The sequence below is a fragment of the Medicago truncatula genome, chromosome 8 (assembly GCF_003473485.1).
Source record: "Medicago truncatula cultivar Jemalong A17 chromosome 8, MtrunA17r5.0-ANR, whole genome shotgun sequence".
NCBI classification, from domain to species: domain Eukaryota; kingdom Viridiplantae; phylum Streptophyta; class Magnoliopsida; order Fabales; family Fabaceae; genus Medicago; species Medicago truncatula.
This window is the reverse complement of record NC_053049.1, coordinates 49,644,281-49,712,291: the sequence shown is the minus strand read 5'-3', so window position 1 is coordinate 49,712,291 and position 68,011 is coordinate 49,644,281. Positions and strand designations below refer to the sequence as shown.

Here is a 68,011-nt window from a genome sequence, read left to right as displayed (position 1 = left end):
ATATCAAACTTAAATTACTAAAAGGTATCATACAACACATTCTCATAACAACAAATATATCATATGTGAGATGCGCTGCAGCTGCAACCCAACCTCAAATATCATAACCACCAGAGTATTCAGGACACTATCACAATTCTAACAAAAATAAAAAATTAAAATTATTTTCCCTCTCAATCCATTAACCAAACCACAAAGATTACCATTCATCACAGAGATAAAATTATCATTCTAACGAAAATCAAATTACCTATAACAATTAAAATTACCATTCAACACAAAGTTGATAATTACAATTAAAATTTACCTACAACAATTCAAAATCAAAAACGAAAATAAAAAACAATTAAACAATTGAAAAACACAGAGATTAGAAGATTTACCTAGAAATTACGATTTCGCAGCGACGAAGAGGAACATGGTTTCACGGCGACTCGGCGATTGTGCGATAGCTTCAGAGAAATAATTTCAAAATGAAAATCGAAACAAAAATACATAGATTGAAGTTAGTTGAAGAAAGGATTTGAGTTATGTTACCTTTTTGAGCTGGAATTTGAGACCGACGTTGAAGATGTAGCGAAACAGCGATGGAGAGAGACAACGATGGTGCAGAGATGGTGTTTCACGGTGGTTTGGGGTCTGACTTTGGGTTTCACGGTGGTGGTTTAGGATTGGGTTACGATTGAAAATGGAGGAAAAGGGAGAACGGTGGTGGTTTGGGTTCTGAGTTCGATTGGGTTTTCACGGTGGTGGATTGAGTTCGATTGGTGGTTTGGTGGATTGGTTTGGTGAAATGGTGGAGTGGGTTTCACGATGGTGTTGGAGTGAAGGGGAAAAGTGAAAGTGAAAAGGGATAATGAAATTTTTTTAGGAGTTAAAAACTTTCCCTACACCCAGCATTTTAAGTCAGGTGGATAGCAACCCATTTAAAATCCTAGATGTAATAAGTGTTTTTTGTACTAGTGAATTCAACAGTTTCTTCCCTTCAGATCCTTGCTGTGAGGATTGAATTTCTCAATGATGCTTATAGATTGAAGAGTTTTGCCATTGATGATTTTGCCAATAACAGTTCCAAGCTCAGCATCTGAAGAAACTCCACAGTTCTTTAGGTGTTCCAGCAGCCTTCCTTGAACAAAGATTTCAGAAAGGACTCTTCCATAGGGAATCTGCCTTCTCTCACTCTTCTGGCTTTCCCTTATAGCCCAGCACATATGATGCAATATGTACTTGGGTAGGTTGATCTTCTCAAAGGAAGCAAGGCAGTACAGAACCACCTTATGGTCCAAAGAGAGTTGATCAGAACCTCCACATTTTTGTAACATGCTTTCTGATAAAATCTTCAGAAGCATCCTATGGACAGAAGACATTTCTGATGACTTTGTTTTTGCTTTTCCATTTAACAAGACTCCAATTATCTTGTCCTCCCACTGGCTTTTAACAGCATCCACCTGAAACAAGCCAGAATTTGAGCATCTGCATGCTTTAGCAATTGTTTCTACAGTGATGGTAACTTCCATACCCATCACAGCAGACCTTAACTCAGTACCTTTGAATGGTTTGAGACCCATTTCAGTCCTCGATTTCCCTTTGAATCTTGGATTTTCCTTTACCAGCTTAGCTTCTTCCTCGTCAACATCTTTTCTGTGGAACACTTCTGCCCTAGCCCATAAGTCCTTTACCAGATTCATGTAAGACGGTCTGTTCAACATCTTAAAGTAGTCGATCATTTGTTGAGCAGCAAAGTAACCCTTGATATCAATTCCATTCCTTTCCAAGGAATCAAAGTCTACTGGAGACTCAATTTGAACATCCAGTCTGTTCATTGGAACGAACACAGTTCTTTCTTTAAGAACGTATGATTTGTTGGTGTTGATCTTTATGGTTGGAATCGCACTTGAAGATGCCATGATTTGATGGAAGTTTGGGATTCTAGGTTTTGAATAAAGTCTAATTTTTCAGAGTAAGGGTCTTAAAAACTTGAAGATGCCGTGAGTTGTGTGTGTTTGATATTTATAGTGTTTTTGACAAAACGTTTGCAATTCAAAAGGGACAAACAAACACAGCATTAATGACAATTGGGGGAGCGTGAAAGTACGTTTTAAGTTATACACCAATACAAACAGACCACGTCAGAGGCTTTTCAGACATAACTGCTTAGTTAGTGGGACAGGTGTTACTAAAAAGTAACTGCCAACGTTTCCACTAACACTGCTGTTCAAAAGCAAAGAATACAACTTCTGAAGTTTTAGTGCTGATGTCATCTTCAGAAGCATATTTTCCTCAGAATCTCAGTTAAGAACTTTTGATGGACCATACCTTCTGAACAGACTTCAGAACCAAACTTCTTATTTAGAGTCAAACACATTTTAATCAGACACAAAGTGCATGTTCAAATTTTTCTTAATAAAATCAAATCTTTCAACAGTTAAAGGTTTTGTAAATATATCAGCCCATTGATGCTCTATATCAATAAACTGTATATCTAAAACTCCTTTTTGAACATAATCTCTGATAAAATGGTGTTTGATTTCAATATGCTTGGCTCTTGAATGTAAAATTGGATTCTTTGATAAACAAATAGCAGCAGTATTATCACAATAAATGGGAATACTTTTACCATTTATCTGATAGTCTTCCAACTGATGTTTCATCCAAAGTAGTTGTGTACAACAACTTGCAGCTGAAATATATTCTGCTTCTGCTGTAGACTGATGAGTCAACTATTATCTATTTTTATATGTTATTTAGTTTCGTTTTATTTAGATTTAAGTTTATTTTATTTTAATATTATTTCCTTTTTGAACTATTTTACTACAATTGCATATTGTTATATTTCAGGAACGAATATTTGATGAATTGAGTCTTGGAGCAAAAGAAAGGGGTTTTGGAGCTGATTCAGTCCGAAAATACGAAGATTCGGAGACAAAAATATATCTCCCTCAAGTCAGAAACTTGGCACGGCCCGTGCTAGGCTTGGCACGGCCGTGCCACCCTCCAGAACTACTTTTGCTGCTTTTGCTTAGATTTTAAGCTACTCTGTTTTAGTTTACATGCGGAACATTCTAGTGATTGCTTAGATTTTAAGTCGAATGTAAACTATAAATAGAGTAGCTAGCCATCACAAATATTCATCTTTTGTTCTCTGAAATAATAAGTGACAATTGTTTCTTTGAATAAAAGTTCACCTTTATTTTATGTTCTTCTTCTTCTTCTTCTTCTTCTTCTTCTTCTTCTTCTTCTTCTCTTCTATGTCTACAATGAACGTTAGTGACTAGACTTCTCTTGTCTTGGGATTGTTGGATAATCCTAATCAAACCAAGCTTTAAACCTTAATCTTATCTAACCCTAATCTCTAATCTAAATTCACCGCTTTAACATGGACTAACCATTATCAAACTGTGGAAACGAAATTGGAGGGTTTGATAATCGTTAATCCATCATCTCAAATATCAATTCATAAAACGAAAGTGAAGCTTTGATATTCGAACAAGTGAATTTAGACAAGGATTGCAAAGGCAGCGAAATAGTCTTTGCAATCCTTGAGACATATAGTTTCGATCTTCAAGGGAACTAATAGTAATCAAGTCAGCGAAATAGGCTTGGTTATTAGAGGAACCAAAATCTAATAGTCATCAAGTCAGCGAAATAGGCTTGGTGGCTAGAGCAACAAAAGAGAAACTGTCTTTAGAAGTTAGGTCTAACATAAGGTTATAAGTTTAATAGTTTGGTTTGTGAAGGACTAGTCACTGCAGTACTTTCATCTTGCTCTAGAGTTTTACTTCCAGGCTCCATATCATCAAATTTTACGTGCATTGATTCTTCAACACAATGTGTATCTGAATTATACACTTTGTATGCCTTTGACCTTTCAGAGTAACCTAAAAAGATTCCTCTTTGAGCCTTGACATTAAATTTCTTCAGATAGTCTTTGGTATTTAGAATGTAACATATACATCCAAATTGATGAAAGTAAGAGATATTGGGTCTTCTTCCTTTGAAGAGTTCATATGCAGTTTTCTCCAAGATAGGTCTGATATAGATCTTATTTTGGACATAACATGAAGTATTAACTGCTTCTGCCCAAAAATGTTTAGCTAAATTGTTTTCATGGATCATGGTTCTGGCCATTTCTTGTAAAGTTCTGTTCTTTCTCTCTACAACCCCATTTTGCTGTGGAGTTCTAGGAGAAGAGAATTCATGGACAATTCCATGTTTTTCACAAAAAGATTCAAATGGCTCGTTTTCAAATTCTCCCACATGATCACTTCTGACTTTCAAAATTTTCAGTTCTTTTTCAGACTGTATTTGAGTGCAGAAGCTGCTAAACACTTCATATGCATAGTCTTTACTTCTTAGGAATTTTACCCAAGTCCATCTGTTGTAATCATCAACAATGACTAATTCATATTTACTCCCATATAAGGATGCAGTGTTAACTGGTCCAAACAAATCAATGTGAAATAACTCTTAGGGTCTGGAGGTTGATACAATGTGTTTGGATTTGAAAGAAGTTTTAACAATTTTCCCTCTCTGGCATGCACCACAAAGTGCATCTGAATGATAATCAATGTTAGGCAGGCCTTTGACAAGTTGTAAATTGCTAAGCTTAGAGATTAATCTCCAGTTAGCATGTCCCAGCCTTATGTGCCATACCCATTTTTTATCTTTCATTAACAGAAGGCAAACTACCTTCTGATCAGCCAGATCAGAGAAATTTATCTTATAGACATTCTCAACTCTCTTTCTCTTAAAGATAATGGATTTGTCATCCTTGTTGACTATGGTGCAGTTGGTCTTACTAAACATTACATCATACCCATTGTCACAAAATTGACTGATGCTCAATAGGTTATGCTTCAGACCATCTACAATTCAAACATTATTTATTGAAATGGAGGAATTACCAATAGTACCCGTACCAATGATCTTTCCAGTTTGGTTGCCACCAAACTTCACTTCTCCTCCTTCTTTCATGGTGATGGTAAGGAACAAAGCTTTCTCTCCTGTCATGTGCCTTGAACATCCGCTGTCCAGATACCAGGACCTTTGTTTCTCTTTTGCTCTTAGCCACACCTGCAGTATTGATTGATTCAGACTTAGGTACCCATATCTTCATGGGTCCTTTGGGTGTGATGTATAGAATCACTTGTGTGGTCAGCAAAACAACACTTAAATACACCGTACCTTACAGCGGACCACGTTTCTCTATTTTTCGTAAATTAAATAATAAAATCATATTTAATTATTTAATTAATAATAAGTCTCACTTATTATTTTATAAATAAGTATCACTTATTATTTTATAAATAAGTCTCACTTATTATTTTATAAGATGTAGGAGAAGGTGTGACAGCATTAACATTAAGTTTTTCAAATTTTTGAGTTAAGGCATCAACCTTAGCAACGAGGTGATCATAATTGGAGACCTCGTACATACTTGCCTCCTTTTTGGAGGGAGTAGAGGCAGTAATGGCTATTTCGTTGGTCCATTGGTAGTGATTATGAGCCATATCTTCAATCAATGCGTAAGCCTCCGTATAATTCTTGTTCATTAGTGCTCCACCTGCAGCTGCATCAACTGACATCTTAGTGGTATAAGTTAGGCCATTATAAAAAGTGTGGACTATGAGCCACTTTTCCAAACCATGGTGGGGACAAAGTCTAAGCATTTCCTTGAAACGCTCCCACGCATCATAGAGAGACTCCCCATCTTTTTGGTTGAACCGCGTGATTTGGTCTCTTAGTTTGGCGGTTTTAGAAGGGGGAAAGAATCAGGCAAGGAATGCTCGCCTCATTTGATCCCATGAAGTGATGGAACCGACTTCTAGGGAATGGAACCAAGCGCTAGCTCTATCCCTTAAGGAAAAGGGAAAGAGATGAAGTCTTACGGCTTCTTGGTTCTCTTTTATAGTGCCACTGAGTCTAAGGAAGGAAGAAATATGGAGGTTTGGATCCTCAGTGGGTGATCCAGAAAATTGATTTTGCTGCACCAAATTGAGTAGTGCATACTTGATCTCGAAGTTGTTACCCTCAACCGTTGGGTACACGATAATAGCTTGTGGCTCTTCCGTTGAAGGAGTAGCATACTCTTTGAGAGTGCGTTCAGTCATAGCAGTATTATTTTGTGCCTCTCTCTTTTTCTTATGCAAATATCTTTCGATCTCAGAAATAAATTCTCCGAGACTTTTACTTCCTCGCATAAGAAATCGAGAACCCAAGAAGTTAATTGGTAATAAAAAGAAGGAAGTAGAAGAAAAGTGGAAGGAGAAGGAGTTCTAATCACAAAGAAAGAGTTAATTAAATTAGTTTACTCCCCGGCAGCGGCGCCAAAAACTTGATGAGTTAAAACCGCAAGTGCACAGTCTTACCGAAGTAGTATGAAAAGAGTATCGTTCCGACAAGGAGTAGTTTAATTCAATTAACCTTTGGTAATGATTAGAGGAGAAAAGAATTGCAAGTTGGGGTTTTCAAGCGTTTGAAAGATAATAATAATAAAAGGAGCCTTGGGATCGTTGGTTTCATCTAAATAACAAGTCCTTCACAAACCAAACTAAAAGCTTATAATGTTATGTTAGACCTAATTTCTCAAGACAGTTTCTCTTATGTTCCTCTAGCAACCAAGCCTATTTCGCTGACTTGATTACTATTAGATTCTGTTTCCTCTAACAACCAAGCTTATTTCGCTGACTTGATTATTATTAGTTCCCTTGAAGATCGAAACTATATGTCTCAAAGATTGCAAAGACTATTTCGTTGCCTTTGCAATCCTTGTCTAAATTCACTTGTTCGAATATCAAAGCTCCACTTTCGTTTTATGAATTGATATTTGGAATAATGGATAAACAATTATCAAACCCTCCACTTTCGTTTCCACAGTTTGATAATGGTTGATCCATGTTAAAGCGGTGAATTTAGATAAGAAATTAGGGTTACATAAGATTAAGGCTAAGAGCTTGGCTTGATTAGGATTATGTCATTTAGACTTATCCAACAATCCCAATACAAGGAGAAGTCTACTCACTCATGTTCATCGTAGACATGGGGGAGAAGAGAGAAAGCATAAAGGTAAATGACAAGAAAATAAAGGAAAAGAAAAGAACTTTAATTAGAAAAGCAATTGTCACTTATTGAATTCCAAGTAAAGATGAATATATATGATGGATGGCTACTCTATTTATAGCATACATTCGACTTAAAATCTAAGCAATTACATTCGGGCTAAAAATAGAGTAGCTTAAAATCTAAGCAAAAGCAGCAAAAGTAACTCTGGAGGGTGGCACAGCCGTGCCAATGCTAGCACGGGCCGTGCCAAGCTTTTGACTTTGGGGAGACATATTTTTGTCTCTCAATCTTCGTATTTTCGCATTCAATCAGCTCCAAGTCCCTTTCTTTTGCTCCAAGACTCAATCCATCTAATTTTCATTCCTGAAATAAAATAAAATGCAATTTGTAGTAAACTATTGTAAAAAGGAAATAATACTAATATAAAATAAAATAAAATCTAATTAAAACTAAACTAAAAAGCATATAAAAATAAGCAATAAATGACTCATCAATTCACTAGCCTTGTATGCTTTAGATGGCTTTCCTTTAGATGGTAGAGCAATAGATTTATTCTTCTTTGAGGACTCATGCTCATTCAGGCTCATTTCATGAACCTTGAGGGAACTGACAAAATCTTCAACACTCAATGTGTTTAGATCCTTAGCTTCTTCAATGGCAGTAACCTTAGGTCTCCATCTAGAAGGCAAGCTTCTCAATATCTTGCTCGCATGATCAGAAGCAACATAACTCTTCTTCAGTATTTGCAGTCCAGATACTAAAGTTTGAAATCTTGAGTACATTTCTTCTATACTCTCATCATCCTTCATCTTGAACAGCTCATACTGATGAACTAGCATAAGTGTCTTTGCTTCTTTAATCTTCTTGCTACCTTCGTAGTTTGCACAGAGTGAAGCAAACATTGCCTTAGCAGTGGATTTTTTCACTCATTTTCATATATTCAGTGCGAGGTATAGAAGCAACAATGATCCCTCTGATCTTGTGATGCTTTTTGTATAACTTCTTTTGAGCAGGAGTGTGTATCTTTCTGTCAATAGCAGCTCCTTCCTCATCCAGGTCCAGATCATCAACTCCATCTTCAAGAATATCCCACAGCTCATCATTTAATCCCATGATGTAGTTGTACATGTTGGTTTTCCACCAAGAAAACTCTTCAGGATCTCCATTGAACTTTGGAGCTTTTCCAGAATCTGATTTCTTATTAGTTGTGCCATAATCATATGAAATAGTCTTGTTTCCTGAAGGAGAGGTTTCGGTCATGTTTTTCTCAGATCTTGAACTGTTACACGGTTAAGTGTTTTTACAACAGACCAAGGCTCTAGATACCAATTGAAGGTGAGAAAAATGCAAGAAGGGGTGTTTTCTTTTTCCCAAGATAAAATCTTCTTCTGAGGTCACTTCAAAAGCTGTTGAAAAATGCTTCTGATATGATGACACTTCTGAGGCAGTTGACTTGCTTCTGATGTGCAGTTCAGAATTGGATGCACAGCGGAGTAAAACAGAGTAAGAGAGAAGAAAGAAAGACACAGGTAATTATACAGGTTCCTTCCACAAACCGGAAGTCAGTCCTGTCCCCCTTACACTTCCAAGGAGAGTTTCACTAAGTTTAATCACAACTGATTACAACTGCTCAATACTACACCTAGTATGAGACTTCAAATTGCTCAAGCACACAGGCAAAAGACTTCCTTTGCTCAAGCACACAAGCAAGAGACTTCCTATGCTCAAGCACTAAAGCAAGAGACTTCTATTCAAACAAAATTACACAGAAAATTGTTTGAGTTTGAACACTTGATATACAATCAGTGGTGTTCACAATACAATGCAATTGAAAGACTCTCTAGACTTAAGAATTTCTAAGATATATCAAATGAACACAGAAATTCTAAGTGCTTTTATGTGAAACAAATTTAGCAGAGTTTGGGCGCTTTAAATTGTTGTGAGTTGCTCTCTTGTTTGTTCTCTACTTTATCTTTAAGTCTTCACTCCTTTATATAGAGGTGTGAAAGAGTCGTTGAGATCTTTAAGCACGTCAATAGAGTCGTTCTGAAAACTTGATCAATCACCAATGATCTTTTGCCTGATTTGGTTGTTGTCCTATGAAGGATCACATTCAAATCCATTCCTATTCTGAGGGAACATTTCTGCAGGCAGAGCTGTTTTTCTTGTCTTATAGCGTAGACATAAACAGAGTAGTGAAGGTAGTGGTCGTACACTTCGTACAGAAGTACTTTGTCAACGCTCTTTGAAGGATAATCATCCAATGCCTTCAAATCCTTTCAAATTAGCCGTTGCTATTATACTTCAGTCTTTCGCTTTCTTTAGACGAGTTTGAATCCATTAAACAGCTATTTGAAACTTTAGGTTGCATCTACTGATGAACTATCGCTTTCTAGTGATATACAGCTTCTGAGGAAATAGCTTCTGATAGACTTGCTTCTGATGAACTTACTTCTGATGACGTCATCAGGTGCACTGTATCTTCAGGAGCATTTTAACTTCAGGAGCTTCTTTAACTTCAGAGGCAGATTTCTTCAGATGCTTTTAGCTTCTCTTTTTGTTGATATTCTTGCTCTTTATTTGTTCTTTCAGGATCAATTTAAGATGTCAAATATTGTCTATAGACCTGTACACTTGAACAAATATTAGCGTATCCAATTGACAATACTTTGTTATCTTCAAAACTCTTAAGGGTTATTATTGCTAAACGCATTTTGTTCCAACACATCCGTCAATCTGAAAGGACTTCCACTTGGTAGTGACAAACTCCGCATAACCACTAGTATCTGACCAACATTTCAAATATCAAGAAGGTTCTGGTCCCCAATTTTCTTCATCAACTGATAAAAATAAGGTACAATGATCAGAAAGACCTCTCAATTGAGCAACCTAACGACAGTTCGGCCACTTCAAACACCACTCCTCAGAAAGAAGAAATCTATCAAGACGACTCATCGACCTACCATCGCCTTTGAACCACGTAAAATTTTTACCGCACAACGGCAGATCACACAAGAAATTATTCACAATAAATTGATTAAAATGATCACCGTCTGAAAAACCTCCATGATCTGACACAATTCTTCTTTCTTCTCTATTGCGAACCGCATTAAAGTCACCACATACACAAACATGAGTACCACGCAAAGGACCAAGACGCAAGGATAAGGATTCCCATAACACCCGCCTAGCTCGATTGTCACAAGGAGCATAAACATTTAACAGATGGAACTCTTCATCAGATTTCAAAAATCGGCCATGAATAACCAAAACATGCTCAAAGGAAGCAGTAGACCACACCTCCACCTCTGTTAAATCCCACGCGGTCAACAACCCACCTGACGCCTCTTGGGAAGGACGATGAAAATAAGCCATCGATTTCAAATCCCACATCGCCGAACAGACACCATCATCACACACTTGTAACTTAGTTTCTTGCAAGCACATAATAAACGGACCCTTATCCTTCAGCAGAGACCGTACCTCCCTTTTCTTCTCTAAACCACCCAAACCCCTAATATCCCAAGACACCAACTTCATCTTCCACACCCTCACCCCACTCACCACCTACACCCTCCCTCGTCCCACTACCGCCGTCCTCACCCTCGAAAGCCCTCTTCTTCTTCCCTTTCCCCTTTCTTGCAAGCACACCAAACATATTTTTATCAGACAACTCAACACCTATAGCAGCACATATACCTTTGACATCATCCTCCACCACCTTCTCATTCCCATGCAATACCACCCAATGATTCCGCTCTTTGTTCACTAAATCAGAAGACGATGCCTTTTCAGATAAATCTTTAGATATCAACCAAACCGCCTTTTTCAAACGATCCGACCCTTTTAGCTTGCGTGATTTTTTCTTTAGTATCTGTAAGACTGTCTCCCTGTCACTAAATGAAAGCCTTGCCACTTTTTTCAAGTTGTGAACTGAATGACGAAGGACCCCATTTACTTGCGATTTTGATTAGGAATATCTGATTGGCCCATCTGCTTTCTCGATTGAGCCAACTTTTTACCCACTTTACGTGCTGAAGATACAACCCCCGCCTCACTATGATGCTGATCAGTCAACCACTCCAAACTCCAAGGGCCAGACACTATAGACCTTGCTGGCCGTGGCGGACAGGAGCTTGCACGACCCCTCTTTTTAGGAACGGATTTTTGTAGAGAAGGAGAATTGTGAACCAGTGGAACCGGTTGATATCCTCGGTCAGCACACTCTAGAACCTGATTGTCCATGTTCACACTCACCGATGGACTCTTAGACCGGCCCAACAAGGCATCCACCTGTATTCCCATCCCGACGTTTTCAGAATCAATAGGATTCTCGACCAGAATAGAAAGCACCACATTACCTGAAGCACTTTTCGTCTCACCCACATTAAAAAATTGTTCTTTAGATTCCATTCTTTCCTCTTCATATTGCATTTTATCCACAAAATGATCAACAAAAAAATTTGCATCAGTGCCATGATCTACACCCTCCACCAATTCCTCCTGGTTCGACTGAACAGATTGAGACCCCTCCCTTTCTTCATACAAACAAGCATTGTCTCCAATGTTAAAACCCCACTCCTATAATATCTTCACCTCCACCATCACCCCGTCTATCAAAATAGATTCATGTCGTTGAACAATCTCCAAAGAAGAAGTTGCAATCAAAACCCGAGCATAATCAAATCTATCTCTATGCACGGAGCCACTATCAGCACGTAAGTATCTACCAAAGTCTAGAACACACAGTTTGAAAAAATTCTCATTCCACGCATGCAACAGAATACCATACAACCTTAGCCAAGCTCCCCTCTGAAACGGCATCACTTTCTTAACCCACGAAGCCAGATCAGTGAAAAAATGAGCAAAGAATTCACTAGCTTCATTAAGAAAAGATACAACATCAGCCAGACTACGAATGAATACTCTATCAGCTCCCAACGGAGTAATGTCAATGTCTGAAAAGCCTGCATCCTCAATTCTATCTTGGATATCCATAATTGACTGACCACGAACCACTAACGTTGTAGAGCCTTTCCTTGCCCATTAAAGATCTTCCTCAGTCGACCGATATTTACGCACCAACTTTTGGATTGAAGGTTGCTGCCCTAAATTAACCGGACTTTTCACGACATTTTTACCTACGTGCTCCTTACCTCCTGCAATCTCTATCTCTTTTGCCTTCTCCACAGGCAACCGGATCTTAACTTCCCCCACACGCACGGTCCAACTTCCTTCACCACCGGAACCGGCTTATTCCCCCCTTTACCGCACCCAACCTCAATTTTATTCCTCCATCACCAGCTCCCTTCAACACATCAGACTCCTCCAACACCCTCTCGTCCTTTTTACCTCCCTCAACTGCCATCTTTGTCTCCCTAACAACTATCTTAATGTTTTTGTCTCCCACGCTTACACCCTTCTTCCCATTCCTCACCTCCGTACTCCTATCACCATTAACCCGAACATCCGGCCCACTCACCTTCTCTGCCTCCTTCGATGCTGCCTTATCAAACCTCGCAAACTTCGCTTGAACTCTCAAGTTACCAAACCAAACATAATTAACCGCTTTCAGAAGCTTACCAACGTCACGCACATTAGAGAATTTGACAAAGCCATAAACCTCCCCCAAAGCATTAGTGTAATGGTAAGTCTTTAAGTAAAGAAGAAATTGCTCTTAAGGAGTATATTATTTCTCGTATTGACAGAAGCAAATTTGCTTCTATGATTTATAGCATTTATAGAAACAATGGTAAAGGGATTGGATTTTCAAAAGGGAAACCAAATGAAATCAGTCTCAAAGCCTGTTGTGAATGCATCAAGGAAGGGTTGAAAACCTTCTTTGTACCTGAAGGTGTTAAGAGTGAAAATGTTGTTCAGTCAGAACCTGAAGCTACTAGCTCTGAGGCTAAGATTACTTCAAAGTTAAAGAACTCTAAGCCAGAGGCAATGATAAATTTTAATTCTAAGACTTCAAGGATTAAGATTTTGAAGAGATCAGAACCTGTTTCTCAGAGTTTGTTGAAGCCAGAAGCTGATATCTTAAAGTCTAAGTTTCAGAGGAAGAAAAAAGTTGTTGCTACTTAGGAATCAGAACCAAGAGGTATTAAACCTAAGGCACTGAGTAACCAGAAGCAATCAAACTCTCAGCACAAGGTACAAGAAGTGAAGAGTAAAACTTCTAGTACTAACCTCAAAGGACCCATAAAATAATGGGTACCTAAATATGAAAATGTCAACATTGCAGATATGTCTAAGAGCAAAAGTAAAGCAAAAATCATGGTACCTAGACAGCGGTTGCTCAAGGCATATGACAGGAGAGAAGTCTATGTTCCTCACTCTTACAATGAAAGAAGGAGGAAATGTGAAGTTTGGAGGCAGCCAACCTGGCAAGATTATTGGTACAGGAACTATTGGTAACTCCTCTATCTCTATTAACAATGTGTGGCTGGTAGATGGTCTTGAACATAACCTTCTGAATATCAGTCAGTTTTGTGGACTCCATTGTTATGGATCAATCCAAGCAATTTCAAGAACTTAAAAATCAAACTGGATTTTTGAATGACTCTCTTGTCAAGCTAACATCAAAAGTGGACATTGATACTCACACTAAAATGCTAGAGAGTCAAATATCTCAAGTAGCTACTTCCTCTAAAACCCTCGGAGTCTTTCCGAGTCAAACTGAAATCAACCCCAAAGGTCGTATAAATGCTATTACACTTAGGGATGGTAAGAAATTAGAGGACCCCGTTGTGAAATCCAAGATAATTGAGGGTGAGATAGAGATTGAAAAGCAACAAGGTGAGAAAGTCATAGGAGAGAGTGATAAGCCAATTGTTTCACCACCTTATAAACTCAAAATTCATTTCCCACAAAGGCTTGCTAAGCCTAACCTCATAGTGATTGAGAGTTTTTCCACCCCTTGTGTGATTGAGAGTGAAACCATTAAGAAAGACATGTGTGATCTAGGGGATAGTGTTAGTTTGATACCATTTTCCCTTTGGGAAAGATTACTTATTGGGTAGAGAAACCTTCTAATCGTCAAGCTAATGACTCTAAAAGAGCGCTTCGTGGGAGGCAACCCACGAGTTTAATTGCTTTTATTTTGTTTGTTTTGTGTTGTTTTAATTTGTTTTGTAAGTATTTGTCCAAATATGATGCGAAAAAAATGAAGAAAATTGAGCCTTGCGTATCCAGAAGCTTGGCACGGCCCGTGCCTGTAACCTAGCCAAAAACCAACATCTTTCAAAAAGTTGGCACAACACGTGCCTGTGGTGCCACAGCCGTGCCATGGTCCTAGACCCTCTTTTACCAATTTTTTTTTTTACTTTCTTCTTCTTCCTTCATTCTCAACCACAAACTTCCCTCATCCTTCAACTTCTCTCGCTAAACCTCCATAACATCAACCTTTAAACCTTCATATCTATCTCCATTCATCATTCCAAACATTAACCACCAATCAAAACCAACTTTCATCCATCCAAACACCAAATTCTACACCATTAAACCCTAACCCGAAAACCAAAAAAAATCTTCACCAATCTCCATCATTCAACTCATAAACCTCACTTAAACCCAAACACCATCACTAAACCAACCCTTCCCACACAAAACCTTGTCCAAACCTAACCTCCACCCAAACCCACACAAAGTTAAATTAAGGTCAATGGCATCAAAGAGGAACAGCAAGGAAATTGAAGACTCCGGAAGCGGTGCAAGCAGAAAACAATCAACAGTCCAAAATTATGGGATCAAATTCAAGGATCCCGAGCAAAAGAATAGGTATAAATCTCTAATCTCTAGAACTATCTCTCCCTGCAGGTACCCTGATGTTAATGTTATGGATAGACTAGGAATAGAGGAACATATGATTAGACTGTTGAATAACACAACCTTGTGTTTAGGTACCTTCAAAGGGTTATGGTTTGCACCATATAGGGTAGGAAAGAGGTAGGAATTATGAGGATTGTTGAGCTGTTTATGTTGTGGGCTTGCACCATATATGTTAAACGGCTTTAAAGAATCATTTTCGACAAAGTCCGTATCAAGTGGCAAACGTCCAACATTGATAATTTTCAATGCAAAGTAACTTGTTCAAGTTTGGAAACCTACCATTCAATCTTAATCAATCATATAAGTATGAGCATAGGCCACTTATGAACTATCAAGTATTAGTTCAAAGATTAGCCTAAGTTCGTATGAGAAAACCCAAAGTCCACATATTCCACATTCCCACACGAAAATTAAGTTTGACATGATTAAGACATTAAACCAACTTTACAAACCTAATATAAATATTCAAGAAATAGACGCTACATCATCAATTCAAAAACCAAATCAACATGCGTATATTAAAATTATCAACAGTCGCATCGGATATAAATCATACACCTCAAGAGTATACATGCCAAGAGATCAAAATACATCATCATATAAATTCTCCAAATCCCGACAAATTGGCAAACCTCCACAACATAAATAAATCCACAGTAAACAATTTAGAATAATCATAAACACAGACATCCTAGATCAGAGCCTAAATCTAAGACTCCAAGAAACGATAACAGAGATAGCTCCCGCTATCCAAGCGATCACCAAGCAACTCACCAAAAGCAAATTAATCCTGCACTTCGTCTACCCATCCATACAGACAGGTAGGCGGTCCATCACAGATCCACTGGGGGTAAGCTTCGCATTAATCATAATCAATAAAATAAACAAACATAAGCATTCAAGGATTCATGCATAGCACATATACATAACCATCCCTCCTAAAATACTAGCATCACATGATTATTATCCCCCATCATATACATTTCAAGCTATCAAATTACTAACATAGCATAGCAACATATTCAATCACTAATCAAGTCATCGACATAAGCTCATCATTCATCAACAACAATCAAGAAAGGATTACTCACATTATTCTTCATTTAGCATACTTAACTCAACAATACATTTCAAAGTTATAAGCAAGTAATTATCATTATCAAAGGAATCACCAAAACATATATGTATATACACATATATAATTCTCACCTCATCACTATTACCAAAACATTTATCATCAAGTAGATTCATCAAGTGTATAAGCACAAGTAAGCAAGATGTTCAATTAGTGCATAGATCATTTATTTACAAGCATCGACAAAATCCACCAATGTACATATACACAATCCACATAAATCACACCATTCAACAATTTCACCAATGCACAAATTCATCAAGTCATATATTCAATTATGGCACGATTCATCAATGAATCAAATTCAAATGTCAGAAGTATGTATTCATCAAACACACTTATCATCGAACAATCATCATTCACATGTAAACAATTAAGACTCATGTCAATTATGTTATGCGCCTATTCCCGACACATACATGCATGTGGTAACAAATCACCTCAAGGTCGTCACCCATGATGCAACAAAAACATCATATGTAAGATTTTACACCCGTCTTACATTATCACCGAATTAAAAGAGTACCCCTCATTTACATCATCAAGACTCAATATGACTATGATGCATGGACATACAAGCAAAGACTCGACAATGCAAAATCATCTCATAATATTCACAACAATATAAAGGATAACCTCCAATTATATTGATCACCTCAACAACAATTGCATTATCAAGTATTTACGTCCACGCAATCAATCAAGTCATAATTCAATTAAGAGTCATCACCAGACTATCATCTTTCATTTAGCATATATGCATTCACCAACACATCACCTTCACTTAACAAATATGCATTCACCGACAATATCACAATCAATTAAAATATATGTATTCACAAACAATATCACAATCAAACAACATATATGCATTAATCAACATCAACTATATCATATAGTTCAACAACTCCATACAACTTCTCACAATCCAAGTAAAGGAGAAAATACAACACTTTATGATAAACATCATATTCAACACCTAACAATCGTTCACATATCTTCATATAATCATATAATGATATCCACAAAAGATTTATAAGGTAATTGGCTTTAAAGAACCATTTTCGACAAAGTCCGTCTCTACTTACACAACTTAGAACAATTGAGACAAATGAACCAAAACCAAGTAAATAAACTCTAGGGCCTCGACTATGTATACACTTAGATCACATATGAGTGTAGTTGAATATACATGTGCGTTTCACCGGCCGACCACGACAAAATCATCAAAATCACAAGTTACGACATGTTCGTATCACTTTACCATTTTCCAAGTTATTCAACAAAACAAAGCAAACACATTGGGAAACCTCAACTAAGTATATACACAAATCACATATGAATGCAGTAGTGTATACATCAACGTTTCATAGGCCAACTCACTTAAATCTCAAAGTTTTGCAAAGTTCGTATCGTTTTACTCATAATGCAAAACCAATTCATTTTCAAAGAAAAACCAAGTTAGATCCATTACAACATAGGTTAAATACTCTTAAACCTCTTAATTAAAATCCTAATACTCAAATTTTGAAGTTTGGAAACAAACCATAAGGTTTGGTTTAACTTAGGAATAATTATGTTGAATTTTCATAAAGTTTTACTAAGACTCATTTGGAGTATTTTCATCCAAATCTAAAAATTATTTTCAAGTCAAACCAAAACAATTGGAAAGCTAACACAATTATCTAAAACTTTCATGTTTACACCAAAGGCCAATTCAAAACATAAATGTGTGAAAAAGACACAAGAACGCGAAATAAGAAATGTTGTCAGAGAGCATTTCGCTTAAGCGAAGGATTCTTCGCTTAAGCGAACTACTTACAGTAGCTGTTCGCTTACATCTCGCTTCCGGCTCGCTTAAGCGAACGTCTGTTCTGCAGAATTTTTCACGGGTTTAAACCATTTTCACCCCAAAACCCAAATTTTAATCTCCCAACGCCCAAATATGTTTCCAAGGATTGTTTACAGGTCCTAGCACTGAAAAGGGCTCTCAATAACACATCAAACATGAAAACAAATGTCATTCAAACATGATTCACCAAATCAACCCATTTTCACAAAACCAACAACAACAACTTAATTCACATCACAAACTCATGATTTATGACCACCCAAGCTATGAATCATCAACAACAATATCCCTTAACAACAACAACATCAATTAAACATGATTCTCATCACAATTCAACAACAACATAGCACAATTCAACAATTAGAGCACAATTCACAATATATCATTTTCACATACTATGAACATGCAATTTCACCAACAACAATTCAATTATCACTAATTTCATGTACTCAAACATATCATCATAACAAGAGCATGAATTTCAACAACTAAGAGCAAAATAATCACTTATTCAAATAATCACTTAAGCATGCAATTAATGAAAAATTACAACTAATTGATTATGATTGAATTCTAACCCCCTTACCTTAATTAGCAATAATCATAGCCAAAGCTTCAATTTTTCTCCTAGAATCTTTATCACCTCTTGGGTCTTCAAGCTTTTCTCCCTTCTAACCCTTTTCTCTTCTCTTGAACTTTCTCTCTCTCTACCTCTCTCAAAATTCTTGTGAAATGAAATGAAGACCTATTTTCTCTAAAGTTTAGAACTTATATAGGCTCTACTCAAATGGGCTTAACCATAATGCATTAGTGGGCTTAACCCACTCATTCACAAATTCTAAAATGTTTCTACTCACTTAACGGTAAAATACTAACAACGATCACTTACCGACTCACAACTAATTACCACACTAGTAACTTAGTAAAATAATGGTCCTCACTAAAACAATAAAAATAATCCTCACCATGAATTTACTAAATTACCCAAATGACCAAATTATCCTTCTAACACGAAAACCCATGAAAATGCACGAAATGATAATAATCACACACAAGCACATAGAAACATATTAAAACAATTAAAAATAATTATAGCGAAAATCGGGTTCTTTTGCAGGAAGGATCCTTCAAAAGAAAAAAGGGGTGCAGGAAGGATGTGAGCTCCAACTTGAGCAAGCTTCTTTCTCACTAGTTTCGATTCCAAATTCCTTAGCATGTGGATCGCCATGGTCAGCATTTCAATGAACATTTAAACAGACAAAACACAGATTGCATTAGGAAAAAACAAAAACAAGGACTTATCTCTATAATGTTGTGCCTACCAACATGTTAAGTTCACCATGATGAGAGAAATAACTGAGATCAAATTAAAACTGAGAATTGTATAATCCTCACTTCGTAGAGATACAGTTAAGACATCAATATGTAAAAACCAAGGCTTGGGAAGTTGTGAATATAAACTCTCCAAACAGTTCACAGATTAAGCATATCTTATCTTAATATATATAAAATCACAAGTCTTCAAATCAATTTTTCTGTCGGAACGCATATAGATAAATCTATAATTCTCCTAACCTCTCTGCCACAGAAATCAATGATTTATTTTTTTTATTGGCAAATGTTATTAATTAGTTGTTAGTATATTAGCATTTTCTCCTCTCAGGTTCGAACCTCAGTCCTTTGACTCATTCAACCTTAGCTCAACAAACCAGTTCAGCTGCCCAACCCCCCCCCCCCCTCGAAATCGATGACTTACTAAAATCACTTTAAGTCTTGGCGATTCTACCCTACTTATTTCCCGCCTATTGACAAAGCTCAGGGTGGATTGTAGCCTTACTGCTCAAGTCAATTTTCCCACCAAAATAAATAAGGATAAATTTGTAATTTTCTTAACCTCTCTACCACACAATTTAACAATTTATTCTCCCAATAAAAAATTTGTTTTGTCATTCTTCCATTTTCTTTTCATATCACAGCTTATAAAATCACTTAATTTTCAAAGTCATTATCCTAGCCCCTCTACCACACAAATCAAAAATTCATTCTCCCAACCAAAAGAAAAGTTTGTGTTGTCATTCTCCCATTGTCTTTTCATATCGTATCACATTACATCGCCTACTATAAAACCGTTTAAATCTTCAAGCAAACTTATGGGAATTTCAGCTATGATAATAACATTTATTCTTTGATGCCTTGAATGAATTGCTTAATATATTGCAAACAATACACTTTTCTACTGTAGTTGGTTCCGCATCTTGCTTTGATGTCCAAATAAGAGGCTACAAAGGCCTTTAGAAAACTATTCAAATCCATATAAGTTAAGATTGAACATTTTTTTACTCTTAACTTTAGTTTTTGTATTGCTTGTAATTCAAGTTCATCTATCGACAAAAACTTAAAATTAACATTCTCAATTAATCTATGAAATTTTTTATCTTAGTTTTTTTTTTCTTCTCTCAATTGTAGCAAAAATAGTTAATTGTTTCTCTTTTAATTTTTGTATCTTTAAAATTTAAATATTATAAAAAGATATTATACCCAACATATATACGAGCATCCCACGGGTTCACGCTCAAGTTATAAGCAAATAAATGCTGTCTTGGTGCAGAAACAAATGCGCTCTCTTCCTCCCTTGAATTTAAGAAATATGCTTTTCTCCTAAATATGAAAAACTTATTTTGCCCATGGGTGCCTAAGCAACATATTTCCCTAATCACCCAGACCTTCCATACTTCGATTGAGATATAAGCATAATATTTTTTCCAGTTGTCTGGATCAATTTAATAGAAAATAAATATAAATCAAAGTAATAAAAGGGCAAAAGGACATTACCTGATTAAGTGAAAGTGGTTCAAGAGACTGGATACTTGCCAGTGGGTGATTATAACCGGAGCCACAAATCCGCCTTTGCCTTTTTCTTACCAGAAATCCTGACAATTGCAGATTCCGTCCTTAAAATGATGAAACCGACTTGCATCTCTTACTGTTATCTCCCTTTCTGTTAAGAGAGTAATGAATTTTATTGCAGAGTGACAGTCCACACAAATCCGCAAATTTTTCGTAACTAGAATGCGGCTGCTGGGACTAGTATTTAGAATTCCAAATGCAATGGCTACTTTTTCACTATGATAAAGGAGAATCTGCTCCTTCTCCTCTTCTTCAACATCATGAAGAACAAAACTAGAATCTGCGCGATATCCCAATTTTTTCATCTGCACCAGCAGTTCCTGTAACTTTTTATTTATGGATGCTGATTGTGGATGAGATTGATGGCCCCCGATAAATACATGGATTACCCCAGAGATCTCAACCCAACTGCATCCTGGGCTTTTCTTGTAACCGTGATGCCTTTGTATGCTTCTAATATATGCTGCATCATCCCATCTTCCTACAGAACTGTATATGTTTGACATAAGAACAAAATTTCCAGTACCTTCAGGTCCCAGCAGCTGGATCTTCTTTGACACTTGTTCACCCATTTCAATATTTTTGTGGGTCCTACATGCAGCAAGCAATGCGCCCCATATACGAACATTAGGCACAAAGGGCATCCTTTGAATGAAGGTGTATGCTTCATCCAAATTTCCTGCTCGGGCCAGAAGGTCAACCATGCATATATAATGTGCCATCCTTGGTTTGATGTTGAAATTTTGACTCATGGAACTGAACCAATATTTCCCTTCCGTGACAAGTCCTGAATGACTACATGCAGATAAAACAGCAATAAGGGTCACATCATCAGGTTTCAAGCCTAACGCCTGTAATTCTTGGAATAGTGAAAGTGCTTCTACACATAGGCCATGAATGCCATAACCAATTATCATTGTATTCCACGAAATAATGTCCCTGTTCTGCATCCTATCAAAAATCTCCCTACTGATAGTAATCTTTCCACACTTTGAGTACATGTCAATAATGGCGTTGCAAATGGAGGTGTCATTAGTGAAGCCACGAACAACTGTGTACCCATGGCAGCATGTCCCATGTTGTAAAGCGGCCAAATGTGAACAAGCTGGAAGTAAGGCTATCATGGTTTCCAAATAGGGTGCAATTCCGGATGACTGCATCTGGCGAAAAATAAGTAAAGCTTTTTCTGCATAGCCATTTTGCACACATCCTGAAATAATAGCACTATAAGAAACTGTGTCTTTTGCAATCATTTCATCAAGAAACCCCACTGCATTGTCCATAATGCCACACTTGGCATACATTGATATCAGTGAGTTTCCTACTGTTGTATCTAGGTCCATCCCCGACTTAATCATGTGACAATGCAATTTTTTCCCCCTTTTCAGATCAGTGAGCTGCGCACAAGCTCGAAGCATGGTTGCAAGAGTGGCTGGTGTGGGATTCAAACCGTATATACATAACATGTCATCATAAAGGGCCAATGCATCTGAAATGGAATCGTGAAGGACATAACCTCCAATCATAGCGCTCCAGCATACATCATTTTTTTTATTGACAGTATTGAAGATTTTTCTGGCATAAAATAAGAGATGGCACTTAGCATACATGTCCAAAAGTGCAGTTTGAAGAACGACGTTGTCAAAAAAGAAGTTCCTGATATAGTATGCATGAATAGCCTTCCCTTGGTGCAGTGCATTAGCTTGTCCAATTGTGGGTAGAATAGATACAAGAGTTGAAGAATTAGGAGTAACACCTGCTTGCTGCATTTGGGCAACAGAGTGGATTGTTTGAGCGTGAAGTGCATGGAATGAAAAGGCAGCGATCATGGCATTCCATGCGACAATATCCCTATCTTGGTGGGAGATAGAATTAAATAGTGTTTGTGCTTGATACAAATGGCCACACTTAGCATACATGTGGAGCAGGGCGGTGGAAACGTAGAGGTCCATTGAGAGACCAAGTATGTGGGCATGGGTATGTATAAGTCTTCCAAGTTGTAATGCTTGTAGAGAGGAGCAGGCTTTGAGAAGAAAAGGGAAGGTGAAGTTGGTGGGTGTGACGCCTAGCTGTAACATGTGAAGGTACAAATAAATGGATTGTTGAAAAGGGCCAGACCAAGCATAAGTTCGGATCATCATGTTCCACAAAACAACACTTGGCTTTGGAATTTGGTCGAACACGTGACGGGCGAGTTGGATTTCATTACGTGAGATATGGTAACGGGCAAGCTGTGTTGCTGCTGCATCAGAATCAGAAACACGATGAGGATGAGGATGAGGACTGAAGCTTCGAATCTGCCGGTGCCTTTGCCGCCAATTGATTAGGAGGATTGAAACTACTTCGCGTTTCAAACATCTTATTCGCATCTTTGCTACTTCTATCGAATGACCCTATTATCGTTATTTAAGCTAATTTTTTAAGTTTTTTTTTTTTTTTGAGACATAATTGTTTTTGAGTTGTCATTTTCACTATTGAATTTTAAAATTATTTATATTTTGATTAGTAACAAACAATATGAGTTTTTTTGGAGAATTTTGAGCTAGTTTTTTTTCTTCTAATTATACTCTTAAACAAATTTTCCTCTAATAAAGTTATATTGTTGGTGTTACTAAGCAATGTAAAAAATTTGTTATATTTGTTATGTTATTGTTGTCAATGAAAAATATAAACATGGTTTCTTAAGTTTGCTACATTTGAAAGTCACAAATACTATAATTTTTATAAAATATCGTTGATAATCTACATGCGTTAGTGCAGTAAAAAGAGTGAAAAGACGTGCACGTGTATATATAAAGAAAATAGGCAAAAATACATTAGTTTGAGCTGCTTTTTTCATTACGTATTTTACTAGTCATTTAAACTATTTACTTTATTATTTTATCCTTTAATAATATTATTTTAAATTTTAATTAAAAAAATTAAATCTCATTCAAATATGAAATATCACGCTACAATAGATTAGGGATGGCAATAGGACTCATACCTGATGGATATCCGCAAAAAATATCCACAATGGGTAGGGTAAAACTCCACTTTCAAGGGTTCGGACTTGAGTTCGAGTAATTACATGCAAATTTAAACAAGCATGGGCACGGGTAACGGTATTATGTTGCCCAGTCTTGCAACCCATGTTTATATAATATGATAAATAATTTATTTATTTTTTGTGCATAATTAATTTAGCTATTTAAGCTTAAACTTAAACCTAAAAACTACAATAACTGCTCCTTCCTACTGGTGTACAATTTTTCAGGGATATTTTAGTTTTTTATTTAGCTAAATACTATGATTCATGTTGTTTTATGAGTTGATTGAAAACTTGTGGGCCATAGTTTTATTTCAATTGTGATGTTCTTTTTGTCTTTTCATAGTTAAAATGCAGGTAATGGATGCGGGTATAAGCACTTACGTCTATTTTTTTTTAATTTGTATAAATACCTATATTTTTACTCATATTAAAAATTTGTTGCTTTTAGTTCCTATATATCATCAGCTAATTGAACTACATAGCATAATTTTATTGGGTTATGTATGGGGTTAGGGACTAAAAACAAAAGTAGTTTTGAATTTGCAATGACCGAACCGAAGCTAAACAAAAAAAAAAATGCTATAATTAGAGGGACTAAAATCATATTAAAAAAAAATCTAACAAATCAGAGGCATTTGTTAATGAATCGAATATAGTTAAAATATATTGAAATATGCGTGGTCAAATCCGTAAAAGTGTAAAAATTAATCTTTTAGAAAAAAGTGTATAAAATATATTTTTTAATAAAAAATTACTTTTTTCCCCCTCAACAAATACTTCTGGGACATTTTTTTTAAAAGAAAATACTTTAGGGGCATTAGTTAGGAAAAATTTAGTTACGTGGAAGAACTAAGAAGCCAAAGAAAAAGTGACTGGTTGGTTAAGAAACTTAGGGAGGAAGCCCCATGGTCCATGTTGAGATAGATCTCACATCATCATCAGCATCTAGGAATTGCTTGGAATGGAATAAAAGTGATATTATTATTATATTCGATATATATGCTTACACCCACATACACGCACGCACTGAGTGAATGAGTGAGATAACTTGGACGTCAATCTTTCTCAGTTCTTGATGACAGATGACAGACCTCACCCCTCACCCAACTCTGATAGTACCCTCTCAACCATTCCCCCCCTTCTCCTCTTCTACGTCCCGGCACCACATAATTTCCATAAACATTTTTCCATTTTGTCACAGTCACTGCTAAATTATGGCTAAGAGATCAGATTTTGCACAGAAGCTTCTTGATGATCTGCGCGTAAGGAAAGAACGAATGGCTGTTACTGCATCTCATTCTCAAAACTCAAACCAATCCTACCATTTGCCTATAGGTAGTAACGTTTTCAGTTTATAATTATATATCCATTCATACAACAATTTCATAGCTTCATTTATTTTAATATCAATGAGCCATTTTATTAATCTTTTGGCACTTCTTTGCTCTTCGCTATGATAGAGCAGTGCAATTCATAGAGAAGCTGCTAAATATACTTCAACATATGAAAACTTGTGTCCAAACAAAATATTTCATCTTGCTCTACATTAATTGAGGGTGCTGGAGTTATGAGATTTCTAACTTCCACAGTATATTTAATGATATAGATCAAACAGATTCCTTTCGTTCGATGAGCTCTTAAGTATGTCTGATCGAAGATTGTTTTTTTAAGCAAATAGTATAAAATTTAAATTGTCAAAATTTTCTTCAATGAAAACCATTAATTCAAATGAGGCATTCCCCTACCTTACTGCCAGTTTTCACTCTCATCACGGACCTTGAAATGATGAAATAAACAACAATTCCTTTTTCAACAACTAGAACTAGTTACTCCAATATACATGACTAATATTGTGATTTGAGATTTCGATGGTGTAAGGCGACGATTTACTAAACAAAACATTACGAGTACGCTCTTTCTTTTGTGTTTTTCAATACTTTATAGTATAAAAACATATACATATGCTCTCAGTTGCTAGTAAAAAAAGAAGATTATAATATCCAATTTTGCCAAAATACTGAAACAGATGCATATGGATACACCAAGCAAACCTACAGAGGGTCGACAAATACAAGAGCAAATGAGGTTGTAAGTAATGTTTGGTATTTTGTGTATGTATAAATAGCAGAGTTGTGTTGGCGGTTAAATAAAATTGTTTGGTGTCCATCTGATGCCCTGCAGGTTAGTTCCAGAAATGGGGAGACGGTGAATTGGTCTAGCAGAAGGCAGAGATCAGTAAAGAGTGCAGGAGACTTGTCAAATCAGATTATCCCATACGGGAAAGCCTTCGACAATAATGGAGGGAAACTAGGAAGGGCCGATCTGTCTATCACCAATTCAATTCTGGGTTTCCTTCACCAGATTCAAAGGGAAGGAATGGATAGAGGAAGCAACTTGGACAGGCAACTAGCTTCAACTAGCCATACCCTCTCTCTTGTACAGATAAATGAGATATCCAAAGGTGCACAGAAGCTAAACCACGTATTGAGAGCTTGCTGCTCCAATGGTGTCAACATGGATACATATTCATTAACTTTTGCAAAGGAACTATTACAAGGAGCTATTGATTTGGAAGAGTCGCTCGGAATACTAGTGGATCTGCAGAAAAGTTCAGAGTTTATGATTACCTCGCAAGCACAGAACAAAAATCGAATCACACTATTAGAGGAGGAGGAGGAGGAGGAGGAGGTAGAAGATGAGAGGAGGAGGGTGGAGAAAATACAACTGGCACGTCCAACTTTCTCGGTTGACAACAAGATGCAGAGAGCAATTACAATCACCAACTCTAAGGAAACCAAAAAGATAAAAGATTCTCAGCGGAAGCGAACATCAACTAACACTGGCAGAGCTGCCGACATTTCAAACCAGATGGCCGACAAGGGAAGGATTCCAAACGTAATAGCCAAACTAATGGGACTGGACAACCTTCCTGAGAAGAAGGTTTCTGGTAATTGTAATACTGCATCATCCAAACACTCTGCCAAAGGAAGCAGCAGCACCACACTGAAGAGCAAACAAACAGACAATTTGATCAAAAACCAAAAAGTGGCTGTTGGATCCTTCAAAACCATGATGTTTGGTGGTCCAGATAAAAATTTGGTCCTCCAAAACCAAAAGTCTGCCTATTACTCTGAATCTGAGGTGGTTGGAATAAAAGCATTGAAGGGCTTTGACAAGGCCAGCATCATCAACTATTCTGCTCGTCAAAATTATGTTGAGGTGCTGATGGGAAGGAAACAGGATCACCCACATAACAGTGGCACAGTAAAGGACAGAAGCATAAATGGCAATGATCCATTTCATAATCTAAATAACATGCACGAAAGAAGATCACAAGTTAAACCTGCCATTCAAATTGCAAAAGAAGGACAAACAATCACAGACAAGCATATTAAGATGAGCAATGAAAAGAAGTCTCGGGACCATATCGTGGTTCAAAAGTCAATTATCTCCAAAGACGGAGGGAGAGAAATGACACCCAGGAATTCATCAAAACAATCCACCATTAATCTTCAGAAGAAGAAGAAGCAATCATTCATAAACCAACCCACACCGTTCAAGATATCACGTGGTGATCTAGATATAGTCGCATCTAATGAGAAAGTAAAAGAAATTATTAAAAGAAAGAAGTCCTCCCCAAGATATCAAGAATTTCAACGAGCTAATGGAACACAAACACTAAAAGATCATAAATTCATGGACAGCAAGAAAATAAAGCCTGAAAAGATTGAACAAATGTTGAGTAGAAGAAATGAACAAGAAGCTAGTGGTAGAGCATCTGGAAAATTGAATGTCTTAAATGGAGCAGACCAAAAAAGGTTTAGCATATTCACAGAACATGAACTGCTTCCTACTTCTACGTTGTACAATTCTGGCAAGAGTGAAGATTTACAAGAATCGGCCAATGATTTGGTAAGCACTGACTGAGTAGGATCTAAAACCGCCAATTTATGTCATATGAACATAAATTACATAATATAAATCTAACAGTTACATGATATGTCTTTCACGAACTAAAATATATAACCCTTTGTTGTTGAACTTAATTTGATTTATAGCAATACCAAGCTGTGCAACCGATAGGAACCAATTTGCAAGATCAAGCTGTTCCTGAGGCAGCACATGAGGGATTCAAGACCAGTGAAGTTGCATACCATAAAAGAAAAACAATTGGTGAGTATAACTAACTAAACATGGATGAATGGAAACAACTTGAGTTCTAGATTTTACCTAGTTTGTTTAATATCACAGGAGTTCAGGAAGGCAGAATGGGTGTGAAACAACAAAATCAAAATATGAGCATCCAACAACCACTAACAGAAAGTGAAAACCACCTCAAGTGGATTTTGGTCACGAGTCAATTATTCGTCAACACTGCAGAAGCACTTTTCAGACTAAACATCCCGTTCGGTATTCTTCAAGGTAATCATCAAGACAGTCAAGACCAACGTAGCAAGCTGATATTAGATTGCGGCTATGAAGTGATGAAAAGAAAGGGGATACGGCAGGAACTCAAAGTTCATACTTGTTCAAAAATATCATCAATCACTAGTACTGTTAACTTGATAAGATCTCTAGATGACTTGGTTAAGAAGCTGAACGAGGACATGGAGAAGATTAAATTCTACGGAAGGAAAAAGAGTAGCAAAGTTGATGTTGAGGACTACCTGCCTAAGATGCTTGAGCATGATATCTATGAAAAATGGCCTGACATAGATTGCATGTGGGATTTAGGTTGGAATGATGAGACATCTGCATTTATCGAAAAATATGATGTTATAAGGGATACAGAAAAGCATATCCTTAGTATACTTCTGGATGAGATCGCCAAAGAATATTGCACATTCAAGGAGCGCTGATTGAATATGACAACCATACTATGAAAGTTTTTTATGTTATTTGCAATACAATTTTGTTGGTTGTAAGTTTGTAACTGGTGAGGAGTTCTGAACAGCAAGTTTTCATTAGAAAGAAGAGTTTCCTCCTTTATTAAGTTACTATAAAACTTTAACATGGAGTAAAATCTTTTAAATTGAGTACATTTCTTATAAAATGATTTATCGACATTACTTTCTCATATTTGAGTTATCCAAAGACAATTTCAAATAGACAAAACTACGCCCGCAGGTGGCGTTACATGCATCTCCCAGTCCCAGACTTGAAGTCGGATCTCAAAGCCATCCATGAAAGAAATAGCGTGGAAATACCGGAGAAAGCCTTTTGGCCGATTGGATTGAGCTTATGCAAAATAACTAATGAAAATAAATACGCTTTTATTTTTTATTCACAAGCTTGTTAAAATAGTTTATGAAAATACAACTTAGGAAGATAAAATTTTCATTAATAAAAACTTATGAGTTAATATAAAAGCTTATTTATTTGTAAAGATATTTTTCATAAGCTCAATCCCAATCAGGGCCCATGTGGTTGTGGTAAATTTAATTTTTTTATTTTTCTACCAAAAATAGTTTTTTTTTTTAAGAAACTAAAATGGATTAAATTACTGAAAGCCTGGAGATTTCAGCACAAGGAGTGCCAAAACCCCAGCTGAAAGAGTCAATTACAAGAATGCCAAAACAGGAACAAAAAAGAAAGCTACCCTGTTACGTAAATATTCCCAAGCAAGGTAAAGGGATATTATCGGAGATTTAGTTGAACAAAATATAACATCAGATTTCCCATGGCCAAAACATGAAGAAAAAAAAAAGAAAGCTACCCTGTTACGTAATATTTCCCAAGCAACGCAGATGATTGATAGACATAATCGTCTCGCAAAGAATTTCAGAAAAGTTCGTGATTTAGTTGAACAAAATGTAACATCTGATTTTTGTTTGAGGTTGACGAGAAATCGTTCAAAGGATGCTAGGATGCACAACATACCAGAAGTTGATGAGGTGGCAGCTCTAATTGTCGGAGATACTGACAGTATAGAATATGGAAGAGATATTATCATTAGAAAGGAATCAGGTCATTTGGAAAGACTTCATGAGACACATACTTCCTTTATTCCATTACAATATCCTTTGATCTTTCCTTACGGTGAAGATGGTTTCTCTGAAAATATTAAAATAAGTGAAAAGGAGGAAGCCAATCCAGACCGTACTCAAACCAAGGTAGCAATGAGGGAGTTTATTGCTTTCCGAATCCAGGAGAGAAGTGTTGAGTTTGGCAATATAGTTAACTCTATGAGATTGTTTCAACATTATGCAGTTGACTGCAATACGATGATTGAATCTCAGAGGTTATCTTATATTAGAGCAAACCAAGAGACTATTAGATGTGACATCCTACACGGTCTTCAAGATGCAGTTACCAGGGGCGAAACTAAGGCATCCTCTATTGGACGAAGAGTAATTCTACCAGGTTCATTTACCGGAGGTATGAGATATATGTTCAACAATTGCCGGGATGCAATGGTTGTGTGCAAGCGTTATGGTTATCCTGATATATTCATAACAATTACATGCAATTCAAACTGGAGAGAAATTCAGGATTTTGTGAAAGCTCGTAACTTGAAAGCATGTGATAGACCCAATATAGTCTGTCGTGTCTTTAAAATTAAGTTAGATCAACTAATGGACGATTTGATGAAAGGAGAACTGTTTGGAAAGGTTGACGCAGGCAAGTAAAATTTCATTTTTAGAATTACTTTAATATATGTTATTTAATAACAATGACTGTTAACCCAATATTTCGATTCATTTCAGTAATGTACACCATTGAGTTTCAAAAGAGAGGTCTACCGCATGCCCACATTTTGTTATGGTTAAACGGTGATGCAAAGCTGAAAACCGGAGCGGACATTGACAATGTCATAACTGCAGAGTTGCCTGACTCGAGATTGTATCCAAAGTTGTCGGAGGCCGTTGCCAAATACATGATTCATGGCCCATGTGGTCCTGCCAACATCAATTCTCCTTGCATGACAGATAAGCGATGCTCAAAGTTCTATCCAAAGCCTTACACACCTACTACCATGATTGATCAAGAAGGTTATCCAAGATATAGACGTCGTGTTAGTGGAATTCACATTACTAAACACGGTGTTGAATTGGACAACAGGAATGTAGTACCTTACAATCCGCATCTTCTGATGCGTTATGGTGGACATGTCAACGTAGAATACTGTAACAAGTCCAACTCCATCAAATATCTTTTTAAATATGTCCACAAAGGTCCTGATAAAGCTACTTTGTAAATTTCAACCGGAGAAGATGACAATGCCCAAGACAAGGTGGTCGATGAAATCAAGCAATATTACGACTGTAGATACGTATCCCCATGTGAAGCAGTTTGGCGGATATTTAAATTTGATATTCATCATAAATGGACGCCCGTATTTAAGTTGAAATTTCACCTCGAAAATGAACAGTTTGTCTGCTTCCATGATTATGATCCTATTACAGATGTTGTTAGGAAGAATAAAGAGGTTGACGCAATGTTTCTTGCATGGTTTGAAGCAAACCGAAAGTTCCCTGAGGGTAGGAGTTTGACATATGCTGAATTTCCTACTAAGTTCACTTACCATCGCGATGATAGAATGTGGCTTCCACGAAAAAAAGGTTATAGTATTGGGAGGCTTCAGTACATTCCGCCTGGTGTTGGTGAGTTATATTATATGCGAATTTTATTAACCGTTCAAAGAGGGTGTACTAGCTATGAAAGTATAAAAACCGTGAATGGAATAGTAAAAGGTTCTTTCCACAAAGCATGTTATGAGATGGGACTACTCGCTGATGACAGGGAGTTCTTAGACGGAATCAAGGAAGGCAGTGAGACAGCATCTGCATTTCAATTACGAAGGCTGTTTGTTTCGTTATTGATGATGCATACAATGTCAAAACCAGATATTGTTTGGGAATCCACATGGAGGCTTTTGTCTGATGATATTCTATATAAAAAGAGGAGAGACTTAAATATTCCAGGTATATTCTTAATATTTGTTAATGATTATTTTTTTTGTTTAAATCTTATGTATTGTTGTAATAAAATATTAGTCATTAATTAATAATTACATGTGCAGACCTACAAATCTCTGATGCTGAGTTAAAAAACCTATGTTTGATTGAATTGGAAAATTTATTGTGTTCAAGTGGGAGGTCTTTATCCGAATTTAAGACCATGCCGTTTCCAGTAGTCTCAGACATGAACGAATTCGAAAATAGGCTAATTGCGGAAGAGCTGCAATATGATACTGGAGAATTGGAAAAAAAACTCATGCAGATTTGATGGATAAGTTAACAGGAGAACATAAAGAGGTTTACAGCGAGATCATGTCTTCTGTCGTCGGAGGATCCGGTGGTCTCTTTTTTGTTTATGGATATGGTGGTACTGGAAAAACATTTTTGTGGAAGACTTTATCAGCAGGTTTACGGTCACAGAAGTTCATTGTTTTGAATGTAGCTTCAAGCGGAATTGCTTCATTATTGTTGCCTAGAGGTTGAACTGATCATTCGACGTTTTCAATTCCTTTGGTAATTCATGAGGCTTCCTCTTGCAATATAGATAAACAAAGCCCAAGTGCAAAATTGCTTCTGCATACCAAGCATATCATATGGGACGAAGTTCCGATGATGAACAGGTTTTGATTCGAAGCTTTGGATCGTACTTTGCGTGATATTATGAGCAGTCAAGATGAAAACAACAAGGGCGGATATTGTTTCGTCAGCTGTAAATTCTTCAAAGGTGTGGGACACATGCAAGGTTTTGAGGCTCACAAAGAACATGAGGCTACATAGTACTCTGGAGATTCAGCGCAGGAGGATATAAAAAATTTTGGTGAATGGCTACTTAAGATAGGTGATGGTGATAGAGTTTCTAACGAGTATGGTTAGAGTGACATTGACATTCCATCTGATATGTTGATACAGGACAGTGAGACACCGTTACAAACATTGGTCAATTTTGCATATCCTGAGATACTAAAGAATATGGAAACACAAGATTATTTTAATGAGAGAGCGATACTTGCTCCTACTCTTGATGTTGTACAAGAGGTAAATGAGTTGATTATTTCACAAATTCCTGGTGATGAAGTAGAGTATCTAAGTAGTGACTCGGTGTGTCATTCGGATGAAGACACTGAAGTTGAAGGTGGATGGTTTACTAATGAGTTTCTGAATGAAATTAAATGTTCGGGAATTCCAAACCATAGGTTGGTACTTAAGGTTGGTGTGCATGTCATGCTGATGAGGAACATTGATCAATCCGCTGGATTATGTAATGGAACTAGACTCTTGATCACTGGTTTGGGTAAAAATGTTATATCTGCAATAGTGCTTACAGGCACAAACATAGGGGATAAAATTTTACTTGCAAGGATGAACTTAATCCCAAGTGATCCTGGGTTGCCTTTTAAGTTCAGCAGGAGACAATTTCCTTTGCAACTATGTTTTGCAATGACAATTAATAAGAGTCAGGGCCAGTCACTATCTCATGTAGGTATTTATCTCCCGAAGCCTGTTTTCACTCACGGTCAATTGGATGTGGCGTTACCTCGGGTCAAGACAAGAAAGGGACTCGAGATTTTGATTTTAGATGATGACAAAAAAGTGTGCACTACAACGCAGAATGTTGTTTATCGTGAGGTTTTTGACAACGTTTAGAATGATTCTGCAGGTATGTTTATATTCTAAATCATATAGACAATCCCCATGCTTACATTTGTTTGAGTGTGTGTTTTATTGAAAATTGTTTTCCCACACATAAATCCAGCTTACAGATATATATCTCTACGACATGTAGGTTCAAGATTTCACAGGAAACAAGCAATAGCTGCATATCATGGGATACATCAAGTTATATGTAATTTCATTTTGTAGTCAATTTTAACATTCGTATGCAACTCTGACGTTTTTATAGTTATGTTGATATTGGCAATTGCGGATGGTTATATAATTTTATTATAGTTATTGCAATTTACATATATAGTTTGTGTTATACTAATTACTATTTACAAAAGTATCTTCAAACTGTATGATTACACAACGACCAGGCTAGATAAGTCTCCGACTCTTAATTCGACCATATTCCCCAAACTACTAAGTTTAACGGTAAATCTAACCTGTGAGAGAGGATGATCACGTTGGTCCGTGTTACACAGTCTGGAATTATTGCTACTGCGACATGGATAACCACGTCAGAAATTTAACCAAAATATGATGGAAGCTGAACAGCAAGCTACTCTAATCACCATAAATCTCAGAGTAGATATATTGTTTATGAAATTGAGTGAAATTGTTTGGAAATAAATCTGATGATGAACATAATTAAGAGCATTTTACAATTATTACCTTGGATTAGTATGTTTGACATTGTAAATTATTTACGCACTACAGCAACTTAAGGCAATCGGATTCCAAACAGCAAGCAACCCATAATGAAAAGTCGATCGGCATTACGCATCAGATTTGAAATTTCCGACAAAACGGTAACTAACGACTGAGTTTAATGGATGACAGGTATTTTGGAATTTTTCTTCTTGGTTACCATGCTACTCATTGGATGCGAGAGGATAAGAAACTATGCTATGTTTCTTCTTTTTTTTACTACGACTTAATACATCATACAAAATTCATCAACACTCATACAAATATATCAGGAAAAGAAATCTCAGATTCAACATCAATTCACCCCTTCAACATCATGAATTCATAGACTTCCACGAATTCAAACACAACAATTAAAACCTAGATTTATTTACAAAATAGCATCATGAAATTTAATTGATACAAAAGCCGTAGGCATAATATTACCCACATCCATGCTTCCAACTCAAAAAGCAATCTTAAATCATTCACACAATTCACTTCTTGCCATCAGAAACAACAGAATCCGACGACGAAGCAGATCCACAGCTACTGTTCTTCATCGACGAATAATCATACCCAATTTTAAAGAAATGAAGAATTGAAACATTATTTTGCGGTGACTGTTCTAAGTTATTCTCAGTAGAAACACTTTCATCCAATCTATCTAGTAACAACATTAGGTGATGTGTTGGTTATAGAAGAAAAACAACAAGTTGCGTCCATCAATGTAGTTACACCAACAGAATTTGAAGCGATTTATGTTGCTGGAGTAGAACCTACATCCATATTCACTTCATCAATTTGTAAACTCATCTTTATGTTTACAAAAGAATTTGAAGCGATTGATGTTTACAAAAGAACATCTTCCTCATCAATTTGCACCGAGGGTGTATGCGTTTCGCACCAAGTTTAAGTTTCATAAGAGTAGCTTCTAAATCAAAATTAAAACAAACACATACAAAATTTTATCAACCACGTCTGAATTTGAAGAAATTAACATGAATTTAACTTTTCTACTAATAAAATTGAAAGAGAGGGAGAGCATCGTGTTGTTGTTGTGTTGTTGATGTGTTGAATTTATGTGTTGAATTTGGAAAAATCCATTTTTATTTTTTAATTCATGATGATGATGATGAAAAGAATAAAAAATGGTTGATTTTGATTTCTTGATGTGTTGTTGCTGCTATTGATGATGATTTCTTGATTTTTGTAGAGCAAAAAAATTTGGGTTTTAATTCTATTTGAAGGTTTATGTGTTTTATTTGATGAAGTTTATTGTTGTTTTAATTTTAGTTTTTGATATGAAGTTTTGTGCTACTCATTCTTTTTTTGCTTTTTTAGATAAGTATCGGATGTTTATTTTAAAAAATTCAATTTTCTAAAAATTGATGAAGATGAAGAAAGTGAGAAAAATATTAGATATTAGTGGTTTACAGTAAAGTACAATAGACCCTACATAATTCAATGGTCATTTAAAAAAAAATCAAATTGTTAAAATTAAAAAATTTAATACATTCCATGGTGAACCACTTTAAATATGATTCACTTTAGACTTTTGATGTTAAAAATTAATGGAGGGGACTAAAGTGAAATCCAAAAATAAGTTAAGGGATCAAATGATATAGATTTTTACCACCTTTGAAATTAACGTAGGTTTACCACCTTTGAAATTAATAAAAAGAGGTAACGTCGGAAGATTTACTACTACTATTATTTTACCACCTTTGGAATTAAAGGTTTTTATTTGTCCAATGGTTTTTTTTTTCTTCATTGGAAATTTATATAGGTTAGAAATTATTTTATATAAATTAGTTTATATAATTTTGTTTGAGGGAAAATAAATTTATATAATAAAATTATTTGTTTATGTTATTATATAAATGGTGGTTTAATATTAGTTTATATAATAAAATATTTATTTATGTTAAAATAGATTAAAGTGTAATGCATATTTGATTATTAAGTGAGAGGATCGTAATTCGAACATCTTTGATTATAGGATTGTAATTAAAGTGTAATACATATTTGATTATAGGAGATGGAGTATAAACTTTATTTTTCAAGGGAGTACAGTGTATATTTTAAAATAAGAGGGGAGTAGAGTGTAATTAAAAAATTTCAGAGGGGAGCCGAATGTAATTTACTCTATTAAACAACGTATAATAAATTGAAAAACACTTTAGTTTTTTAATTTCTAATTTGTAGATAAGATGTGTAAGAAAGTTGGAAGGTGGATAAAGTAAACTACTGAATTTTGGTATTGAAGATCTCCTATAATCCGATATATATTCAAACATAAATTTCCATCAACATAAATTAATGCATACATACACACATATATGTGTATATATATAATGACGTAATTTTCCTCAGACATGGCATGGGTTTCAAACTAGTTAATATAAAAGCTTATTTATTTGTAAAGATATTTTTTCATAAGTTCAATCCCAATCAGGGCCTATGTGGTTGTGGTAAAGATACATACATACACAAACATGTATGTGTGTGTGTATATATATATATATATATATATATATATATATATATATATATATATATATATATATATATATATATATATATATATATATATAATGACGTAATTTTCCCTAGGCATTGCATGGGTTTCAAACTAGTTAATATAAAAGTTTATTTATTTGTAAAAATATTTTTCATAAGTTCAATCCCAATCAGGGCCTATGTGGTTGTGGTAAATTTAATTTTTTTATTTTTCTATTCAAAATAGTTTTTTTTTAAGAAACTAAAACGGATTAAATTACTGAAAGCCAGATTTCAGCACAAGGAATGCCAAAACCCCAACTAAAAGAGTCAATTGCAAGAATGCTAAAACGGCCAAAATAGGAACAAAAAAGAAAGCTACCATGTTATGTAAATATTCCCAAGCAAGGTAAAGGGTTCAACCACCATGAATGGTAGGAGAAAACAAAACTAAGGCGGTTCGCTTTCAGCCACCAGTATGATTGAAGTTTAACTTTATCTAACAATTGATTAAAAGAAGCTTCTTTTTGGTGAAATGTTCGAGCATTCCTTTCAAGCTAGATCACCCACACACAAGATAGACAAATAAGATTAAGAGTTGAGAGTTTGTTGTTAGAGAAGCCGTTACAGGTGCCAAATTGATATAAGTGATCTCACACATTTTCAGGAAATACTAAGTGGTAACCAAGCCAGTGAGAAATACCATACCAAAGTTTGCCAAAAAAATCACAAGAGAGGAATAAGTGTTTTTCATCTTCTATCATGCCGCATGCACCCACGCATAAATGAGCATTCGGATGTAAAATGTCTCTTTTGATGAAATTGTCCGTTGTTGGTAATCTATCACGTAACAAGCGTCAAGTGAAGAGGCTGACTTTCAGAGGCACTTCCTTGTTCCAAATTTCAATCATGTGAGTAACCACCAAGTTACTACTGGTGAATGTCAACAAATGATTAAGCTTTTCTTCGATATACTTACTTAATCCATATCAATCCATATAAGTATTTACTGTCATATCATTCTTTACATTAAGCGATTATTTCAACGTTATGGACTATTTTAAAATTGTGATACAATGAAAGATTATTATGGCTACTTGTACTCCTTACACATTCAGGAATAAAAATGCCTATTTGCCTTTTTTTTTTTAACTCTTATGTTTTAAGGGAAATGTGACCGGTAATTTGTTAGGTAAGTATACCTCATAGAATTCAGTTCTACTGTGAAGGTGAGAAAAACACAAGAAGGGGGGTTGAATTGTGTTTTCTTTTTCTTCTTTTTCTCCTAAGCTGAAAACACTGATCAGAAGCAGATAGAGTTCTACTTCTGAAGTGATGTTCAGAACAAGATGCAGCGGATAAATATATATATATATATATATATATATATATATATATAGAGAGAGAGAGAGAGAGAGAGAGAGAGAAGAAAGACACAAAGCAATTTATACAGGTTCCTTCCACAAACCGGAAGTCAGTCCTGTCCCCTTGCACTTCCAAGGAGATTTCACTACGTAATATCTTATTACAATTGCTCACTGCTAAAACTAGCAAGAGACTTCAAATGCTCAAGCACAAACTGCAAGAGACTTCATATGCTCCTGAACACAATCAAGAGACTTCTAATGCTCAAGCACAACTGCAAGAGACTTCTTAATTCAAACAGAATTACAAAGAAAAATGTTTGAGGTTGAACACTTGATATACAATCAGTGGTGTTCACAATACAAATCAGATACAGGCTCTTAAGACTCTAGAATTTCTAAGATATGAACTTTGATAAGAAATTCTAAGTGAACTGAGTGCAGAACAATTTCAGCAGAGTTTTGACACTTGTAATTCTTGGTATTGTTCTGTTTAAACTCTGAGTCTTCAATCCTTTATATAGAGATGTGAAAGAGACGTTGAATTGCCAGCACATTCAAAATAGAGTTGTTTGAAGCTTTTGATCAATCACCAATGATATTTTGCCTCATATGGTTACTGTCCTAAGAAGGATCAATTTTAAATGCATTCCCATTGTGAAGGAACATCGTTGCAGGCAGAGCTGTTTTTCTTGTCTTGTAGCAGAGACAAAAACAGAGTAGTGGAGGTAGTGGTTGTACACTTCGTACAAACGTGATTTGTCAACGCTCTTTGAAGAACAAGCATCCAATGTCTTCAAATCCTTTCAAAATAGTTGTTGCTTCACTTTTCCAGTCTTCTGCAATCTTTAGACGAGGTTGAATCCATTAAACAACTTTTGAAGCCTTAAGTTGCATCCCATGATGAACTGCAGCTTCTGGTGATTTTTGGCTTATGATAAACTCGCTTCTGATGACGTCACCACTTCAGGAGCGCTTTATCTTCAGGAGCAGTTTTCTTCAGACGCTTTAAGCTTCCCTTTTTGTTGATTTCTTTGCTCTTTATTGTTCTTCCAAGACCTTTTTAAGTTGTCAAATTTTGTCTATAGTCCTGTACACTTGAACAAATATTAGCATATCCAATTGACAATTTTTAATACCTTGTTATCATCAAAACTCTTAAGGGTTAATGTTAAACACATTTTGTTCCAATGTACTGAACGATTTAATATTTAGTGGAGTTAATTAACCACTTAAGTTCAATCACTTATTTGGTGAATTTAATTGTTGGTCAAATACCATTTTCGATCATTTAAGCTGGATGTTTATAACAAGTTAATCTTTTAAGTTTTGTTTTGTTACAAATGGATACTTTAAGTCATAAAATCTCTGCACTATTATCATATTTTCATCAAACTCGGTTAAAAAATATTTATGTGGATTTTAATGTTAAATTGGTAGGTCCAAATTCATCGCTCTCAAAACTAAGGTTCATAGGTGTATTATTCATTCTTGATTTGAAAAAAATTGATCGAATATTTAATCTATAATATTGTCAATCAAATATTTATATGCCATTTAAAAATTTAAGTATAGTTTGTCACAGTACAAAAGTACAAAATGTCTATTATCTATACCTATATTTTTAATCAAAATCAAATTAATTTTCATCAAAATTTCATAAAAACTATCATTTGTAATTTATATGCATTAGAGAAAAGCATATAAACATAATGATACTCCCTCCGTTTCTTAATAAGTGAGTTTTTTTTAAAAAAATATTGTCCTACAATAAATAACCCATTTCACTTTTGGCAATATTAATTACTTTTTTTCTTCTTCAATTATAATTCTAATTAATACTATTTTCATCACTATCAATTCAATATATGTTACTTTGCATATATGATAATCTCTATCTTTATCTCTATCTCTATCTCTACTAGCGTCCAGACGGGCACTCCTGTGCCCGTCTGTTCGCTTTTTCTACCGCGCTAACACTTTTATACTTCACCTTGCTTTTTTGTATAAAATAAATTAATATATAGTTTGTCATTCACAAATATAAGAACTAAAAAAAAAAATCCAATGAATAGATATTTATTGGTGGTCTTTTTATCCTCCCGCTTTTGTTTGTTTATATATTGCGATAACATATGGTATACAATATATTTACTCTTTATATAATTTAATTTAATTTCCATGAAATATGCATCCCCAATTATAAGGTCATGATAATTAACACTTATTAAAACTTGGATAATATAAACGCATATTAATATAAACACATATTAAAACATAGATGACATGAAAAATGTATATTAAATCATATTCAACAACATAAAATCAGAATCATAAGCATTAATACTAATATTGGACTTCTATCATCACTAATATTTCATTTGTCATCATTGATGGCGCTTGATGGGAAGGCCAAACATGAAATCAGAATCATAAGCATGTCTCATTTCCCTGCATATTTTTTTTTGTCAAGTTGTCTAGTGGCTAGAGAAATTCACTATTAAGATGAATAAGTGGGGTGTCCGGGGTTCGAACTCCGGCCCCTGCACAAATTTTGCATTATCCCTTATCAAATGACCTAACCTCATGGGAACTCCTAGCATTTTATTTTATTAGTCGTTAATAAAAAATACTAAATTGTACAGGAAAAAGGCAATAAAACATAATTTAAAATTATACCATTTAAAATAAAAAAGGTGATTAATGTTTAAGAATTGCAGATAATTCTTCATAAACTCCCGTGCAAGTCTGATCACTTTTTCTAATGCGCTTACAGTAATTAACCACATATTTGTATGTAAAAAAAAAACATAACTACTTCACAGTAATTCTAAAGATATGACGGGTTAATAGCAGCATGAATTACATCTAGTTCTATACTCTGTAAATTCATTATGTGATTGCATTGCCTCCAGTTTTTCTCAACAACCACCTCTTCGTCTAGACCACATCATGCACCCTGAATTGCACCTGTCATCTTTTTCAAACACTCTACAAACTAAATCAGCATGAACTTTCCTCTGCTTTGTACCTTAGGAGATATCTTCTAAAGCTAATGAGATAACAATGCATAACTTGAATCAGAGCAAATGTATTGGAAAAGCCCTTGGTAGCTATACCACGATCAAGTCGGCGTTGAACGTTTTCCTCTTCTACTCTACCATTTGACCAAGTGTATGTGGATAGCCATTGAAACCTAAATCCAACAATCCGCGAGCACTAACTGTATCTCTCCCTATATTTTGTTGAGCATATCTTCTTGGATTTCCTCCCTTTTTCTATTCTAATAATAGTGTATCATTAAAAATTTCGACCTACATCCGTAATTCAGAAACCAAACCAACAAATGGTTTAGATAAGTTCCCAAGTGTTTTAATTAATTTCTAGACTCATGTAAATCCTTGTATACCCGTTGAAATCATTAATTCCAATCATTCTCTCATTTCAATTCACACTTATAATACGATTTAGTGAAAAAGGAAAGGTTACTTGCTCACCTCAAAATAAAGTGATTTTTCCATCTCTCTATTAGTTTTCCCCTTTACTCTCTAAAAAATGAAGAAAAAGAAAGAAATAAAAGATTGAAACCTAATATAAATTATACATCAATTTTTCAATTTAAAAAAAGGGAAAAAGAATGGAAGTAAGACGTATCTCACCATCATTTATGTGTGTTCACGTTAAAAATCATTTTCACCATCTTCCAATCGCTATCTTCCTCTCAAAATAAAATTAATCGGTGTCGTTGTGCCAAGGGTTGGCCACTATGGCATCTCTCTCTCTCTCTCTCTCTCTCTCTCTATATATATATATATATATATATATATATATATATATATATATTTGTGTGTGTGTGTTTGTGATGATGATGTTGTCGTTGGAAACCCGAAGTCGTTCCCTATTCACAATGAAGAAGTTAACTATGAATAGTAATCAATGTTGATAAAAATCAATATATATACATACATATAGTAAATGGACAACCCGTGCAAAGCAAGAAACCAAAGAGAAGGCAATATATGAACATGAAGCGGGGTAAAATGTAGCTAATGGATAAAAGAAAGTTTTAATTCTGAAAGTAATAGTTAATTAAATCAATGTGACTTTGTTACAACAAAAAAAAATCAATGCGATTAAGAGATGTAATGATCATTGCAGTTGAGAAAGGCCATACGGCCCCTTAACTTAGCTAACTAATTTAAATGTATAGTTGCGCACACCAAGTTACTCATTGAATCTGGTTAGGACTGGGTGCTAAGTGTATTAGCATGTATAAAGCAACAACATATACATAGAGACACTAACATGTGAACACTGATAATTATTTTAAAAAATAATATAATTTAATTGTCGGTGTCGAATACGGGGACGTATTAGACACCAAACATGCCTATGATTATAAGTGTCGACGCTACATAAATTAGCATTGCAATTCACCAAATAAAAATTACATTCACTTCAATTGACATAAGTGTTGGTGTAAGCCCTAGAGGCCAATAGTTTATGTTAAATCTATCTTATGTATCATGACTTTTATTATTGAATAATATATGGCACTCTTTATTATATTTAGATAATGTTAATAAAGTCCTTAGAATAGATAGTTCGTGTAATAATATATTAAGTGTGACTTAATCATGAGATTACATTATCTTATAGAATGCTATTCTTAAATGTATCTGTAGTCAAAGCTTTAATATGAATAAAGGATAATAATAAAGCGTCGAGACTATTATGTATGTAGACTGATGACCGCATCTCATGGGTCATAGATATGAGATATTAAGTCTATACATAGATATAAATATTAGAAGTAATATTTATATTGGATTGACCCACTGTGAGAATACTACATAGTAAGTTATGAAATTGTCATAAGATATTCTCACAATGATAATAATGTATATTGCTCTTAGACCTGAAACCACTATGATCTCTAGATGTGGACTCAAGTGCTTTGTTGCCATTCTAACGTTGTCTATAAAAGGATAACAATAACGTTGGTTGATGGGTACTTGATGAATCATGCTGAGGAGCATGAGTGTTCTAGATGGGATTTGTCCCTCCTCATAAACAGGAGATATATCTTTAGGCCTCTTGATGAAATATGACTATAAATATGCATGGCCATGCCGAACTAAGTCAATATAAGATATTGGACTTATTCGTTAAATAGTATATTTCGGAATCAAGATAAATAAACATTGATCTATACAAGGGTGACACTATCTATGCCTTGAGATCAATGAAGATATTGAGACAAAGGAGTAATTATACACATATGTGTTATCATGAAAGGTTTCGTCAGATCACTTGACATTCTTGTCACTTGGGTAGCAATGATGTGTTGCTAGATACCGCTCATTGTTTATGGTATTAGATATTAGATTTAATATCATTGCCAACGTGACTAGAACCTAAAGGGTCACACACAAAGAACAGTCAAAAGAGATATATATAAGTACGACTTATATAAAGGGTGCGCTTAGTAAATAATGCTAATGATTTAGCAAAATTTGCTAAACTCGTATTGGGCTTAGTGAAGTCAAAAACGAGTTTGACTTGCAAAGCACATAAGGAGTTCTATAAATAGAAACCTAGTGCAATAGTTTGCGATTACGTTTTTCCTTGCAGAAACCCTAGTTCTCTGACTTCCGTCTTCTTGGCTAGCACCGAGGTTTTGGAGGAGCACTGTTCGTGTGGACTCAATAGAGGCTCTGCTGTTTGCTTGGCTGTGATCGAGATTCCAGTTCGCAGATTCCACCGATCGTTTTCAGACTTTCATTCTAAGGTAACAATCGAATCACTGGTTCAAGTTTCAATTCGTAATGATCCAAGGAAAGTAAATCGAAATTTTATTCCGCTGCTTATTCTGTTAATGTCGATTTACCTTCAATAAGGACGACCCAATAAAATCTTCACTGCCCCGTGTGATCCCAATACTCTGACACCTTCAAGAATGGTGAGTTTGCTGCCATGGACTAATAAAACAAATAAGAACAGAAAAAAGATGTGACTTAGACAAAAATATTTACATACTGAGAGAAGAGCAGTATATATACCTTTTCAGAAATAGAGAAGAAAGAACATCAAAGTTTTCTCGTCTATACGTTAGCATAGCATAATCACCGCCATCTTCCAGTTAGAAACTTGGCCCCTACCGCACCGACTACTTTGTGACTTCTTCACTACCACCGACACCGAAATGTCACCATTTCTCCATCGAAAAATGTGGCCTTGATGCCCCACTCCTTTCCTATTTCTTGATCTTTTCTCTATCTCTACAAAACCAAATGTAATAAAGATCATTTGGTAAGGATGAAATTTGAATGACAAAAATTCAGATCAAAGGTTCACATCCTTTGTAATTTTTCTTATAATGTATAGATAAAGATATAGATTAAGATGACTAAATATGAAAAACTAATTCTCTCAAAAACATACAATATAAACGATTATGAAAAACATACTTGACGGGAACCAGAAATCTCCATCATAAATTAGAAAATCTTTAAAATGTAATATCTTTAAGAATAAAAACTTCAAATTTTTTATTTTGAATTATAATTGGTCATATTATAACCCAATGATGAGTATTTCTACATTCGTGATACATGCTTGATATGAAAGTCTCTAATACATGAAAGAAGCATTTCATCACAGAGAAACTTTTTTAGTTCAATTGTTTACCTTTCTCATTCTCAAATTATAAATAATTTTTTAAAATACATATCCAATCCACATATTATGCAGAAGTCAATAATTGAACATGTCAATTAGATTGATTTTAAAACACACAGGAAAAAAACTTGATAAAATTCAGTTTCATAAATTCAAGTGATTAAAATTTTGATTCAGAGAGTTTTATTTCATCAATTGAGTTTTTTAGATGATCGAATGGTATTTTTTTTTATTGGAAAAGAATAGGAGTAAAAGATGATATATGAGAGAAGTTACTTATGATTTTTGTTAAGGTAAGAGGAAGAGAAGACTTCAAAAACTTGAATTGAAATCAAAATTCTAAATATGGAGGGTCTCTCAATCCGTATACATCTTCCCAATCTCTCTATGAAGAATCCAAGTTCCAAATTTCCAATATACTAATTAATAAGCAAACTTGATTATGGAACAATTTAGTGTCAGACAAAAGTAATTTGTTCTTTCGGAAAAGTTATAATAAAGTACTTACTATTCTTCATTGAATTGCATGCAACAATTTCGTTGCTTTCACAATATTCATCCGGAAAAACACCGCACATCTGCAATAACTTTTGATTAGATAGTTGAAACTTCAATAGAACTATGGTGGGCAGATTCTATACATCTATCGTGGGGTTTTGAATTGAAGGAGCGGTTGCATTTTGACTTTTGTAATATGGTAACCGACTTCCATTTCCAACCGTTTAGGTTTTTTGAAATATTTGCAAAATATGAGGGGTAAAACTGGTAAGAAAGTATGCTACACCAAAAGAAAAGTATTGCCTTTATAGATAGGTATAGATTATAAATATTTTCCCTATTTTATTTTGATAGTACACGTGGCAACCTTATATTGAAAGGTGCATTTGATGTTTTCTTATCATCAAATCAATTGAATTATGACTCATTTATTTTTTATTAGTCAATCAAAATGATTCATGGCACATTTAGTTTTCTCCAGCCAATCAAAATTGATTACGTCATGATTTTTTCATTATTTTCATATGTCTCTTCCCCATCTCTTTCTCCTCCATAAACAAATTCATAAGAGAAAGTATTTTATGTGTTTTAAAAGCATGGAAGTTTTTTGTAAAAAAAAAAAACATAGAAGTTTAATCACTTGGTTGTAGATTATGGAGTTGATTTTATTTTTTGTGTATCTTATTGTTAATCGTTAATTTTACTTTCTCATGATCCCATTGAAGAGCATGTGTCTATATTCTTCGACTTCAAGACGTTCAAAATCAGCAATATAATTTTTATTCGAGGCAATGTTTTGTATTTGATATAGAATCAAGATGTTAGAGTTTGTATATCTTATGTTGATTGAATATTACTTAATGAATTGATATTTCGAAAAACTAATCTCAATAAATTTATTTAGCTTTTATCTATATCTAATGTATAATATTTGTCTTACATAAATGTTGTATTACACATGGTTCTTATTTGATGAATTCTTAACATGTCTCCCGATTTTTTATACATCCTAATGATTCACATCATCTAATTTGGACAAACCTTTTTTTACTAACACATCTTAACTTTATCATAATTTACTATAACGGCTTTTCATTTATCATAATTCGTTCAATAGAATGTATCAAAAGTTTCAATCAGCCATTGAGCAATAATGAAAGTTTCTTGAGACACATAATCGTGGTTTCTAACTCTAAAAGAATGTGTCATAAAGTCATGGTTGTTTGAAAATATTATGAAATTGTCTTCAATACAACCTTGATCAAATCAAAACTCACTCAAGGTTTTGTTTCTTATACTCATACTCATGCTTATATTTTTAATAGGGTTAATGATGTTTTACCCCCCTGTAATATAGGTTATTTTTGGTTTTCCCCCCTGTAAAATATATTTTTTTATTTACCCCCCTGTAAAAAAATTTTTTTGAAATACCCCCCTAATAGGTCATAAAAAAACGAAAAAATTTTGCAAAAAAAAAAAAATAAAGTCGTTTTTTTATGACCTATTAGGGGGGTATTCCAAAAAAAAAATATTTTACAGGGCGTAAATAAAAAAATATATTTTACAGGGCGGAAAATAAAAAATGACCTATATTACAGGGGGTAAAGCACCATTAACCCTATTTTTTTTAATGTGAGACATCGACTTCACTATACAAAAAAAAAAAAAGTTATATTTATATAGTATAAATATCTGTTAAGAAACGTTTCTTGCATTTCATTTAATATCTTTTGGTACTCAATTACTTCATTTGATTTATGGTCTACTTATTTATTAATTTTAAAAAACCAATGCCATAATTTTTCCAAGGAACATTTTATTCCTCCTAAAATTTAATTAATTCAAATTATTTTTCGTCAGTTTGTTTTGATAAAAAAAATTGGATGCTAAAAATATTTCAGATTCTACAATTAATTCAATGATGATGCTATGAGTAGTCATATTTTATTTTTTGATGCAAAATTATGTCCAGTAAAAAATTACACAGCATTTAATCTCATATCAATTGTCCCAATTAATATAATTAATAATTTCCTTTTACAACTAATTACTAACATTTATCATTAAGAAAATCATTTATTTCATAGGATATGTTTTTCTATTAATTCAATATATTAAAGATATTAATTTTCAACTATGATAATGAATACATAGTTTTCAAATTTAAAATAGAAAATTATACATATTTTAAGCATCTTTTTGTCAAAACAAAACAAAAAACAAGTTTTTTAGGATAAAAATTTGTTAAGAAAAAATGAAAAATAAAAAAACTAAATGACATAAACCTAGCTCAATAAACAATTATGGACATAATATTTTCCATTAATTTTAGTGATTGTCTTTGTATTAATTATCTTTACTGTCACCTTAAATTTCATTTAAAAATATTATGACATTTAATCAAATTAACTTTACCCACAACAATATAGGAGAATGAACATGAAATAAAATTAATATGCGATGAAAAATATATATGTATGCAACAATGCCCTTAAACTATATTGACATTTTTATCATTATAGAAGTTTCTTATACGTAGCACTATCATAACTAATTATAGTATACATATTTTTTGTTTTGCATCATGAGAATTGATATAAAATTTATGCTGCATTTTTTTATGTGATTTGAAAAATTTATAGGCGAAATTTAAGGTGTTTTCTCTCTATAAAATAAAAAAAATATATTAATAGCAGCATCTAAATTAGGCACAAGATATGCAAATAAGAGATAAAAAAACAAATATAACATGTACCAACATTTTTTTTTAAAGGATAACACATAGCTGTTATAATTTAATAAGGAGAAATGATATTTGAACATTCATTTAGTGACAATTTTTGTAACAACTTTCTCTCTCATACTCACATTATTTTTTACTTTATCTCTCTATTGCTATGGTTTCCGTGCCAATACCACTTTTTTCTTTGTAAAATATGGTTGTCAAATAAGTTTTTTTTTTTTTTTGAAACCCCAATCATCTACCGCCTTCCAATACATATTAATAAAAATAAAGGGAAAATATGTACAAAAGAGTGGGGACTAGGCCAAGACCCTCTGAAAACAAAAAGAAACGACGGAAATAAAAGACAAAAACATGCTAAGGAAATCTAAAATTAGGAAACCCATGTCTGTCTCTAGCAAAATAAACTTCCAATGAAGCAGCCAAATTATGATACCTAGATGTCGCAATCAGACCATGTCCCAAGTCTGCCATAATTAATGTCCGCACCACATTTCCTCTCCCGGTACAAATAAGGAGTATTTGAACGATACATTCCACGGAGAGGAACGCATGAATCATTAATACATATCCCACAAAGGTTCCAATAAATAATAATCATTGAGAAGATGGAAGAGGACCCTGTGAACGGGTTGAATAGCCTGCCTTAGTCTGCGCTTTATTTTGCTTTGCCAATTTCTTTCTCTGAGACTTAGAAATAACGGGGGAAAATGGAGCATCTTCATTCACCGCAGCTTTAGCCAACCATGTTTTCATAAAATCAATATCCTTCTGTAACGTTGGATCCACCGTTGCATCAGGATCAGCCCGAATGGAATCAACATTTAAAGGCTCTACCGAAGTAATAATTGGTTCATGAGTCACCGCAATTGCGGATCTAGCCACAACGTCTATAACATTTGTAAGTGGCATACTGAATGGATTTTGAGAGATATCAAGAGTATGATTTACCGTGGTTACCGAAAGGAGGTGAGCTGTTCATGACAATGTGCTCCAAGTGCTGCCCTGTATCGTTGAATCATCACATTTGATTAAGAGAAACCCCACAAGTGAGATACACACCAAATCTTCACCCAAAATCTTAAGACATTAGGTATATTTGTCATCTCATTTATATGTTGCTCAATATATACTCGTGCATCCAACGTTGAAATTTAACTCATACATGATACATTAATATCCCTCTCTTACGTGCGAGACTCTTTTAGTATGTGATCCTGTGAAATTGCGAAATAAGGTCTGAGGCGCAACATGGTAAAAATATGGGCTGGTGAAAGTTTTGTAGAGGGATGTATATGTTCATTTTTTCATGTGAAGAGGGAAAGTAAATTAGAAAAAGAAAGTAGATCAAAAGGACTTTAAACATGAGATAAATAACAAGGGATAAACTAGAAGTGTGTTTTTTTTCGTGATAGTATAGAGAATAGAGTGACGTGTTGGTAACGTTATGGATTTTTTGAAGGAGTTAGAGATTACTATGTAATCATGCTACCAAAATCATAGACTCATTCAAAAAATGCCACATCAATTTAAAATGTCTAAAAAGCGTGTATTTTATCATTTGATTATAACACACTTGCAATTTCTCATTATTAGATCCCACTAAAGATAAAGACCAAAAGTGGAGGAATTTAAAATAATAGGCGATTTAATAAAAAAATTGCATGAAAAAAAAATGACATCCAAAATTTGAATTTTTTTAAAAAAAATAAAGCTAAATTAGCCCACCTAAATTGACGCTTGAGAGAATCGAACCTGAGACTTTGAGGATGTGCATAAGCCAATACCACCAGGACAACCCAAGTGGGTTTCAAAATTTGAAACTTCAGATAAAAACTAAACAAATGACACCGAAAAACTAACAAAACAAATCATTACAGTGTTGGGACTTCCATAGGAGCATACATTGAATTGTATAATCACATTAGGCTAAGAGCAACAACGCAAGTGAGATTCATATAAATTAGGTATACGACTCATCCAAAGTGATCTTAAGACATTAGGTATACGACTCATCTAACTTATATGTTGGTCAACATCTACTCTTGAATCCAATATAAAATTTTAACACTGCACACATTAGAATCTCTCCATTAAGTGTGAGACTCTTTGTATCTATGATCTACCACTAAGGCCCACTTTTGCTCCCCCACAATATTGAACCACGATAGGATACCACAGTTGGAGGATTTGAATCGATACATTGGAGAAAGAGCAACCACACAAGTAAGAATGATACGACATATTCAATCAAAATTTTAAAGCTTAAGTATATAAAATTTTTCACTTATTTGTCGGTCAACCTCAACTCTTTTATTCAGTCTTTACTAGAGTCTTTACTAGACACTTGATACATCACAACATTCCATCTCTTCAATTATAACGAAATTCTAGCCCTTAACACAGGTGTCCATACTAATATGATAAATATACCAATACTTAACCACATGAACATTTAAAACCATTTTTATTTTAATAAAGGTGGAATGGACAAAAAAAAGCTCACTTAAATTGGAATGGACAAAATTGGATTCATATTTTGATTGTGAAAAAGTAAAATGGCGAAAGATAAAGGAGTGAGAGTGATGTAATTGTAATGAAATGTATGGTCATCTGAAGAAGCAAGTCTCAACAGTGATGGCGGGGTTTGAGTTTCTGAGTGTGAAGCCATACACAGCTCCTTCATGGGCATCCTACCTAGACCCCATACCTTCTCATATTGTCTCTCTTGCCCATCTTCCGACTCCGATTCACAGATGGAACCTTCCGAACCTGCCAGCCAATACGGAAGTGTGGCTGAAGCGCGATGATCTTTCTGGAATGCAATTGAGTGGAAACAAAGTGCGGAAATTGGAGTTCTTGATGGCCGATGCAATTGCTGAATCCGCTGATTCTGTTATTACAATTGGAGGCATCCAAAGTAATCACTGTCGTGCCACTGCCGTTGCTGCTAAGTATTTGAATCTCGATCCTTTCCTTATACTCCGCACTTCTAAGCTTCTCGTTGACCAAGATCCCACCCTCACCGGCAATCTTCTTGTTGAGCGTTTGATTGGAGCTCACCTTCAACTTATATCCAAAGAAGAATATTCACAAATTGGAAGTGTTGTGAGTCTCCTCCTCCTTCTCCTTTTCCTTACTTTCTCTCACTGTTTTCATTAACTAACTCACTCCTTTCCTTTAGACACTTGCCAACCTCCTCAAAGAAAAGCTCATCAACCAAGGGAGGAGGCCATATGTTATTCCTGTTGGCGGATCAAACTCTCTCGGAACATGGTCTCTCTCTCTCTCTCTCTCTCTCTCTCTCTCTCTCTCTCTCTCTCTCTCTCTCCACATCATTATTTACCTCTTTTCAATTTTATCTTGTTTTTTCCTCCATTATTTTTTTGCATCAATTTTGAATTTCACTCTAGGGTGGGGTAGGTGAGAGAGATTGTGCAGCCTAAACCATGCTCGAAGATATCACTTTATCCCATATAAGTTTTTACTCAATTGGCACACGTTATATATGATCCACATCTGAGACTGAACCTTGGGTCTATGTATACCTTCTCCTCTAAGTCTCCATGCAAGAGCACTTTTTTTTACATTAAACTGATCAGTTCTCACCCAGAGACAACAAAAGATAGTAAAATCCAAAAAGTTTTCAAATTTGTCTTTGGAAAAAATTGTCTCGTCATAATTAATGTCATAGATTGTGGACCCTGTTGGTGCACACAGAGGAAGAGTTGTCATTCACCCACAATAGGTTCTGCCATTGAAAAAGAACAGAAACACATTAGCTACTGCTGAAAGGAATAATAGCGGTAAAAAATTACCCACAAAAAGTAACTCAGAATATTGTTTTGACCTCCGAAGACGAGGTGGTAACAAGAAAACTTGGAAAATTTTGTGGCGGACAGCAGGGCATCGCATGGATGCCACGCATCGGAAACGGAAGTCTATTGTGGCGGTGCATGTTGGTGCGTCTGCTGGGCTCTGGGACCACTCACTTATGAGATCTAGCCGATCCAAGGATGACAAACATCTGGATGTGGTTGCTGGCGCGAAAGCAATGGCTGACAGCGGTAAACGGTGGCTGTGTGCAACAAACAACAACGGACAAGAACTTGTTTGACCAACAGGAAATAAATGGGTACCGAATGTCCCAAAGGGCTACCAAGTAGGCAGCAAAGAAAGACCATAATGTAGGCGGCTAGGATTTTTATGCTGGAGCAAGGCCCTCTAAATCAGGAGCTCCTGATATCATGTGAAAAAATATTTCTGATATAATTTCAGTTGTGAATAGAGTACTCATAATTACACATAATTATAGAATGAGGAATGCCAGGGACACTCTCTTTTCAACACTCTCTTCAACACTCATTTTCTTATTGGATAAAATCAATGTATGACCCACCACTTTGAGTGGAACCCATTTCCAAAGTGTGAAACCCACCATGATTTAAGCCAATTAAAAAGTGAGTGTTGGAGAGAGTGTTGCTAGCATTTCTCTTATAGAATACATGTCTATTTACAACCATATGATATTCTTTCTGTGGCCACCCACAATGTTGAACTCCCTAAATTTCATGCTCCAAATGTGCTATGTTCGGTGTGTATGTTAGAGGGGGGATATTTGGATCAGACATAAGCTAGGTATATGGCCAAACTCCTTTCAAATCAATGGTTCTTTTATCAAAGGAATGTATACTCTGTGACTGGTTCTTTTACCATTATTTACTATGTTTTCAAATCAAGCAAACAAAACCAATTCTTTGTAATTCAATGTCAGGTTAGTCCATGATATCAACTTTTGAGAACCAATTCTTCATATACTTGTGGTGTACAAAGGAATGAATTGAAGATATTGAAATATCTACTCTTTTATCTTCTGCTGTTGGTCAGAGCAAGTCAGCAAGATTGATCTAAAAATTCTTGTTATTGTTCTTCATGTTATTTGTACTTAGGCTTTGTTAGCAGGATAATCTTTTACTATGGTCTAGATACACTCTTCATCCAACATCCTAATATTTTTATACTCGAAAAATTGGTGAGGATCTTGGGGACTGGAAGTTTTGAACTGCATAATTCCCAAGTCCTGATTTCAGATCCAACAATAGAAACCAAGCTTCTTGCCACCAAGCGGGATCTGCTTGATCGTAGATACTTTTACTTTGTTTTTATTATTTGACATTCTTATTGTAAAATTTGTAATTTAGACACACTATTCTCTATTTTTAGCAATATACAATATTATATTCAAAGCTAATTGATATGATACATCAACTCTTATCCGAATAGCATCAATCTATGATTCTATATTGCTAAAGGATCGATTCAAATCCTATTACAATAAATACAAAGAATTTGATTCTACCACTGATTAAATTATTCTACTCAGGGGCTACCTAGAGGCAGTTAGGGAAATTGAGCTGCAGATTCAAAGTGGAACAAGCAATGTCAAGTTTGATGATATTGTTGTGGCTTGTGGCAGGTTCTGGTCTACTTGATTTATTTATATTTTCCTTAGCAACCATCCGTTTCCGCTTCATTGGATTCTCTTTATATTGGAGGAGCTTGTTTCTATAACTTTTAGGCATCTTATAGTATGCATGATGTATTCTAGAACAAAAACCGAATACCGTTTGAAAGTGTGGATTTAATATAAAAAATCAAGATTTGGCCATGAAAATTTGTATGTTTGTGCTTTGATTTTGCAATTTACAACCAAACTCCCATGTGAATGTGAGCTTAAGCTGTGTTATGATGAAAGAGCATTATCTATTAAACCATGAAGTACATTTTCATCTACTTAACAACCTATGTTTTTTATTTTTCCAGTGGGGGCACAATTGCTGGTTTAGCATTGGGTTCATCATTGAGTACCTTGAAAGCAAGGGTATGCCTTCTGCTTAGATGACTCACATAGTCCAATTTTTCACATGATGCTTATACCATTTAGGTGCTACCTGCAGGTGCATGCATTCTCCGTTTGTGATGATCCGGATTACTTCCACAACTTTGTTCAAGGCTTGCTTGACGGACTCAAAGCTGGTGTTAGCTCCAGAGATATTGTCCACATACAAAATGTGAGTGTATTTCTAAAATGGTAATGAACAGAAGGATAGTGAACAGAAGGTCTTTTCTGACCGCTAAGATGTCTATGGTTCTTTTTGTGAAAATATACACATACTGGTTCTTAATCAAGGATCACACTCCAGCAGACATAATGTGCTTGTGTACCAAGTCATAACATGAAGGTTCCTAAAACACATGTCTGGTCTGAAAAACTTACTTCATCATCTGGCTTTGCAATGCTTTTTTACTGATGATGAAAATTTAACTGCTTACAGGCCAAGGGTCTTGGCTATGCAATGAACACTTCTGAGGAGCTTAATTTTGTAAAAGAAGTTGCTGAAGCTACAGGTGTTGTTCTTGACCCGGTATACAGGTATTTATTCGACCCACATTGTATATTGCTCTTTTGGATCCATTCAAACTATGGTGTCTTTTTTCTTCCACAAACAAAAGGCCATTTATTGTGCATCACACGAACATCTAGTTCACAAACTTGGTTGTTTCCACAAACGAAAGGCCATTCATTGTGCATCACACGAATATCTTTCCATTTCTTGTGGATCTTTACCTTATATCCTCTTAGTGGTTTAATCAACAATTTTCTTATGTATGGGTTTGTGATCGTTAATTCCTTCATATTGTTTCCTTTGAGCATCTTTAATGGGTGAACTAAAGTGTGTAAGCTATGTTGATTTTTGTGGGGTCAAATTGTTATTTAGGATTTAACCGATCCATGGTTGATAAGTAGTTTTTACTTTAATGGTGGTTGTTTATAAGGACTCAAACTTGACCCTACATGTTTATAGTTTTTAGGCTTAAAAGCAGTTTTGACCCCCTATGTTTTAAGAAGTTGCGATTTTAGCCCCCTAACAAAATAAAATACAAAACCGCCCCCTAAGTATTGCCCCTTTTGCAGTTTTGGCCCCAGACCAATTTTAACCAAGTCAATGCACACGTGGATGCACATGTGTAATTTTTTTAATTAAAAAAATAAGAAATTTTTTTAATAATTAAAAAAAATCACATGTGGCATCCACATCAGCTTTGACTTGGTCAAAATTGACCTGGGGCCAAAACTGCAAAAGGGGCAATACTTAGGGGGCGGTTTTGTATTTTATTTTGTTAGGGGCCAAAACTGCTATTAAGTCTAGTTTTTATTCAAAACTAATATGAATTTAACTATTATATTTAATTAAAATGCATACAAATATTAATTATTAAAGTTGTAGAAAAATTATTTTAATAAACTTTACCTAAACAAAATGTAAATAGTAATAAATATATAAAATTAAAAGTGATGCAAAGCACACAACAATAATGCATAAAATCTACATTTTTAATGGTATGATTATAGAAGATTGAAAGAAAACAAGAGAATAAAATTATAGAAGGTGTTGCTAAAAAAAAAAAAAATAGAAGGTGAAATTGTATGTAAAACAAATATAAGTTTTTTTGACAAAAAAAAAATAAAAAATCGTACTACAATATTTATAGGAAGATAAAAATGCTCATATTAGTTTTTTTTTTTTTTTTTTAAAGGAACACATCCATTATTTTTAACTAGCGTTTTGCAAGTGCCCGTCTCTCCTATCTTCTTACTGTGTTAACGTGTAAAAATTATGAACAATAGTTTTTATGAAATATTGATTAAAATTATTTTGATTTTGATTAAAATTATAGGTATAGATAATAGATATTTTGCACTTTCACATTGTATCAAACTATACTTATTTTTTCCAATGATACCAACAATATAACAAATATAATATAAATTTTATTTTTTTTTGAATAACATCAACAAAATTGAATTCTTACAGTCAAAATTTGTTTAAGTGTATAATTGGAAGGAGAAAAAGTCAACCCAAAACGGCCTATTTTCTTTATAGATGAAATAGCCATTGGCTATTATAAAAAAATAATAATATTTAATGTTTAAGATTTTTTTATCAATGATTTCAATGCTTGAGTTGAGATTATTTATTTTTAGGTTGCTTCTATAGTTGATGTACACTAACTTTTTTTTTTTTTTTTTTTTGCTTTCGCACCGGTTTCCGACCCATCAAAGGTGAGCGACTAATCCGGCTCATGCGTAGAGGCATGCGCACTGATCAAGTGTTGTTCCCCTGGGAATCGAACCCGGTATTCCCCGGGTACATCCTTGGAATGAACTCCTTGCCACTGGAGCCCAAGCAACTTGGTTGATATACACTAACTTTTAATTCACCCAAATGCAAGTTTTATATAGTTGCCATCATTTATAAGAAATTTAGGCAGTGAACCAAACATGATATAAAAGGGAAAATAAAAGTTTGATCAGGAGACTTAATCGTAATTAGATGTCTATCATTGAATATTACTGATTTTATTTAACTTAATATTGTTTATTCCTTCTCAGCGGTAAGGCTGCTTATGCAATGCTGAAAGATATGAATGAAAATCCAAAGAAATGGGAAGGAAGGAAGATCCTCTTCGTACATACAGGTGGCCTCTTAGGATTGTATGACAAGGTCGATCAGCTGGGTTCCTTTGTAGGGAATTGGCAACGAATGGATGTTAATGAATCTGTTCCCAGGCAAGATGGAATTGGAAAGATGTTCTAGAGAAAGAAAGTAAAACCCTTATTGTTTGCATGTATGTCTGTATAAATATATCTTGCTCCAAATAAGTTATACTTTTATTGCAGTGCTTACACACTGAATCCTGATGTTGACATAATGATAATAAAAATGCCCAAAAAGAAAACGACGTCTAGGGTGGAGATAACTGGCTATATGAACTATGCTAGTATTTGTTAGGAAGATTTAGCATTAGAAATTGCAAAATACATATGCACAACCCCCGAGCTCGAAATTTCAAGACACTGGGCACCATGTACTGTGCCTTCTTTCTTTGCATATCCGCAAGTTAGGTCTGATTCTAGACCTAGTGAGGCAAACCCAAATTGATCAGTTATTGTTAGGGGATGTGTCCGCACAACTATAGCGATTATTGACTTCCATTTTATGCTCTTACGTGGTTTATTTGATTGCTAAATACTCTTTACTTGTGTTATATACTTCGAACTATAGGAATTTTTGAGTTCTATAATCTGAAAACTTAATTTTTTAGGCATAATATATACTCCATCCGGTTACATTTATAAGCAACTTTCCCTTTTTTAAATTCATTAAATAACTTATGTATCTGGACTATATATAATCTTGATTAATTAATTAATTAATGAATTTGAAAAAGTACAAGTTGCTTATAAATGTGATCAGAGGGAGTATTTAAAATTGGGATGAAGGTAAATCTGTGTCTTAGATTGTGAAAAATAGTATGGTTCGTACGTTCTAACAAAATTTATTTGAATTTTCTGCTGTAATAGATGAGGACCGTTCAATTTAGATTAACGGCTAAAATCATTCAATTGTGTTAAACTGATGTGTAATTTAAACCGTCTGATATGATACCAACGACTGAGATTTGTTATTGCGTCAAACTATGTGCTTTTCTAGAGCACCAAATCCTAATCCAATTTTGTAGGACTAAAAATAGTGATTTTTGTTGATGGGACAAGAAACATAATTATGGAAAGAAGAGTGTTATTTGAACAACCATTTGGTTGACAATGTATGAGATAACCATAATTTACAAGGAAAAAATAGATATTTTTTATAAAAGCTACATATTTAATATAAAAAACACAAGTTCCAAGTTAAAGTTACTACTTTAAACTTCTTATCATGTGCAAATTTGTGCATGATAGAAAACCCTTTTTTATTTTAGGCTTAAACGCACTTTTTACCCTCTAACTTTGCAAAAGTTGCAATTTTGGCCCCCTATTAAAAAAATTGGCAAAAGTGATCCTCATGTCTATCCCTTTTGCAAAACACCAATTTTAACTTGGTCAATCATATATGTCACGCCAGCTGTGTACATTTTGAATTAAAAAAAAATAAAAAAATCCACATATTTATCAATTGAATTAAAAAAACGAAAAAGGAAAAGAAAGGAAGTTGCACGTGAGAAGAAAAAAAATGAAAATATGAACACACCCCACTACCCATCTCTCTCTCCCTCACCTTCATCTCTCTCACTCTTTGTCTTTCTCATCTTCATCCTTATTCTTCTTCAAACTTATAGAATCATCTTCGTAAATTCATCAATTCAAGCAAAACTCATAAATCAGATGTTTAACACAAAAAAAAAAAAATCAGATATCTAACAATAAAACCATAACGTTGAAGATTAGCCCCTTCTAAGGGTGATGAACACTCATCTGATTCTGGTTGTTTTTGTTTGCTGATAAAGAGAAAGATAAAAGTTCAGATTTTAACAACATAACTTCATTGTTGCTTCTGCTACTACCCCTACTACCACCATCGTTGTATACATGATTCAATTCACAAAGGTTTTGAGGAGTTTGATAAAGAAAAGGTTATTGTTTATAACATTTATAGCTGAAATGAGTGAAAGATCGCAAAGAAAAGGTAAAGGTGAATAATTAGGGTTAAGGTGAATGATAAGGCAGTGACAGTTCTGAACATATTAAAATTCGATTTTGGTAAAATTTTGCAGAAATTCCACCCCAAATTTGTGGATCCGGGTTGGTCTAAGTTTATGAAGATTTTAAAAGGAAAAATAAAATACCGAAACGCAAGGAACAACCAGAACAATGATTGAAACTTGTGAATCTGAATTGGAATCATTGAGATCTAGAAGCGAATTCGAAGTTGGTGTTGGCTTTGGTGGTGTTGGTGTTGTACAGTTGCAATATTCATAATATTTTTAATTTTAATTTTTTCGTTGTTTTAATTAATTTCTAAAAAGAGAATTGGAAATTGTTGGGTTAAGAGGATGAAGAAGGAGATTGATGAAGAATGAAGGGAAGAAGAAGATGCCTCACGTGCCTCACCTTATTTTCCTTCCATTTTTCATTTTTTTATTCTCTAATTACACGCATGGATTTTCGTTTCTTTTATAATATATAAAATATACAGCTGATAACTTTTTAAGTTATGTGGCGTGACACCTAGGATTGATCAGGTCAAAATTGATCTTTTGCAAAAGGGGTTAAATATGGGGGGTCATTTTTGCCACTTTTTTTAATAGGGGGTCAAAATTGCAACTTCTGCAAAGTTAGAGGATAAAAAGTGTGTTTAAGCCTTTATTTTATCTCTTGTTGCTTTAGTTTTTATAAAGGGGTTTTCTATCATGTGCAAATTTGTACATAATAAGAAGTTTAAACTAGTAACTTTAACTTAAAACTTGATTTGCTCAAAAAAAAAAAAACTTAAAACTTGTGTTTTTTATAGGCTAAAATATGCTTTTGGTCCCTGCAAGTATAGCGAGTTTGGGTTTTGGTCCCTGGTTATTTTTTTTTTTTAAAAACGTCCTTGCAAATTTTTTTGTTTTTTAAAATAGTCTATGGGCCCAATTTCTTGCTAATTTGGCGCATTTTCGCTTATGTGGTAGGTGCTGACTGTGTAAACTTGTATATGTGGCATCCAGGTGGAAATTATTTTATTTTAACTAATTAAAAAACATTTTAAAAAATCAGAAAATATATTTATGAAATTAAAAAAAAAAATTATTTTTAATTTATTAAAAACACAAATCCTTCTACTTCACCCCTTCTTGGCATATCCTCTTCTTCTTTGTTCTTCATCTTCGTTGTCATTCTATTCAATCCTTCATCAATTCATCTTCAAATCGAAATTTTGGAAATGAAATTCTGAATTCATCACATCTTCATCTTCTTGTTCTCAAATTTATTCAAATCCAAATAAAAAATTCTGGAAAACGATAATGGTTCAAAGTTCAGATGAATATTCATCCAAATCTTCACCCATCTCCAAAGCAAAATTCATCCAAATCCAATCGAATCTTGTAAACAAAAATCAAAATGGACACAAATCCATCATGGGTCGGTACAAGATCTTGAAATTTAACAGCGACTGGAACTGGAGCAACGGTTACAGGTTAGTGAAATTGATCTAAAACACACATGCCGTTGTTACTGAGAGCACAAAAATTAAAGAGAAAAACAAATCAATGATGAAATAAAGGAAGATAAGGGAGGGGGAGGAAGCAAAGATGAGGGAGGACCAACAGAAACAACAACAACAACATCCATCCTCTTAAATCTTCCCTCCTTTACAAACTCTCTCACCGGAGACACACTCACGGTCACCGACATTCTCACACCGACCACCAGCGTTTTTTTTCTCTCTCTCTCAACACCCCTTCGTCTTCTTCTCTCTCTCTCTCAATCCAATCTCACCCTTCCGCCGCCGCCGTCACAATCTTTACCAGGTCACCTTCTTCAACCAGATCTAACTACATCAATTTGTCACTGATGAAAAAAGGAAGGAAAGGTGGAGGGGAAACTGAGATGCCCAGATTATTGAATATGTTGTTGATAGTTATTGAAATCATGGAAAAAGAATGAAGAGAGATATGAAAGAAGAAGAGCAAGAAAAAGATGGTGTTGTAGAACTTTGGGGGAAACTTGTTTGATGATGAGGATGCTAAAGTGAACGAAAAAATATTAGCTTGATGAAAGATAATATAGGAAACATGATAAATTGAATTTGTGTGGATGATACCGGTAGTAGAATGGAAAACGATGAAGAAGGAAGAATTTTAGTTTTTTGGATTAAGGAAATTAAAATTAAAATAAAACATATTTTGATTTTTTTATTTTATTTTTTAATTTCAGATAAAAGCCAGGTGAGACAGATCAGATGCTACGTGTACAAGTTTACACCGTCAGCACCTGCCACATAAGTAAAATTGCGTTAAATCAGCAAGAAAGTGGATCCAGAGACTATTTTAAAAAACAAAAATTTTTGCAAGGATGTTTTTCAATTTTTTTTTTACCAGAGACCAAAACCCAAATTCGCTATATTTACATGGACTAAAAACATATTTTAGTCTTTTTATATATTAAATATGTAGCTTTTAATAAATAATTGTTAGTTTCAATAAAAAGTTACTACTTTTAGTTATCTTAACATTCTTTTAAAAAAAAAAAAAGTTATCTTAACATGTGCAAACATGTACAATATTGCACATGTCAGACAAACCCAATAAAAAATAGGCTTAATTGCATTTTTGGACTCCTATCTTTTCAAAAGTTGCGGTTATGAACCCCTAACTAATTTAAATACAAAACAACCCCCTATGTTTTGATTCTTTGGCAGTTTTGGACTCCCAGTCCATTGTGACTCGGTCAACGCTGACGTGGGATCATAAGTGAGATGCCACATGTCAATTTTAATTTATTTTTTTTGCCTTGGGGGGCAAAACTGCTATAGTTGAAAAGGTTTTGTAGTTTTTTTTTTAGGGGTTCAAAATCGCAACTTTGAAAAAATTAAGGGGCTAAAACTGCAATTAAGCCTAAAAAATAATGTGAGGAGAAATTGTTACAAAATTATCACAAAATAAATTTTCAAATATGATTTTTCTTCTAGAAAACATATTTAATCTAAAAATTGAAGATGTAAATTAGTTACAATAACAGGGTCACGTGGGGATGTAAGGAAGGAAGTTGTGGGAAAATGAGGTGGTGTGGAAATGCAACAAGTTCAATTGCAATTGCAATATCAACAAGTGGAGTGGGCGTGCCGTCTTCGTCGTCGTCATCGTCATCGTCATGGTTTTGTTGTTGTTGGAAATGGAAACTGTGCCACAACAACTCTACTTACCCAGTAACAGCAACAACAACAACGGTAAGCTTTATATCTCTCTATATTTAACTCAATTCAATTCAATTCAAGAGAACTTGAAATCCTTCATTTTGTGTCCTCATTCAATTCAATTTAATTGTCCATACATATGATATTAAAGGAACTAGTTTGGCCATATCGCAATAATCGGAATGTGATGATGAAGAAGAAGAAGGTGCGTTGTCTGAAAAGGGCAGATGTAAGTGAAGGACGAAGACGACAACAGGGCTTTGAATTCGATCCTGAGCTGCGGTCGGTGCTTGAACTTGCAACCGACTCCGAGTTGTCTGAAATTCAAACAATCCTTTTCGGCCCCAGGTGTTTCTTTTTCTTTCTAATAATAATAGTAATAATAAGTGTTAGTTGTTACTGACTAAGTAAGTACTTATCAATTATCAGCTACTTGAGTCCTTTGCTTAAATCAATCACAAGTGCATCAAGTAACATGGATCCATCCATGATCGAACATGACATTCAACTACGCCAACACTTTATTGAGACTCTTGAGTCCCGCTTTTTCTTCCTCGCTGCTGATGCCCGTTCAACATTAAGGGGTTGGAGGCCTTCTTACAGAAATGTCTTGCTTCACCTAACCTCTAAATTGAATATTCCTTGCTCAACCCAACTCCACACTCACCACCTTGAACTTGAAATATTCCTCCACCTTTTACACTTCAACTCCCATGTATCCGCCTCCTCTCATACTCAATGGAAACACTTTCAATCTATTCTTTTCAAGGTTCTTACTAATTCTCATTCACTATTTATCTCAGTGTCTTTTCAATTCTCTATTTTAACTCATCTTTTCTTTCCATCCCCAGGGAGGTGGTATATTTACGTTGGCAAAGATATATCAATTGGTAACACAGTATATTCCTCTTTTATTTATTCAATATAATGTATCTCAAAATACATCATTCATGACCATATGATCACTTGTAGTTGGCGAGCAAATTATCTGGGAAAATGCTTGTAGAAGCTGCTAACTACCAGGTTAAGAAAGAGTTATTGAAGAAGGTATACATTGGTATTGCTGCCTGTATTGCTAACGCGGCCAATCTTTCTCAACAATAACTTATACATATATTTTTTTACACTATATGATTTCCAGGGTGGACAGGTAGCTTTGATCAATCTAGAATCCAGAGCTGCTTTGCTTGCAGCAAAACAGGTGCCTTACTGCACAATTTCATATGCTTCTTTTGTTGTCAATTTAATTCAAAGGGATGTATTTTAGCGGCATGAATGTTGTTCTAAATATTTCCAGATCGATAGATAAAACTGATTCTTTGAAGACTAAAGATATTATGTTGTAACCAATATTTTAGAACTTCAACTTCTTATGTATCAGTTAAATAGCCAAATTTAATGAGTTTAAATTTAGACTCTTTGTCATCCTAGCACCTCATTGTAATATGTGGGAGTACGGATTCACTCTTAGCATCAATTTCTTTACATGGTGTCGTGGACAAAAGGTTTAAATTATTCCATATGTAAATACATGGTTCAGCCAATTTATTATTTCTGAATCTACTTAATCTTAATCTTTTTACTGCTGTTTGGTTCTAATATGAAAGAAAAACAGGGTATATTTCAAGATAAGAATAATGATTTTTTTGGTAGCTATAAACGCAAAAATAGTTGTTTTTTTTGTCTGTTACTCATGTATGTTGATTTTATTTTTTCAAAAGTAAGTTAGTGTTGATTTTATACTATATTTATTATTATCTGATGTTTGATCTGTTGTAGGGTTTTCTTGGTGCTGCGTCAAGATATCTGGGTTTTAGAAGCATGCTCACATTACTTGGACCTGTGTATGTCCTACATCTTGTTTTAACGACTTCAATTTGTAGCAGTTTTCTATTTGTGTACACTAAATTTTCCTTTAATTGAATAACAAATGGAGAGGGGGGATTGGAGAGAGAGAGGGAATGCTAGGATTACGACAGAATCACGAGAATGTGTAATCATGGGGTAGGGTAGCCGTAAGAGGGTAGTTTTTGGCATCTTAGGTCTCGGGTGGTGTAGAGAGTGTGGATCTGATTCTTCACTTAGTTTGTTTTCTATTTTCCATTTTGTTCTCTGTAATTCACTTCTGCAAGGAGCTAAGCTCGATCCATTTAATTTTTATTTTATCAGGAAGAGGACATATCCCTATTGTATATAATGAAGAGAGGACATATCCTCTGTTCCAGTTCATACAGAATTATTTCGTAGTGCTTATCTCTTATTTCTGTGCTGGTTCCTATCGACATAATTTCTTTTCTTTTTTATCTTGTTAGTTTATCGATCAGTTTAGTTTACCTATGTTCCTTCAGTGATTGAACATAGAAAGTGGCCTTGAAGAAAAATGCCGCAGTGAAATATGGCATTTCTTTGTCTAATTTGGTCCCCCTTTTCTGCTGCTACTTGAATCAGACTCTGATTTTCTCACCTGGTTGAACAGAAACGGGCAACTTTTGACAGTGGGGAACTGGAATAACTTTCTCTGGCTCTGTATTTATTTTTCTGTGGTGGTCTTTTGCACTCTCTGATTTTTCTGTGTTCTTTCCCTGGCGATTTTGGTTGTGCTTGGGAATAAGAAAGGAAAGAAACTTCTAATTCTTCTACTTTTTTTTTTCCTTCTCAAGTTAAAACAATTCAAGTTGAAGGGGAAATTTTACGTGACAGTTGTAAGATTGGCGATGTTGTATGGAACATAGTGTTGGACATTGAAGAACCAACACGAAAATAAAATAAGCATAGCGGAGATGAGAATGTTTCGTTGGATGTGTGGTAAGACTAGATAGGTAGGGTTAGAAATGAAAATATTAAAGAGAGGGAGTTGGGGTAGCACCTATAGTAGAAAAGATGATGGAAAATAAGCTTAGATGGTTTGGGCATATAAAGAGAAGATCTCTAGATTCGGTAGTAAGCAGAGTAGATTAGATGGCAGATAGTCAAATCACTAGAGGCAGAGGAAGACCTAGAAAAACTATAAGAGAAACTATTAGGAAAGACTTGGAGATTAATGAGTTCGATCCAAAATATGGTTTATGATAGAACAGTCAAGTGCTTGGTTTATGATAGAACAGTCAAATCACTAGAGAGAAACTATTATGGCATAATTTGATCCATGTAGCCTACCCCACTTAGTGGGATGAGGCTTGGTTGTTGCTGTTAAAAAACAGTCAAGTGCTTCTATACAAATAAAGTTAACCATTTTTTCTTGCTTCTCAAGTTTTGCTTTTAGCTGAGTTAATGTTGTGTTCTGGGGTAAAAAAGGGAAAAGCTTAACCCCTCACCCCTTTTCTCATCCTCATCCTCCACTTCCCTCAACTCCACCCAGTCTAAAGTTGGCAACTAATACCAATGGGGTAAATTTGGAAGCCCATTGGCGTCGACCCTCCCACAATGCCACCTTCCTCCTCTGGCACCCCAACTCTGACACCATTGACATTATCAAGAACAACGCCAGTGACTCAACATCATCATTGCGTCCCCTACTACTCGACTTAATTCTATCAAATCTCTTCTTTCAATTCCATCATCCTGTCGTTGCACGCGTTCTTTATCTGTTTCTTCCTCTCCTTAAATGTAACCCCCTTTTGGGTCACCTAAACCACCGACACCTGCTATTATTATGCCTGCTTCCATTTCCATCTCAACATTTTCCTCGTGATCACCCTGTCGTAGCTCAAATTCCCTAAGTTTGTCTTGTCAGGATCCAATGATGACGACAACATTGATGTCTTTACCTATGAAGGGAGAGTATCATCATCTCCATAAAAGAGACTATAACATTTTCGGCATCACTGGTGCTGTCATTTGCTTGGGTATATTTGTACTTGCAGGCTTTGCCACTAAAAGTCCAGGCAACGAAAGTCAACCGTGAATGTCATGATTGTGGTGTGAGAACATATTTGGAGCCCTATAACCTTTAGGGTTTATATACAATATGGATTATAACCTGCTATCTCTCCGACGACTATGGCAGCAGTGTTGGGAAAGGGGAGGGGTGGCCAAGAGTTATGTGCGGGATGGGGCGGCAGTGTGTGTGATTGTGGAAGGGGCCGCCGTGAGGATGGAATGGTTGCCCTGAGGGGTGGGGAGGAAGGAAGAGAGAGAGAAAGAGGGGGGTATGAGTCGTATGACCATTATATCCCTGGTGTACCTATTTAATTTGGATTGTGTTAGGATATAGGATAAAGATGAGTTTGTTAGGATATGGTAAGGAGTTATTTAGGGAAGTTGTTAGTTAATGGGGTAGTTAGGATTATCAATTTATCATGTATAAATAGGGAGATTTTGTGTGGAGAAGGGAAGGATTTGTACTAGTTTAACATTTGATTAAAAGAGCAATGACTATTGTAGAGAAGGGGAAGCCCTCGGAGGAGATTTTTTCCTCCTATTCTTTCTTATTTTCTCAATAAAAGTGTTATTTCATTAATTCTTTTCAATTCTTGGGTTTCTAACAGACTGTTAATTAAAAAATCTGTAGATCTAATGTGTTATGGATGTTACGCATCCAATAAACCATTTTTTATTTGTGTACCATATGGTGCCTTGCTTTTATTTCTCTTCATGTCTGATGGAGCATTTTTTTTTATTTCACTTAGTCTGATCAGTTGCTAGACAACTTTTTGTTGACTTGTCAATGAACTCCGTTTATCGTATTTTTTTCGGTACTTTGTACCATTAATATTTGTCAACTGCAAATCTATTCCCTCTTTGCTCTCATGTTTTATTATTGTTTGTGGCATTATAAATGAGTATTTCTGATCGTTTTATTTGGCATTTGGAACAGGCTTTGGGGAACACTTCTGGCTGATCTTGTCATTCAAATGCTGGGAACGGATTATGCTAGAATCTTGCGAACAATTTATGCTTTAGCTCAGGCAATATTTTTGTGCTCTGTTCTAAGTCTAATTTGCCTGCCGGACTTGATATGATTTGCTTTCTGTTGTGCTTCTTTAGTGATTTATTTAGGGCACTTGTGGTATTGAATATACCCCCCCCTCCCCTCAGGATCTCTTTCAAATTTGCCTCTCAAACATAAGATAATTATTTATCTTTGAGGCAAAATATATTGGCATAACTATCTGCTTAATATGCACAATAACGTGATGATTTTGCTGCCTATTTTATGATAGAATCAGTGCCTTTTGATTTTAAATTTTCACACAAAAGAATAATTATTATTAGCTACGAAGTATTACTTGCTAGTTGTCTGACTTCCACTTTTGGTTTTTTGTTTTCGCTTCAGATTCGAGTGATCCGTACGTACAAGCTACCATCTGACATTGCTGAGGAATAGTTAAGTGGTTCCTTTCAAGGGTGGTGATTGTGGAATATGTTGGACTTTGAGCTCGTTGAAAACTTTGGAGGATAGGGACGTGTCAGTAAACGGTTCTAAAGTAACACAAGCACCACTCTTTTTTGAGAGAGCACAAGCACCACTCTTAAAATTCGTAAATATGTTAATATTGGCCTAATAGACTATAGGGATAAATATGTTTTTGGTCCCTGTAAATATACAAACTTTTCGTTTTAGTCTTTCTAAAATTTTCCTTCAACTTTTAGACTATAAAATTTTCAATCACTACTTTTGGTCCATATTTTTAAGTTAATTTATGCATTTTTTAATGAAATTGTGCAGAAATGTGTAGAATATTGTAAAAATCTTTTTCAAAAAAAATTAGAATTTTTGAACAAAACATAAATTTAATACGAATTTTTAACCATCAAAAATATAAAAATTCATAGTAAATTCATGTTTTGTTAAAAAATTCTAAATTTTTGTGAGATTATTGTAATATTTTGAATTTTTCTGCCAAATTGTATTCAAAAATATGAATTCTACATATGAGTTTACTTTAAAAGAGGGACCAAAAGTGAAGATGGAAAAATTTTGGGGACTAAAAGTTGAAGGAAAATTTTAAAGGGACTAAAATGAAAAGTTAGTATATTTATAGGGACCAAAAACATATTTAATCCTAGTATTTATGCCTACTCTTTTGCGGCTGAATTAATCATTCCTCTGAAGATTTATTGGTTTTTAGTAAATAATTCAAACACTGTTTAAAATCATTCCTCTCCATATATAAAAATAATTAGTTTGTTTACGGCTTTTAAAATTGTTTCATTGAAAACATTACATGTTTTAAATTGTAATAAATTATAACCGGTAACTGTCGATTTTCAATAATATAGTGAGGGTAAAACTGGAATAAAAAATTATAAGTTATAAACTTAAATGCTATTTGAAATGGTGTTTGAAAAATAAGATATAAACTTGTGATAAGATGACATTTATCAAACAAGATTTTTTTTAGACATACGAGT

The 68,011-nt window shown here is 34.7% G+C and overlaps 4 protein-coding genes, 2 long non-coding RNA genes and 1 other non-coding gene across 10 annotated transcripts; 5 read left to right on the top strand and 2 right to left on the bottom strand.

The window, feature by feature from the left end:
• The first annotated feature begins 5,640 nt into the window (after positions 1–5,640).
• On the top strand, positions 5,641–5,747 carry LOC120577772 (small nucleolar RNA R71). Its single transcript, XR_005643754.1, has one exon. It is a non-coding gene; the product is annotated as a small nucleolar RNA R71 (small nucleolar RNA).
• Positions 5,748–7,361: 1,614 nt separating this feature from the next.
• On the bottom strand, positions 7,362–23,208 carry LOC11406042 (pentatricopeptide repeat-containing protein At3g16610). Of its 3 annotated transcripts, none has more exons than XM_024772744.2 (2): positions 20,715–23,208; positions 7,362–7,425 (listed from the first exon to the last, which is right to left on the bottom strand). In XM_024772744.2, the coding sequence occupies exon 1, from the start codon at positions 23,156–23,158 to the stop codon at positions 20,801–20,803; it is 2,358 nt and encodes a 785-aa protein (XP_024628512.1). In that variant the 5' UTR covers positions 23,159–23,208; the 3' UTR covers positions 7,362–7,425; positions 20,715–20,800. The 3 variants fall into 3 exon arrangements, 2 of the variants coding, with proteins under 2 accessions (XP_024628512.1, XP_003631155.1); XR_003007895.2 differs by lacking the exons at positions 7,362–7,425; positions 20,715–23,208 and adding exons at positions 15,464–15,696; positions 18,469–18,808; XM_003631107.3 differs by lacking the exon at positions 7,362–7,425 and adding an exon at positions 15,464–15,696.
• A 1,612-nt stretch (positions 23,209–24,820) lies between these two features.
• LOC11406578 (uncharacterized) lies at positions 24,821–28,897 on the top strand. Of its 2 annotated transcripts, none has more exons than XM_024772743.2 (5): positions 24,821–25,155; positions 25,847–25,908; positions 26,002–27,732; positions 27,879–27,993; positions 28,072–28,897. In XM_024772743.2, the coding sequence occupies exons 1-5, from the start codon at positions 25,035–25,037 to the stop codon at positions 28,677–28,679; spliced, it is 2,637 nt and encodes an 878-aa protein (XP_024628511.1). In that variant the 5' UTR covers positions 24,821–25,034; the 3' UTR covers positions 28,680–28,897. The 2 variants fall into 2 exon arrangements, with proteins under 2 accessions (XP_024628511.1, XP_003631154.1); XM_003631106.4 differs by having other exon boundaries at positions 24,822–25,155; positions 25,847–25,905.
• On the bottom strand, positions 27,600–28,190 carry LOC120577417 (uncharacterized). The gene is made up of 2 exons (XR_005643485.1): positions 28,051–28,190; positions 27,600–27,930 (listed from the first exon to the last, which is right to left on the bottom strand). It is a non-coding gene; the product is annotated as an uncharacterized lncRNA (long non-coding RNA).
• A 21,539-nt stretch (positions 28,898–50,436) lies between the features above and the next one.
• On the top strand, positions 50,437–56,810 carry LOC11412403 (putative D-cysteine desulfhydrase 1, mitochondrial). Its single transcript, XM_003631100.4, has 7 exons — positions 50,437–51,023; positions 51,100–51,191; positions 53,299–53,391; positions 53,739–53,796; positions 53,873–53,986; positions 54,251–54,348; positions 56,371–56,810. The coding sequence occupies exons 1-7, from the start codon at positions 50,517–50,519 to the stop codon at positions 56,573–56,575; spliced, it is 1,167 nt and encodes a 388-aa protein (XP_003631148.1). The 5' UTR covers positions 50,437–50,516; the 3' UTR covers positions 56,576–56,810.
• LOC120577425 (uncharacterized) lies at positions 51,199–52,784 on the top strand. The gene is made up of 2 exons (XR_005643511.1): positions 51,199–52,553; positions 52,690–52,784. It is a non-coding gene; the product is annotated as an uncharacterized lncRNA (long non-coding RNA).
• Positions 56,811–61,462: 4,652 nt separating the features above from the next.
• On the top strand, positions 61,463–67,287 carry LOC112417030 (uncharacterized). The gene is made up of 9 exons (XM_024771687.2): positions 61,463–61,690; positions 61,809–62,005; positions 62,087–62,426; positions 62,509–62,547; positions 62,630–62,704; positions 62,799–62,858; positions 63,437–63,501; positions 66,474–66,564; positions 66,933–67,287. The coding sequence occupies exons 1-9, from the start codon at positions 61,520–61,522 to the stop codon at positions 66,981–66,983; spliced, it is 1,089 nt and encodes a 362-aa protein (XP_024627455.1). The 5' UTR covers positions 61,463–61,519; the 3' UTR covers positions 66,984–67,287.
• The last annotated feature ends 724 nt before the right edge of the window (positions 67,288–68,011 follow it).

Excerpts from the sequence above, each read along its gene's own strand:
- LOC11406042 (XM_024772744.2), bottom strand. The coding sequence starts at position 23,158 with ATGCGAATAAGATGTTTGAAACGCGAAGTAGTTTCAATCCTCCTAATC.
- LOC11406578 (XM_024772743.2), top strand. The coding sequence starts at position 25,035 with ATGGCTAAGAGATCAGATTTTGCACAGAAGCTTCTTGATGATCTGCGC. Across the intron at positions 25,909-26,001 it reads ATACAAGAGCAAATGAGGTT|GTTAGTTCCAGAAATGGGGA; the intron begins GTAAGTAATGTT and ends GATGCCCTGCAG. Across the intron at positions 27,994-28,071 it reads CCATAAAAGAAAAACAATTG|GAGTTCAGGAAGGCAGAATG; the intron begins GTGAGTATAACT and ends TTAATATCACAG.
- LOC11412403 (XM_003631100.4), top strand. The coding sequence starts at position 50,517 with ATGTATGGTCATCTGAAGAAGCAAGTCTCAACAGTGATGGCGGGGTTT. Across the intron at positions 51,192-53,298 it reads TCAAACTCTCTCGGAACATG|GGGCTACCTAGAGGCAGTTA; the intron begins GTCTCTCTCTCT and ends TATTCTACTCAG. Across the intron at positions 53,797-53,872 it reads TGAGTACCTTGAAAGCAAGG|GTGCATGCATTCTCCGTTTG; the intron begins GTATGCCTTCTG and ends TGCTACCTGCAG.
- LOC112417030 (XM_024771687.2), top strand. The coding sequence starts at position 61,520 with ATGAGGTGGTGTGGAAATGCAACAAGTTCAATTGCAATTGCAATATCA. Across the intron at positions 62,705-62,798 it reads AGAAAGAGTTATTGAAGAAG|GGTGGACAGGTAGCTTTGAT; the intron begins GTATACATTGGT and ends TATGATTTCCAG. Across the intron at positions 62,859-63,436 it reads CTTTGCTTGCAGCAAAACAG|GGTTTTCTTGGTGCTGCGTC; the intron begins GTGCCTTACTGC and ends GATCTGTTGTAG.